Source organism: Piliocolobus tephrosceles, chromosome 7 (genome assembly GCF_002776525.5).
Source record: "Piliocolobus tephrosceles isolate RC106 chromosome 7, ASM277652v3, whole genome shotgun sequence".
Lineage (NCBI taxonomy): Eukaryota > Metazoa > Chordata > Mammalia > Primates > Cercopithecidae > Piliocolobus > Piliocolobus tephrosceles.
Genome location: NC_045440.1, coordinates 18102050 through 18174138, shown reverse-complemented (window position 1 = coordinate 18174138; position 72089 = coordinate 18102050). Strand labels below are relative to the sequence as shown.

General features: G+C 40.6%; 1 protein-coding gene across 1 annotated transcript; it reads right to left on the bottom strand.

The window, feature by feature from the left end:
* Positions 1–41665: 41665 nt before the first annotated feature.
* LPL (lipoprotein lipase) lies at positions 41666–70709 on the bottom strand. Its single transcript, XM_023216646.1, has 10 exons — positions 69963–70709; positions 60397–60557; positions 56873–57052; positions 55483–55594; positions 54564–54797; positions 52701–52943; positions 49414–49534; positions 47678–47860; positions 46664–46768; positions 41666–43621 (listed from the first exon to the last, which is right to left on the bottom strand). Coding segments are annotated over exons 1-10 (1428 nt in total). The 5' UTR covers positions 70051–70709; the 3' UTR covers positions 41666–43620.
* Positions 70710–72089: the final 1380 nt, after the last annotated feature.

The window sequence follows — 72089 nt, the reverse complement described above, 5'->3', positions numbered from 1 at the left end:
CTCTGTTACCCAGGCTGGAGTGCAGTGGCTAACCATAGCTCACTGCACCCTCACACTCCTGGATTCAAACAGTCCTCCCACCTCAGCTTCCCAAGTAGCTGGGACTTCAGGCATGCACCATCATGCCTGGCTAATTTTTGAAATTTTTTTAGAGAAAGGGTCTTGCTGTGCTGCCCAGGCTAGTCTTGAACTCCTGACCTGAAGCCATCTTCCTGCTTTGGCCTCGCAAAGTGCTGGGATTATAGTGATGGGCCACCATGTGCAGCCCAAAATCATCTTTTTAAAAGACCTCAAATCATTTCATTCCTCTGTTTAAATGCTTCTAGTGCTTCCCAGTGTGCTTTATTTTTTATTTATTTTGTTATTATTTTGAAATGGAGTCTAGCTCTGTCACCCAGGCTGGAGTGCAGTGGCCGATCTTGGCTCACTGCAACCTCCGCTTCCTGGGTTCAAGCAATTCTCCTGCCTTAGCCTCCTGAGTAGGTGGGACTACAGGTGTCCACCACCATGCCTGGCTAATTTTTTTTGTGAGTGCATGTATATATATATATATATAATTTTTTTTTTTTTTTGTAGTATAGACAGGGTTTCACTATGTTGGCCAGGCAGGTGTCGAACTCCTGACCTCAGGTAATCCACCCACATCGGCCTCCCAAAGTGCTGGGATTACAGGCGTGAGCCACCGCACCTGGCCCCGTTGCACTTTAAATAAGATCCAGTTTTCTCACCATGTGCGGCAAGGCTTTCATGATCATTCCTCTGTTATCTCTCTTTCCTAATCACCCCTGCTACCACTGGACTGTGCCCTAACCCACTCCACTCCCCAACTCACTATGCTCTAGACTTCTGCAGAACACCAAGCTGTTCCTCCATTAAAATATTTGCATGGGACGCCCACAATCCCCACCTGGACAGCTCTTCCTCTTGCTTGGTCCATGGCTCACTCCCTCCTGTTATTTAGGTCTTAGTATAAGTGTCACCTCCTCAGCGAGGCCTTCCTTGTTCACCTAATTAATGTAGCACCAGGTATGATTTCATCAGAGCACCCAGCACAGGCTGCTGTCTATATATGGCCAAAGATAAAATCTACCAGGCAATTAGGGAGATTTTATTCAAGTTATTGCCATGGGAAGAACAGTTATTAATGAGGAAAGGAAATGAAGGGACCTGGAGTTTTATGGAGGCTGGAAAACAAGAAAGTCGTTAGCAGTTTTAGGGGAGTCATGAGGACGGACCCTGGGGAATACACAGAGCATGGTGGGCCTTTGTTGCTAGCTGTTTCTTAGAATATAACACGGTATCTTAATCCCTGACGCTTTCTGTGAGCACAGGGCTCAAAGTTAAAATTCTCTCTTTCCCTTCCTCTTTCTCTCTCCTCTCTTTCCCCCCCCCTTTGTTGACAGATTTATAGATGTTTTAAATAAAACTTTTAATACAATTTCAGTAGAATTCAGTAAGATGCCCAAGAGATGGCTTTTTTTGTTTAAAAAAAAAATTTTTTTTTTGTTTCTGGCTTTTGGCTAAGCATGGTGGCTCATGCCTATAATCCCAGCACTTTGCAGGACTGAGGCAGGAGGATCACTTGAGCCCACGAGTTCAAGACCAGCCTGGGTAACATAGTGAGACCTCTGTCTCTACAAAAAGTAAAAAATTTACCTGGTCATGGTGGTGGCACACCTGTGGTCCCAACTACTCAGAGGCTAAGGTGACTAAGGCTCACTTGAGCAAGGGAGTTTGAGGCTGCAGTGAGCCATGATGGCGCCACTGCAGTCCAGCCTGGGCGAAGGAGTGAGACTCCATCTCAAAAAAAAATAAAAATAAAAAAACAAGTAGAAAATGCAAAGATAAATGTTGTATAAGAAAAAAATAAAAATTAAAACATTTAAAGATGGCATTGGGTATCTTCTTATTTATTTTGAGTTGTTTTATCTGTAAATCTAAGGTCTTTGGATGAACAATGCCTTCTTGAGAATGTTCAATGACAGATAGAGAGATTAATCTTACTAATTTTGAAGAAGATAATGCAACTTAAGTCTAAAAGGCAAAACTTCAAAAAACTCACATTTGATAAGAAGTCAGATTTTCACAACAATACAATATGTAACTATATAAGATCTCAGAGCATTAGAACTGTTGGAGACTTCAACTATTCCAAACCCCTAATTTTATAAATGAGGAAACTGAGGCCCAGAGAAAGTGATTTGTCTAAGAGCACACAAGATAGGAAGAAGTCTGGGATTAGTGCCCCTTTTTTCTAGCCCAGTGTCGTTTTCCATCTGTTATCTCTTTGCTTATTTAAACACAGAAACAAAAGCCAGGAAAACAATTTTGGGGGGTGGTTTCTTCTCAAAGAAAATTAAGTCAAATTATAGTCATTTTAAGCTAAGAAGAGGAAAAAAGTAGTTGAGTGAAACCTATCTGTGACTCTTCTTCTGTATTGTATTTTAAACTCCTACAGGTTGAGTGGAGGTTGGTGGAATAAAGTTCATTTTAACTTTGAAGTTCCAGTACTAACTTTCACAGACTCTTTATGCCCATTGCAGTTTCCTCCTTGGGCAAATCATTCTGACAGCCCATGACCCTGATCAAGTCTCTGCCTTGCTGGCACCTCTACTTTTCATGGGTGAGAATCCTACTTTCAAGAAATGCTTTGGAACTTATATTAGTGAATAAATATGAATGCCTTAAATTCTCATATCAGTGCATTTTTAGAAAACTGATCTGAAGAAGTTATAAGTATGGTAATTAGAAACAATTGTCTTTGGCTGGGCATGGTGGCTCACAACTGTAATCCCAGCACTTTGGGAGGCCGAGGTGGGTGGACCACTTGAGGTCAGGAGTTCAAGACCAGCCTGCCTAACGTGGCGAAATCCCATCTCTGTTAAAAATCCGGGTGTGGTGGCACGCGCCTGAAATCCCAGCTACTCAGGAGGCTGAGGAACAGGAATCACTTGAACCCGGGAGGCAGAGGTTGCAGTGAGCCGAGATCATGCCACTGCACTCCAGCCTAGGCTACAGAGCAAGGCTCTGTCTCAAGGAAAGAAAGAAACAGTTGTGTTAGAGGGCTACTTAAGTGGTTTAAACAACTTTCCAAGATATTAGTTAAAATATAAGCAAATCTTTTATATATGTATTCAGATCAGATATCTCAGCCCAAGCTCCTTTCCCTCCCTGTTGGAAGTAGCAAAATCTCAAAATGGGGGAGTCCAGATTAATGAGTTTTTACAGTCCTTTCAGTATGTGGTCCCTAGCATTTTTGTAAGAAGCAGCTTTTAGTATGCCAAATACTAGATGTGTTGTTGGCATTTAATAAATGTCAAAAAAAAGAACATTTCTCACTGAAAAAACAGTTTGGATTACAATCTTTTTATAGGATTGCTTTCTTCCCAAGATATGCTCATAAAAGTCCAAGATCCTTTAGGTGAGTCATTCTTAAACATTTTAAGAAAATAAGAAATTTAAAGTTTAGTTTATGTAGATTTATACCTAAAAAGGCTACATCATGTTCCAAACAATTAGTACATCTTGAGCATTGATTATCTGCAAAGTACTGTCTTAGGCTAGACAGAGAGAAAGGCTGAAACAGGTATGACTGAAACAGAGTTCCAGTCTTCAAGAAGCTTTCAATCCCATAGGAGACATAAGACATATCATAAGAGATATCCTTAATGCAAAGTAATATGTAATGTGTTCAAAAACAGGCAAAATCTCTAGGATATGGCATTTCAGAGAGAGCTAATGGGAATGCAGCAGCAAACAAAATAAAATTCTTATCCCTTACCTGAGCCTAGAGAGGTGGAGGCTGCAGTGAGCTGTGATGCACTCCAACCTGGGCAACAGAGTGAGACCCTGTCTCTAAAAATTAAAAAAAAAAAAAATTAAAAAACTAAAATTCTTATCCTCAGGGAGAATGCATTATATTGGGAGACGCTTTATATTTCTGGCCATATCTATACTTGTGTTGATCTATATGTGTATATGATGTCGCGTGCAGAGTAAGGGCATGGAGAGAGAAGAGTGACCCGAGGAGGCCTCTGCTGATACAGTGATGTTTGAGCAGAGATTTGTAAGGAAATAAGGCAGGAGGAATATCTGGAGGAGAAGAGCATTCTTGGCAGGTGGGACCCACGCACCAGGGACATTCCACTGTGGCTAGAACTCAGCGTTCTGAGGGAGATGGGAAGGCTGGTTAAGAGACCTGCCTGGAAAGATAGCTGGGGCCAGATCGTCCCTCCCCAGTACCAAGGGCTTTGAAGGTCGTTAAAAAGACCCTGGCTTTTGCTCCAAGTGAGTTGGGAGCTGCTGATGGACTTTGAGCAGAGCAGCGGCGCGATCTGACTTGGGATCCAGAAGGATCACGCTGACAGCTGTGGGGAACAAGGGCAGAGGAAGGAAGCCCAGTTAGGGGACGTGTTGGTTTCCTAGGACTGCATAACAAATTACTATACAAATTACTCATACCGCTTAAAACAAGTCCATTTGTTTTCTCACAGTTCTAGGAGCCAGAAGTCCAAAATCACGGTGATGGTAGGATTGGTTCTGAGGAAGAATTCCATGCCTCTCTCTGAGTGTCTGGTGGTACTTGGCAATCCTTGGTGTTCCTTGGATTGTGGACTTTGTCTAATTTCTGCCGCCATCTACACATGGACTATATCTCTCTGTATCTGTTACTCCATTTCTGTTTCTTAAAAGGATACTCATCATTGGATTTTAGGCTTACTCTGAGCTAGAAAAATCTGATCTCAAGATCTTCTACTGACTTAAATTGGCCAAGACCCTTACTCCAAGTAAGGTCACCTTCTGGAGGTTCTAGGTAGACATATATTTGGGGCAATGGTGTTATTCAACCCAGGATAAGGAGGTGTTTAAATAGTTTAGACCAAGGTATTGGATACAGTGGGGAGAAGTCAGATTCTAAGGTCCCTGAAGGTAGGAGATTTTATGTTTTGTTTACTTTGTGACGTCAGATTCCAGAACAGTGCCTGTACATAGAAGGTGCTCAGTAAATGTTTGTTAAATAATATTCTTTATCTCCTCCACCCATCAGAAGGCCACAGCACCAGCAATAGTGCAAGGCCAGGAATGCCCCTGACTTCACTGAGGTGCACTAGCCTGGCTCAGGCCCCTTTCCCTTTAAGCATCAGTGACGTCGCCTGTCCCTTTTCTAACCTCGTATAACCCTGACTGTGACGCCCAGGTCACTTCTGAAGTGTGTTGTTATGGCGTTAGTCAAGGTCTCTGCAGGAGCTCTTTATCAACTTACCAACTCCCTGATTTGGGCAAGGAGCATTTGCTATGTTTGCATTCAGCAAAACCAAAATGCTTGGGATCTTGGGTCTACAATACCTCCTCATTTGGGCTTAACAACCAGGAAAAGTCTAGGAAATGAGAGATCTTCGTACTTCCTAATTGCTCCTGTAGTGAGAGGAGGATAGAAGGTCTGTCTGTGAAGCCCTGACCAATACCTGTCTCTAATAATATGGGTGTAGTTGTAATCTGTGCTGAAGGTTCTGTCCCTCTCATTTGTCGTCTCTCTTCGAACTGAGGGGAAGTCATTCTGATACCAGTGGGCTGGGGGAGGTCCCTAAATGCTGGCGGTACCTCGACCCCAGCGAGTGTCCACACTCTTGACACCAGCATAAGAAGGAATTCAAGGGTGATTCAGAAAATAGTGCAAGTACAGAGATTGATTTCAAAGCGAAAAGTACACACACACTCAAGAAAGGGAAGTGTGGGCATACTCAAGAGAGACTCATGGAAATGGGGTTTGGGGCTGCTACTTCTATGGTTTTCTTTAACCAAGAGGTGGCATATTCATGAAGATTCCTGGAAAAAGGTAGAGATTTTTCAGAACTGTGGTGCCACCCATTTTTACTTCAAATACAGTGCACTGGTGGGCTTGTGATTTGGAGTGTTAATGAGCATATAATGAGGTCCTAGGTGAAACCTAGATCAAATCCAGTATCTTGTTGGATCCAGTCGGTCTTAACCAGCCTGGTCCATATCCTGGTTTTTCAGAGTCTTCTCAGGTCATATCCTTGAGTCATGTGGAACTGCTGGCTGGAATTTTTTTTTCCTGTGACCACCCTGTATTACTTGTGTCTCAGTTCTATCCCTTAATTCCACAGCAACCCACATTCATGGTTCAGTCTCGTTCCCAGAGGTCCCTCTCAAGATGCTGGTTCTCAGACATGGCTGCACATAGTAACCACCTGGGGGATTTTTAAAACTACACATGCCTGGGTCCCACCCTTAGAGATGATCATTAAGTTTGTGTAGCATGTGGCTGGGCACTTGCATTTGTCAAATCTCCCCAGTTGATTCTAATAGGCAATAAATTTGAGAGCCACTGCCTCGCTGTAGTATATAGATGAGGCATCAGTTGATGTCGATTATTGATTTGGGTGAGGCCTTTTGTCTGTCTCTTTGTCCTTTGGTTTGAGTAAACCGTCAGCTAGATAATTCTACAGGGAATTCCCCAATTCCCAAAACCCACACATTGCTGTATGGCCAGCTGTAGTCACACGGAAATCACAGTCAGGACTTACGAAAAGGAATTTGTCCGAGAGTAACCTTTCTCTCGCCACCCACTGGAATTTTTTGCTGTTTGAACCCTCTTCTTCATGCTCAGTCTACAATAAGTGACTTGATCAGAATTTTCAGGAAAGCCTGCCAAAAGCAAAAGCTAAAGTAGCATGACACTGTCCCTTCACGAAAGTTAGAGATTAGGACAGTCCGTTTTAATTAATGTCAAGTTCTCAGGCCAAGGAAAAGCTGGCTCCTTGAATCATGATCATTTTTGTTTTTCCTCAAACACTTAAATGTAGTCACTTCCAGTAGTGCCCTGGGAACTTTTGTGCTTTGGGACAATTTCAGACTTTGTTATAAAGAGAAAGAGAGGGGAGGTTCTGGCCTGTGTCAACCCCAGGAATCCTGAGACCCAGAAGCAGGACATGGGATGCTAATGTTGGTACTTCATGGTGTCAGGGTTCCCATGGTCTACAAATCACCCATATGTACAAAACACCCATACTAGCTGCTACTTTCTTTGAATAATTCTGCTTATACAAAATTACAAATTAACTAACCAAATTAGACTTCAGCAATTTTTAAGGTTTTCTGGATATTTTAAATTGTCTAAGAAATCATCCAGCACCAATTCCCACTGTCTCTCTTTGACTCCCAGTGACTCTGCTAAGTACAGAAGGGCCTCATGTGGCCTCAGTGTGGGAAATACAATGCATTAGAAGTTTTATTTTTAAAGGAATCAGCTGAGGAGATGCTTGTATTCCTCACCAACTCTGGTGGATCTGCGATGTAGGAGAGGGTAAAAAGTACCCACAAAAATTTACATGTGCTGTGGAAAAAAAATCCCTTTATTTTTCATGGTTGGTTGTTAATTCTAAAACTCCCATTTTCACTAATTATAGAAGAAACACCAACGTTGTTTTGTCAGTTTATGGTAATCCACTCATTTTAAAGTCCCAACCCCCACTCCCTCTCCTGGCATTTCCCATGCCTTCCTAACTAAGGCATTTTAAAGTCCTAACTCTCTCTCATGGCATGAAAATAATTTTCTCTCTACCCTTTATCCTTCTTAGTTGGGACAAACCCCTATAACAAAAGACAGATTAACAAGAGAAAAACAGTTTATTAACATGTATACCTCATGTATACCCAGGACGTATTCAAGGGAAAAATGAATAAGTTTCAAAAAGGTGGCTTAGAATTTAGGCTGAAATACCATCTTCAACTGAAAGAAAGAAAGAAAGGTGGAGGGAGGGCCAGTTCCTGAGAGATGCCCAGGAAAAGCTCAGTAAACCAGGGTAGGGTTTGTTATTGTAAACTCCACAATAAAATTATTTTCTTGCAAATTTAAGTTCCTTACAGATGTTGGTTATTGGACCTTTGTCAGGTGCATAGCTTGCAAAAAGTTTCTCCTATTCTGTAGGTTGTTGTTGACTCTGATGATAGTTTCTTCTGCTGTACAGAAGCTCTTTAGTTTAATTAGATTCCATTTGTCAATATTTGCTTTTGTTGCAATTGCTTTTGGCATCTTCATCATGAAATCTTTGCTGAAATTTTTATATTTTGGGGTTCTCCTTAGCAAACTATTGCAGGAACAGAAAACCAACTACTGCATGTTCTCACAAGTGGGAGCTAAATGATGAGAACACGTGGACACATGAAGGGGAACAATACACACTGGGGCTTATCAGAGGCTGAAGGGTAGGAGGAGGGAGAGGATCAGGAAAAATAACTAATGGTTATGGGTTTAATACCTGGGAGAGGAAATAATCTGTACAACAAACCCCCATGACACAAGTTTGCCTGTAAACAAACCTGCACATGTACCCCTGAACTTGAAATAAAAGTTAAATTTTTTTTAAAAACATTATTCTTAATTCTTTAAGGCATATTTCTATATCCTGCATTAATAATCATAAGAATTCAGTAGCTGTGTAAAAAACAAATTTGAAGGCCCGCATCCAACCATCCGAATGGACCCCTCTTCTCAGCCAAAGGCATTCCAAAGTTTCGGCCGGGCGCGGTGGCTCAAGCCTGTAATCCCAGCACTTTGGGAGGCCGAGACGGGCGGATCACGAGGTCAGGAGATCGAGACCATCCTGGCTAACACGGTGAAACCCCGTCTCTACTAAAAATACAAAAAACTAGCCGGACGAGGTGGCGGGCGCCTGTAGTCCCAGCTACTCCGGAGGCTGAGGCAGGAGAATGGCGTAAACCCGGGAGGCGGAGCTTGCAGTGAGCTGAGATCTGGCCACTGCACTCCAGCTCGGGCGACAGAGCAAGACTCCGTCTCAAAAAAAAAAAAAAAAAAACTAGTTTCAGGCCACGATGGGAAGGTGGAACCAGATATGCCTTAGGATACACACCTCCCTTTTGAAAGTACTGATAAGCAGACTCTTTAAGTCTAATAAAAGCATTTACAATCTATTCTCTCTGAAGCCTGCTACCTGGAGGCTTCATCCCCATGATAAAACCTTGGTCTCCACAACCCCTCATCCGGACATTCCTTTCTATTGATAATAGCTCTTTCAACCAGTTGCCAATCGGAAAATCTTTGAATCTACCTGTGACTTGGAAACCCCCTGCTTCCAGTTGTCCTGAGTTTCCAAATGAAACCAGTGTACATCTTACATGTATTGATTGATGTCTTATATCTCTCTAAAATGTGTAAAACCAAGCTATACCTGGACCACCTTGGGCACTTGTCCTCGGGATCTCCTGAGAGCTGTGTCATGGGCCATCGGTTACTCATATTTGGCTCAGAGATACTCATATCTCTTCCATTATTTTATAGGGTTTGACTCTTTTCATCGACATTCTGAAGATTTAAGTCCATGCCTTTTCCATTGATAAGAGTTCCTAATACAGATAGACATCCTTACAAATGGAAATTTCCCTTATAGATATAAATTTCCCCTATAAAAGGGTAACCTCTCTAGAACTAGAAATACCATATGACCCAGCCATCGCATTACTGGGTATATACCCAAAGGATTATAAATCATGCTGCTGTAAAGACACATGCACACATACGTTTATTGCGGCACTATTCACAATAGCAAAGACTTGGAATCAACCCAAATGTCCATCAGTGACAGACTGGATTAAGAAAATGTGGCATATATACACCATGGAATACTATGCAGCCATAAAAAAGGATGAGTTCATGTCCTTTGTAGGGACGTGGGTGCAGCTGGAAACCATCATTCTCAGCAAACTTTCGCAAGAACAGAAAACCAAACACCGCATGTTCTCACTCATAGGTGGGAATTGAACAATGAGAGCATTTGGACATGGGAAGGGGAACATCACACACCGGGGCCTATTATGGGAAGTGGGGAGGGGGGAGGGATGGCATTGGGAGTTATAACTGATGTGAATGACGAGTTGATGGGTGCAGCACACCAACATGGCACATGTATACATATGTAACAAACCTGCACGTTGTGCACATGTACCCTAGAACTTCAAGTATAATAATAAAATAAATAAATAAATAAGAATTGAAATAGAAAAAAAAAAGGGTAACCTCTACTCTGCTTTCAGAGATTCTTCTGTGTCTTCAGTTCTCAAAATAATCCTTATGCCAAGGTGGCATATTTAGGGGTGGCATGTTCTGGTCTCTTACACCAGTGTGAGTGCTCATCCTCATGGGACAGGCAGGGAGATGGGGTTGGCCTTCCTTGTTGGCTGTAACCAACCTGTGTGGGACCATGCTGAGACCCCCAGAATTGGTATAAAGATTATCTTAAGGGGAACATATTTGAACTGAAGAAGATGCAGAAATAAATCTTACCTCAACTTCCTTTATCTGACTAAAGCAGAGCCTCCAGAAAATACAGTGATGTTAACCCCCCTCACAGCAAATTTCCTGTGAATTCAGCTGCTTTGGTGACAGGCTGCTCATTTTCTTAGTATCAAAAGTATAACTAGAACTCTTAACTGTCCGGCAGGTTCTCTTTGTTCACTGCACAAACAAAACCAACTCACTAAGACCACGGCATTACAAAGAAGAAATAGCTTAATTGACATGAGGCCAACCATGCCATGTGGGAGATAGAGCCCTTACTCAAATCGATCTCCCCACAGAAATCAAAGGCTAGGGTTTCTCAAGGACAATTTGGCAGGCAGGGGACAGAGGCTGCTGATCAGCTGGGGATGTAATCATAGGCATATGGAAAATTGTTCTTGTGTGTGCTAAGTTTGCTTCTGGGTGGAACCATTGGTTGGCCCAGATGGAAAAATGCAAAAACCTGAAAAGACAGCTCAAAGGCCGGTCTTAGGTTCTATAAAAGTGATGTCTGCAGGAGTAATTAGTGAAGTTGCAAGTCTTGTGACCTCCAGAATAATGGTTGGTAATGGTTTATGTCAGAATTCAGGCTCCTCTCATCCTCTTAACCAGGTGGACTTTCACTAGCTTTACAAAGGTGATGCAGTTTTGGGGAAGAGGTATTATCATTTAAACTGTAAACTAAATTTCTTCCAAAGTTAGCTTGCTGCAAGCTCAGGAGAGATTAAGGGAAGTTTGGAGATGAGAGGCAAGATGGGCATTGGTTAGATCAGATCTCTTTTACTGTCGTAATTTTCTCACTGGTATAATTTTTGCAGTGGTGGTTTCAGAACCTTCCATACCTTCCCATTGAAGCCCTAAACCCCACCACCACCCTGCTCATACTTGTTAAATTTGTTATATAAGCTTTTTATCTCTGGCTGTTGAGCAAGTTGTTCATCACTGAGTACTCCTGCACGTATGCAGTATGGGAGAAAATGCTTTCTCTCTACTCTTAGGTCCTGTAACTGAGTCTGTGACAACAGGCAGATTAACAGGAGAAAAAGTATGCAAATTTGTTACATGCACAGGGGCATCAGAGAGAAAAAAGGGGAATATCACCAAAACCCAGTTAGTCTAGTAGTTTATATACCCTCTTCATAGGGGAGGGGATGGAGGAGGCAGCTTAGGGGAGAGTAGATGATGAATGGAAAAGATGAATGGGCCTTTGGAAGAACAGGTGACGGTCTGTGACTAAGTTTGTCTGAGTGTGGCATTGACTCCCTGACTCCCCTCCTGTGATAGAAGTTAATCTTCCCTGGTTGACGAAATTCCTGGGGAGGGGACTGATGACAGCTGACCTCCTTTCAGAGGATCTGTCTTTAGACACATAAGGGGAGCCCAGAGGAAGTCTCTGCCTACATCCACTGTCCCCCAAGTGCCCTTGGTATGAAATGTCAACACACTGAAGGGGCATATTTTACAGTGGCATTTCCTGAACTCCTTTAAAGCCTAAGCAGACCTTTTTTTCCTGTTTATATGTCTATTCTCAGTTAATTTACAGGCCCCCAACCACTCAATTCAACTTGGCAGAGGAAAAGCTTTCCTCTCAACAACTTACTCATATAACCTGGTTTCTGAGCATTGTCTGCTGTTCTCACTGCATTTGCTGCAGAAGAATTGTTCAAGGGGGGTATAACCTGTATGGCAGAGGTACTTGGCAGCAATCACTTCAGCATACCCTCAGAATGTGCCTGTGATCTAAGAAGAATGTGTGTTCAGAGTTCTGAGCTAAGGAATCTGGAAGTGGCCAACCTGGAGATTCATGCCTTACCTATGAAGGACATTTGAACCCCTGGCCCATTAGTTGGAAGGCAGGCTGTACAGAGGATTGAGGCCCTTTGTTTGCTAGGTGGAGGTTGCTACATGAAAATGCTGTATAACCTGCATGATTTTTTTTTAACACATGATAGTGGTTTTCCTGTCCAGCCTGCCACTCTTGACATGACCTGTGTGTAAGTCCTCCATAAACCCTAAGTGTCGTTTGCTGGCCCTGAGTCTCTTCTAGGGTCTCTCGGACATAGTGCTGTCCCAGCAAAGTCAGTAGTGGTCTGGAATGACATAACTCATGTTCAAATAAATCCAGAAAAAAACAACGGGGCAACTCAAGATCCTTGGAACATGAGGACTTTGCAATTGCCAACAATACTCACTGGCAGGTGCAGGTGAAGGATTTAGGAAGAGCAACTGAACTGGAATAAGCATAGGCAGTTTGTGGCAAGGTCTGTGGGGCAGGAGCAGTCTAATCCTATGTTTTTTTTTTTGAAACTGATCAGCAGAGCTACCTTCCAAAGTAAGAACTTACTTTGAAGGAAAACTACCAAGCTTGAAATCACATTTGAGCAAAACAACAGAAACTAAGAATAAAAGAACATCCACATAAAAGCAGGGAAGGAGAACAGAGCCAGAAAACCTTAGAAATAAGCAGCCACATTTTTTTTGTAGTTTTGTAAACTGAAATTTTTATTGAGATCATTTTAAATGCACATGCAATTATAAGGTGTAATACAGAGGAATCTTGTATATACTTTGCCCAGTTTCTCCTGATGGTAACATTTTGTACAACTGTAATATAATATCAGAACCAGCAGAGCCAAGATGTTAACATTGATACAATTCACAAATCTTATTTAGATTGTTTTCCAGTTCTGCATGTATTCATTTATGTGTGTGCACACTTACTTGGTACAGGTTTATCACCTGTGTATATTTGTATACTCACTACCACAGCCAGTGATACTGAACAATTCTAATACTACAATGATCTTTCTTGTTGCCTTTTTATAACCATATCTATCTACCCTAGCCATGTCTCCATCTCTATGATGCAATCCTTTCAAAAATGGCATATAATTGAAATAAAATCATATAGTAAGTAAACTTTTGTGATTGGATTTTTTTTTCACTCAGTCTAATTGCCCAAGATTCATCCAGGTTGTGTGCATCAGTAATAGTCCATTCCTTTATTTCTTTTTTTTTCTTTTTGAGATAGGCTCTCACTCTGTCACTCAAGCTGAAGAGTAGTCAGGTGATCATGGCTCACAGCAGTTGCCAACTCCAGGGCTCAAGCCATCCTCCTGCCTCAGCCTCCTGAGTAGCTAGGACTACAAGTGTGCTACCACTCCCAATTAATTTTTTTATTTTTATTTTTGTAGATATGAGGTCTCACTATATTTTCAAGGCTGATCTTGAACTCCTGGCCTCAAGTGGTCCTCCCATCTTGGCCTCTTAAAGTACAGGGATTACAGGTGTGAACCACCACACCTGGCCAATGATATGTTCCTTTTTGTAGCTAAGTCATATTTCATCATATGGATGTACCATGGTTTGTCTAACCACTTATCTATTGAGAGATAGCTGGGCTGTTTCCAGTTTTTGTCTATTACAAATAAAGCTACTGTAAACATTCCTGTTCTAGTTTTTGTGTGAACCGATCTTTACATCTCTGGACTACATGCCCTGGAGTGAAATTGCGGGATTGTACTGTAGTTGTATGTTTAGTCTTATGAGAAACTGACAGATGTTTTCCAGAGGGGCTGTATCATTTGACATTCCCACCAGCAATGTGTCAGTGATGTAGTTTCTCTACGTTCTTGGCAGTATTTGATGTTGTCTTTAATGCTTTTAAACTATGCAAATAACAGAAAAAGAAGCTCTGTGAACTTAGCTTCTTTTAAATGTTTTTTCCCCTCATAAAGAGGAACACTAATTTCATGTAAAACATGAAATGTAACCTCACATAAAAATGACCGAAAGAAAACCATCAAAGTTAAATTTCTCACAAAGTTGCTATAAGAATAAAAGAGAATCACAAACTGAGAAACAGTCCTACAAACAGCCAAAGCGTACCAGAAAGTGCCCATAAAACAGACAGAAACTAAAATTTTTAAAATTAATAATTTAAAAATTTTAAGAATATGATAAAACACAGGAAATATAAATATAAATAGGATTAGAAAACTCAGAAATAATGTAACAGAATTCAAGGAATAACTAGAAATACAAAAAAGAAAAAAATATGAAAAATAAATAAACTAGTCTGGGTGTTGTGGCTCAAATCTGTAATCCCAGCACTTTGGGAGGCCAAGGCAAAAGGATTGTTTGAGGCCAGGAGTTTGAGACCAGCCTGAGCAACATGGTAAAACCTTGTTTCTATTAAAAAAAAAAAAATTAATTATATAAATAAACTAAAGGGAACATGTGCTGTGTTCACTGAAAAGGCCTTATGGTGTACTGCTGATGGCAGCAGCTGTCCCAGACAGCCTGCCACTGCCATCATGCTGGCTGCAGCAGGGAGGCATGGCCAGGGCTGCACACTGCATGGAGCCAGTGGGAGCCGGTGACAAGCCGGAGCCCCACCCCTTCTGAATTGGGTGGAAGGTCCCTGGGTACAGCTGCAGCCATCAAAACTGCAGGTGCAGACTCAGGGTTCCCACTCCACAGAGCAGTTGGGAATCCTGCTACCCCTTGGCCCTGGGCGCAGCTGCAACCACCCAAATCACAGCTGCAGACTCTGGCATTCTTGCACTCTTGGGGGCCCAGGAAGGCCCCCATATGCCCTCTCAGACTCAGAAATACCTGCTACCACTGCCTGGGGTCTCCCTGCTGTCGGTGCCCACTTTGATTTGGGAGCAAAACTGAGGCTGAGCCCAGGTGCTATGAACACAGCAGGAGGCAGACAGGTTACTGGGTTGAAGAGGGTAGGTCCCCAGTGAGGCCCCACCTTCAAGCCAGGGAGGGCCTGAAGGCTGGGGGCTGGGCTACCAGTCCCACCCATCGGAATGGGAATCTGTGGTGCCTTTCCTTGGCCCACACATGGCCTCCCATGGACCAATTGACACACATTTCCTCCCCTCTGAGGCCCATAAAAGTCCCTGGTTCAGCCAGAGCTGAGCAGACCTTGGGAGGACAAGCTGCAGGGAGAGCTACCCTTTCCAGGGCCTCCTCTCTCCTGAGAGCTGAACACTCACCAGGATGTTGGCAGAGAGGAGCCACCCACTCCAGGCCTTCTCTCTGCTGAGCACTGAACATTGATGGGACAACCTGGCTACAGAGAGAAGCTACCCACTGTGGGTCTCCTCTGAACTGTTCTAACACTCAATAAAGCTCCATCTTGCTCACCCTCCACTTGTCTGTGTACCTCATTCTTCCTGGATTCAGAACAAGAACTCAAGCAAAGGCATCACTGGCCACAGAGGTTTCTGGCCATAAAAGCAACACCCCAAAGATCCCTTGACACTATTACTTTGGCAGCCTCCAATAAACCACACCTTCCTGCTTTTGTGTAGCTCCTACCCACACTGACTCTGGACAGGACAATTTGGACAGACAGACATGAGGAATTGAGATGCAAGCAGAGTCTTCATAATGACTTGCATATTGAGGCTTGTCCCCTTATAATGCTGGCTTTTAGGATACTCCCTGTTAGAATCAATCCCAGGGCCATTTTGTGGGAAGCCCTACTTAGCCATGTGGACAGCCAAGCAGCGAGAGATCGAACCCCTCGGGGGCCAGCCTCAGCTGAGCTTCCTGATGACAGCATCAATGTGCCAGCAATGTGGGTGACCTTTCAGCCATAGTGGAGCTGCCCCAGCTGACAACATGTGGAACAGGCATTCACAGTCTATATAAAATCTGGCCCAAATGGACAAATCATGAAAAAATAACTCACTAAATTTTGAGATAGTTTGGTAGGTAGCAATCAATGAAAGAAATCTGAAAACATTGACAAGCCAGTAATGAACATCCCTGGCACACAGATTATTGTCTTGAAATAGCATCTCCCTCTAAAAGAAATCATGGCTTCTTGGAGAAATGACTGATTCCAGGTCAGGGACATGAACCGTGCAATATGCACCTGGGACATCTTAAGATACTAGACAGCAAAGAAACTTCAAAGACTAACAGGGTCACATCGAAAGGACAGGGGCCAATTTGCAGAACTTCCTCCTGGCCAAAGATGAAACAGTTTCAGTTTTAGTAGAGATATAGCTTGGAACACATAAAATATATTTAAACTCAAGTGCTACATTTAAAAAGATAATCACTCACATTAGAAGAATGGCAGTCAATTTATTATCTTGACAACTGATAAATAAAGGGAAAGAATCAAACATAATTCTTGCCTTTCCTATATGCACTATACTAATGACTCACCAAAGGGTAGATGAGGGAAGCATCTCATGAGAATGAAATGTTTAGAGCATCACCATTTTACACTCCCAAGAAATTACTAAATCTGGATGATGATCATCAAGGGTTAATATCTCAATGAGACTGACAGACACTGCTTGCCTCCTGGTGAAAAGACACATCAATACTTATGGTCTTGCCCAAGGCTCAAATCTGAGTCTCATCAAACCTCTATCTCCAGCTGTCAATGTACAGGAAATACCAAGGATGTACTGAAGAGTACTAGGACCAAATTCCTGACCAAGAGAGCCTTCATGGAGAAAATGGACCAGCTTTTCCAACTGCTAAACTTTAAGGAAAAAAAAAAAGAATGGAGGAAAAACCTATAGAGGAAAAACAGAAGACTTGGAAGAAAAATGGGGAAAATTAAACTATGATGTTTCCATCTGTACAGTTAGATGATGAAGCCATTAAGAAGTATAAAGAATGATAACTATAAAATCAGGAGAATAATTATAGTTTGGAGGGAGGAAGGTGGTTATGATTGGTACATGCAACAAGGCGGGAGCTCTGGGGTAACTGACAGAGTTCTATTGGGGATTAAAAGGATAAGCTGTATATATGTGCAGTTTCCTGATGTGTAATTATTTTACAATAAACAGATTAACACAGTTTATCTTTCAAATTAGCGCATCATTCAAATTTGTATGTAGATATTCAGTAATAACATGAATTAGTGATACATGCAACAAAATGGATGATTCTCAAAGTCATGTTGAGCAAAAGAAGCCAACACAAACATAAAAGGGTGCATAATGTGTTTCTAATCATATGGAGAGCAAGAACAGCCAAAGTCCGTTTGTAGTGATAGAAATCACAGTAGTGGTTAACTCTTGGTGAGAAAGGGTACAGGTTTGACTAGAATGAAGCAGAAGAGAAATTGCTAGAATGTGAAAATGTTCTATTCTGTTTGGGGTGTTAGCTACGTGGATGCATACCTTTATCAAAAATCATGAAACTGCATATACATATAATATATGTGTATGTGATATGTATATGTTTGCATATGTATAAAATATGTATACACAAAACTGTATACTCATAGACATACATTACAGAGTATATATATATATGTATTTACACACACACATATGAAAAAGAACAAGACAGCATTTATCAAAATGGCTGATTCCAGGTTTGGATTAGGAAATGTACAAGATGAGCCAAGAGTATCTTGTCATGAAATAAAAGCAAGGGTGCTAAGACTACTAGGGTTTTTATGGACTGAACTGTGTCCCCCTAAAATTCCACAATAAAGACCTACCCCCCAGGGTAACTGTCTTTGGAGATAAGGCCTTTAAGGAGACAATTTAGGTTAAATGAGGTAATAAGGGTAGGCCTTAACCTGATGGGACAGGTATCCTTGCCAGTAGAGGAAGACACCAGAGATCGCTTTCTTTCTGCATACACAGAGGAAAGGCTAAATGAAAACAGTGAGAAGACAGCCCTCTGCAAGCCAACAAGAGAGACCTCACCATAACTCAACCCTGTTAACACTTTGATCTTGGACATCCAGCCTCCAGAATTATGGGGAAATAAATTTCTGTTGTTTAAGCCACCCCATCTGTAATATCTTATTGTTGTAACCCAAGCTAACTAACACCAGGATCAGCTAATAAAGGAGCCAGAGGAGGCTCTCACTGACTGAAGATAATACAGTTTGGATACTGATAAGGCTAATAACTACAATTAATTGAAACATTGCCAATAGGTTTTAGTCCATGCATTTATATTTATTCTAAAAAGCGTAGGTTAAAAACTCATTGGTCACCTTTGAAGGGTACTAAGGAATGAACTCATCATTTTGAAAATTTGCTAATTTAGGATAAGAAATAATTATTTGCTTGCCTTTCCTATACCCCAGAGTAACCAAATAGTTGGTAAATTTTCTCTTTATAGGTATATTCCCTCTAATAAGTGATAAAAAATGTTAGAATATGAATATCAGCATTTTGTAACTGCCAATGAATTAATGGGTCTATATAATGATCATCAATAGCTGATGTCAGAGACAGACCTCACGACTCTCTGGTGAGAATATGCACAGCACCAATGACGTGTTTCCAAAAACATCTAGCATTAGTCTGTTCAAGCCTTTAGATATACTTGCAAATTTAGATGAAATATAAGAATCAGAGGAAAATGTTAAATGCTGTCATTACAAAAAAAATACAAGAAAAAAGAGAGGGCAAGCCTACATATCAGAAGAGACTTAAGAGATGTATCAGCTAATCACAATGTATGAACCTTATTTGGGTTCCAGTTCAACTAAAGAAATTGTAAAAATGTGAATATTCCTAAGACAATTGGGAAAATGGGGATACTAGATATTTGATGATTTTAACAAATACTTTCTTCCTAAGACCAGGAATATGCATGGGAAGTAGATTCAGTCTCACCATTTCTATTTAACATTTTACTGGAAGTTCTTGCTCTGTGATAGAACAAGATAAAAGAATAAAAGACATTCCAATTGGAAAGAAAGAAGCAATGTTGTCTATGTATGTATTTGATGTGATCTTCTATGTAAAAATCTACAAAAAATCTGTGGACTCTACAAAAAACTAAAACTAATAAGATTTAGAACGATTGCAGGATTTGAGAGCAATATACAAAAATTAATTGTATTTTCATATGTTTGCAATGAACCAAAAGAAATTGAATTTGAAAATAAGATCATTTATAATAGCGTCATCAATATGAAGTACTTGGCATACATCTCACAACAAATGTGCAAGACCTGTGTACTTAGAACTATAAAATGGTGACAAAAATTAAAGAAGACCTAAATAAATGAATATATGTAGCATGTGCATAGATCAGAAGATTCTATTGTATAGATGTCAGTTATCTCCACAATAATTTATAGATTCAAAGTAATTCCAGTAAAAATCCAAGCAGGAACTTGTTAAAAAAAGAAATTGGCAGGCTTATTTTAATATGTATATGGAAATGTAAAGGCTAAAGAATAGCCAAAACAAATTTGAAAGGCAGGAATAAAATTGGGAGCCTTATACTGCCGGACTACAATAATCAAGATAATGTAACATTAACATCAAGATAGACAAATAGGTCAATGGAACAAAAAAGTAAATTTAAGAAAGATACTACACATATGATTAATTTTTAACAAAAGTACAAAAACAGTATAAAATGTCTAGTTTTTAACAAATGGTGAAATAACAATTCCATATCCATATGCAAAAATTTATTTTGACCCAGACTTCATGTAATGTACAAAAATTAACTCAAATGGTTTATAGAAATTCTGTATCAGGTAAAAACTTGGTATCCAGAATATATTTTAAAACTCGGACAACTCAACAATGAGGAAAAAAATTTAAAAGAAAATGGGCAAATGATTTAACAGACAGTTCTTCAAAGAAGAAATACAGATGGCAATTAAGCTTATAAAAAGGTGGTCAACATTATTAGTCATTTGGGAATAATGCATATGTTCATTATATTGACTGTGGAGATGATTTCTCAGATATATAGGCACTAATTAGGGGATTTATAGATTAAATGCTATTTTTGAAGAAAAAATGACTTTTCTGCCTTCAGAAGCTAGAAAAAGAAGAGCAAATTATACTCAAAAGTAAGTGTATGTGTTTCAATATACATATCTATATATCTATAGTTATCTATCTACTTAAAAATTGTATGCTTTAATCATGTGAAGCTTATTGTTTACCAGTTAAACTGGATGGTATGGAAAAGGGAATAATTGTCACTTACTGTAGCCTGTAACTTGTTTTGTAGTCATAAAAATCCTTTGAAGCCATTTGCTTTTCATTGTCATGTTTTTGTTTAAAAGAAAGTAGTTTTTTCTTTTTAACCTGCAGGGAAATATCTCAGCTTGTCGTCTAGTTTTATTCTATGAATTGAATGAGTCCAAAGCAACTTCATTTACATTTTAATTAAGTCACTGGTATTTCTTGAACACCTATAATTTATTATGAGGGAGATTCCCAAGGCGTGTCAGACTTCTGTCTCTCTCTCTAAGCTTTAATGTCTGAGCAAACACTACAATAAGCAAGTACTTTGAAACAATGCAAAGCAGTGATGCTCAGGCCAAATGAGTGGTGGAAAAATAACATCTTTTTGAGCTTAGGAAAAGCAAGAATCTGGCCTTGCACTGAAGCCCGAGGGAGAAGATGTGCCTTCAATTATGCCTCACATACTGGGTAGAATCTGCTTGACTGGAGAACATTCAGGTGAAAGGGAGGGCATTCATGGTAAGGGAACATGGAGAATCTGGAACAGGCTAGTTGGCTGAAAAGAAGATTTCATGTTTGGGAGTAATGCTTAAGCTGTCCCAGTTAATGGATGCATTATCTTTTCCACACGATTGCCAACACAACACATACACATATATAGAGAGAGTGAAAGCAGGCTGCATGGGATGGCGGGGGTGGGGGCTAGTGGGAGAGAGAGAAAAATGCCATCTTCTTTTCAAGGTATTTAGTCTGTTGATTAGTCATATTCTCACCAAACACGTACTGCTAAAAGAAGTTACCACATTCATTTGCTCATCTACAAGTTCCTTCCAGTACTTTCTCAAAACCCAGTAACATGAAAACAAACAAATGAGTCAATTTTGCCCCAATTCAGTGCTGCCTCACCTTCAAAAAAAAAAAAAAAAAAAAAACCATTCCCTCCCGTGTGTTCCTCCTTTGTGCACAACTTGGAAGATTCTAAGTTTTAGAAGAAACATAATGTGTTTTTAACCTCTTTCACTTCACTTTCCATTCATGGCAACTAGTATAGCCTTTGCCAGGGCAGACAGTGCCGTTTTCCAAGTGGAGACAGTTAACTGGGTCATCAGCTTCCAAAGAAAATCAAGCTTGGATTTAAGTGCGCAGGGGCCACCTTGCCAGCAAGAGAAGTCAGACTTAGAGTGAAAAGATCCACTTAGGGCAGTGGTATGTTTATTCTCAGGGGGTCTTCAGACTAACAAGCTGTCAAGGAGTGAATTGTACATAAGGTATAGATTGCCCAGAAGAAAGAACACAATCCAAAGTAGATTTGTTGCAGCTCTCTCCACTCCCCTTCCTTATCATCCTCTGTTCTTCCTGGGTTTTGAAGACCATGGGTTTGGGGAAAGATCACTTGCTGTTGGACGTTTGTAAGACTATTTAGTGGCTTCCATTGATCTTTGGATACAGTCTAAATGGAACACAAGCTCTTGCAGGGCTGTGCCCATGCCCTGAGTATCAGCCTTCTCTTGTGTCTCTGTCCCAGTCTGCATTTGGCTCCAGAAATGTTGGCTGTCTCTTTGTTCTTATTCTCCAAACAAGCTCCTTTCTGTCTCAAGCCTTTTGTATATGCTGTTCTGACTGTGTAGAATGCTCTCTCTCCACTTCCTATCCCTGTTCTCTTGCCTGAATAACTCCTATTCATCTTTCAAGTCTCCATTTAAATCAATTTTCCTTGGGAAAATCTTTCCTGATTTCCAAAGGAGGTTTGGCATCTCTGTTACACCCTCTGAGGACACCCTGTCCTCTTAATTCTTGGTATATTATCCAGTATAATAAACTAAATGCCTGTCTCCCAATTAGACCATCAGTTTCTTGAGAGACAAGGATCAAGTCTGTCTTATTCACTGTGATATGTGATATTCACTGTGACACACACTGTCACTGTGATAATGACTGAGTAAATAATTGAATGAATGAAACTTGAAATACATCTCAAACAAAAACATAAGTGGCTGTTTCATGTTCACTAAACTTTCAGAAGGTGCTGATAAAACATTGTTTTCTTAATCGTGCTTTTAATTCTTCACTACTTAAAAGTGTCTTTCAGACTTGTACAAAATTGTTTTAGTAATTAGGGCCAGACATAATAAATAGTATTACAAAGTCGAATAAGCAAATTAAGTTCTGGATCCTGGATTTTACACCTTTCTAATGGGAATTAAACCACTCTAGCTTCCTATTTCACAAGCACCTGTTATAAACAGTAAGCATTGTTTGTGATTTGCTCTGATTCCAACTTCCTATGTGTGTCAAATGGAGAGACTGTGGTGACATCTTGTTTTTGGGAAAAGTGCAGCTGCTCTAAACTACTCATTAGGTCCGTGCCTCCTCTCACCCCATGTCCTCTGGAGTAGCCACAGGCTGAGGCAGTTTCTCTGACAAGTCCAGAAAGAAGTCTAGAAAGAAGAAGCAACGCCAGGTGGTTATACAGGGCTTTGAGAGCTTTTTCCTCTAGGGAACAAGTGGTTGCACCAATATTCAGAGATTTCAAGGTCAGAGAAAGCCAACTTTGGGAATGGAAATGCCTGTCAGCCTTGCCTTGCTTTTTTGCACTTTGAGACATGATTTCTTCTCTTAATGAAGATTGTCTTCAAAGGTCATTCTGTCTGCGCTTCTCCTAGCTAAACCATTTATGAAGAAGCATATTGTTGTTTGCCATTGGAATCTAACTTCCCAATAAGAGTTCTAGTCCCATAGACCTCAAGGGACAATTGATGTAATCACGTGTTTCTCTTCCACTTTTCTGCTCTAAAGATCCAACATTTTCCTCCGAGCCCCTGCCATCCTATGCTGTCTGTTTCCTCTTTGTGAGAGACGAGGACACTTCCTCCAGTTTTCAGGGGCATCAGTTATCTGTGCAGGATCCACCTTTCTCATGAGGAGCATGCACTTTTGGCTCTTGCCTGATCTCTTTTGAGTAGGTGTGCATTGAGGATGCTATGCAAGATGCCAAGCCCATTTCAAACACTATGTGTCTGAGACACAGTATTGAACTATCTTAAGTGAACCATCTATATACGATTTCATTTTGGACAATCATCTTAAAGGAATAGGTTTTTATTGCCCTAACACATAATTTGTATGATGGTAATGATTATGATAATGATATTTGTTATTCATTGCTTGAGTGTATGCTGTTATGGAAAGCAGTATCTTGTGCTTAACAGGGAAAAACAATAGATACATTCATTAAGTAGGATCCTGCTTAACCTTCTGTTATGAAGGATGATGAATTGTTTTAGGCAGAGAATGTTGTGTTTTGATAGAAACATAGTGGAATAATAAAAATATGACTGGATATTTGTGTTTAGTTTTATTTTACATTTTAAAATTTGCTTTATGATGAGATAATCTAGTAAAATAGTTCAAAAATGTAACAACATTGGAAAGACATATTACAGGCTCACCATTATCCCAAATAATTCAGTTTTTTCACCCTTCCTGTCATGAGTAACCACATTTGTCAGTTTATTCTACACTCTTACAGAGTCTCTTAATACCTATGATTTTGTTTCCGTAACATCCAGTATGAATATCACAGGAGAGGCAGACTGAGCCCCGTTTTCTAAACTAACCTTTATCATTAAAGCAGAAGGCTTAACTTAAACTAATGAATGGTTATCCTTCCCAAGACGTGTATAATGATAAGTGTTATGTGATATAATTTATTCATTTCCTTCTCTTATTCTGAATCGAATTGGTACTTCATTTTTAGCTACAAAATAGATATCCATATTAATACACAAAGAGAAATACATTGCCTTTTTAATTTTATTTATTTATTTGAAATGGAGTTTTGTTCTTGTTGCCCAGGCTGAAGAGCAATGGCATGATCTTGGTTCACTGCAACCTCTGTTTCCTGGTTCAAGTGATTCTCCTGCCTCAGCTCCCAACTAGCTGGGATTACAGGCATGTGCCACACCCAGCGAATTTTGTATTTTTAGTAGAGACAGGGTTTCAACAATGTTGGTCAGGTTGGTCGTGAACTCCTAACCTCAGGTGATCCACCTGTGCCTTGGCCTCCCAAAGTACTGGGATTATAGGTGTGTGTGAGCCACCACGCCTGGCCACCTTTTTTAGTTGGCATATATTTTGTCATTTGAAGGCATAATAAAAGCCAGTCAATGCAGTGACAGTATTATATGTTCTAAAGACATTCAACAAAGATGAAATAACTGACTAATAAGAACCAGATCTGTTTGAATAAACATGAATATGTATATTTTTGGCTTTAGATGAAATTTGATGCAGATGTTGTCATGTAAATGTGTGGGTGTGACAGGAAAGCAAATTATAGTAATATTCTTTCAAAAATGTTTTACTGGGAACCAAGTGCATGTATGTATGTTAAGGTATCTCTCCAGAAACTGAAACCATGATTGTCAAGATAAAGTCTATGTATCCCCGTAACTGTGTGTCATTCAGTTTCATTGTTCTTCAAGGCTCTGTCAGTTATTTTTATATTTTCTTTGTAATCAGTCTCTTCTCCTTCACTAATATATAGGCGTAAAAATGCCCAAATATCTCTTCTATAAAAAAATAGAATCAAAATCTTGCTTCTTATATACTGCCTCTTAGGTTACCATCTTCTCTCCCTTCTCGAGTTCCCTGAAAACTTCTCTAGAAGCCATTGACTTCATTTGTGAAAGTCCAATTTATTCTTCATTCCTTGCAGTCTGGCTTTGTCCCTGTCACTCTGTAGAATTTATATTCTAAGGAGTCATCTGTAGTTCTACTGCCAGACCCAGCCACTCCCCTTGTCATTGTCAGCTGACTTCCTTTCCTTGTAGACACTTTCCATCTCAACATTGATAACTTCCACATATCCTACAGCTGCTTTGAAGTTTTTTCAGTGGATTTTCCTCCACCATCTCTTTTCTAAATTTACCTATTCACAAAGGTCAATTTTGTCCCACATTTCTCTCTCACCATTATTTCTTCCTTGGTTATCTTAACTAGCTGTCACCTCCATGGACAAAGCCCTAAAATCTGCGTTTGTGATCTCCGACCTCTCTCCCAAACTCCTATTATCTAATATCATGTAGATGTTTCTCTACAACTTCGTGGTCGATTTATTGAAAATAAGCCCATCATCTTACATAACATGGAATCTCTTCCAGTATATTCTGGCTCATTAATATTTTTTAATATTTTTATTTTAGAGGTAGGGTCTCTATTGTTGAGGCTGGAGTGCAGTGGCACAGTCATAGCTCGCTCCAACTCCTGGATTCGAGCATTCCTGCTGCCCCAGCCCCCCAAGTAGCTGAGACCACAGGCCTGCACCACCACGTCCAGCTAATTAAATTTTTTTTTTTTTTTGTAGAGGCAGGGGTCTCACTATGGGGCCCAGGCTGGTCTCAAACTCCTGGCCTCAAGTGATTCCCTTGCCTTGGCCTCCCAAAGCACTGGGATTTCAGGTTTGAGCCGCCACACCCTGTATATTTTCTAGTTTTATTTATGCAGAATTATCCTTTCGTGTAGGCTTGAAGTCAATTTACAGATATTTCCTTCTCCTTTGTCCCTTCTTTGCATTACTAACCTTGTTGAATCATTGTCTCTTATCTGAATTATTGCTGTTTTCTCTCCCTGAAACACTTGCCTGTCCTTCCTGAATTACTGTAGGATTGACTGCTCTCTCAATACCAATCCTTTCCTCATTCTAAACTATTTCTATCCAATTCTTCCAGAGAAATCCTAGCCTCTTGAATCTTAACCTAGCCTCTTGAATCTTAATTTTTTCTTAATGTTTTTCCAATGTCTACCAAATAAAGTCCAAACTTCTTATCAGAGATTTTGCTTTTATTCAATCATTCATTCATTGAGCAAACATTTCCTGAGCCCCTATTATTTGGTAGACATTATGTGAGGCATTGGCTACATATACATCATGTAGTTCACGTTCTCATAGGAGAAGCAACCAAAGGAGCATTTCCAAGATGGTAGGTAGTGTTGTGATGGAGGCCTAGGATGCAGGATGCAAGCACACATGACTCTCTTGGTAAGAAGTGGAGGCACCATCTACTGCAGCGGGTGATAGGATCTTGGCAACCACTTTAGATGCACAGAGCAGGGCTGAAGAGGATGGCACCTTTGAGGACCACCATGAGAGATGCAGGATGGACATATAAGGGGGTCCCTAACTCAGGGTCCGGGAGATTTCCTGCAGGAAATTACATTCACAGGGATAGGTAAATTCTAAGTAAAATTTAGATATGGAAGGAAGGGGGAAAATGAGTTTCTAGGTAGAAGCAACAGGATGGCTTTTGAAGGCTTGCTGGGATCTGGCCTTATTCTACTTTTTCAGCTGAATCTTTCATTGGGTCTTTGAAGTCACCCTACACCCCTCCCAAACCACACAGCTCCAGGTGCTTTCCTGCCTCTGGGCATTTCCTCCAGCTTTTCGGAATGCACTCGGTTTTCTGCCTGTTCAGATCCTGCCCATCCTTTAAGACTCAGCTCAACTACATCTAACCATGAAGTGTTCTCGTTTCTTAGGCTGGAAAAAAATATTTTCCTTCTCTGTGCTTTTGTAGCATTTTGTTCATTTCTTATAGCATATATGCCTCATATTATATTATTGTCACATCAGTTTCCTATACTATTTTTTTCTTTTTTGAGGCAGAGTCTCACTCTGTCACCCAATCTGGAGTGCAGTGGCACAATCTTGGCTCACTGTAGCCTCTGTCTCCTGGGTTCAAGCAATTCTCTTGCCTCAGCCTTCTAAGTAGCTGGGACTACAGACACGCGCCACCACAACTGGCTAAATTTTGTATTTTTGGTAGAGACAGGATTTCACCATGTTGGCCAGGCTGGTCTTGAACTCCTGGCCTCAAGTGATCCACCTGCCTTGGCCTCCCAAAGTTCTGGGATTACAGGTGTGAGCCACCACGCCGGGCCAGTTTTCTATTCCTTTTTTTTTTTTTTTTTTTTAAAGTCTCTACAAGCTCCTCAAGGAAGGGGACCATCTTTTTTGTTTCGTTCACCTCTAGATCTTAGCATTGCGTATTACAGCCCACTCCAGGGTGAAAAGTTTAGGGTTTTTCAGGCACTGGAGCCACAAAGTCTTCCAGGATTAGGGTGAAGTTGAAATATTCCAAGAGCAGGGCAGGGCAACCTGAAAGCAAAGACTGGGTCTGATTAAGCAGCAGGGGAAGGATATAGTTGGGAGGTGAGTGTCGGGAATAGACTTTTATCAAGCACACATTACATACCTCACTTAATCTGCGCAGCTCTCTTTAGTGGGGAAGAATTGTTATCCTCATTTTATAGATGCGGTTGGGGAGATACAGAAACTTATGTGTGCTTATATAAGCATTAAATGGAAGAGCCAACATTTCAGCTCATCACCTCTAATGATTCCGCACTTGGCTCTTTCTCTATGTCTTCCTCACCCTGAGGGTTGGAATGCCGTGGAGGCTCTGAAAGGAACAAGGAAATACACAGCAGAAATTCAGAATACACCCAGGTCAGAAGGAGAAATCTAGAGCCTCATACCTCTCAGTGATGTCAGCAGCAGATGCAGAGAGGAGAGAGGAGTGAGTGTCTGGGGTTGAGGTCAGTACTTCTCTGCAGGAAATAGGGTGAGGCAAGAGGGGCCCAGGGCACAGTATTTAAAGAAGCACTGTCAGGAGCAGATGCATGCGCTAGCACCCAGCCCAGCACAAACCTAGACACATAGCACATGCTCAAGAAATGCTTTTCTAGTTAAACTGATTTGACACCTGGACAGTGTTCCATATTGTCTCTGCCTGGCTTCTGTAGATCATACGTTTATCAAGTATGGGTGACACTTGCACTTGCAAATTAGCTAAGAAGATAAACATTTTTAAAACTATATTGAGTCGTTATTTAATTAATATAATTAATGTATCTCAAGTATGAAATATATATCCACTAAGTATATATAATAGCTATAATAATATAAAGGTGAGTCAGCACTTTTTGATAGAGAAGCGGTAAAATAAACCAGCATTTTTCAAAATGGGCTGGTGGTGTGGGCATATTAGAATCTCTGGGGAGACCCTTTCAAGTTCAGTGTGCTTGTCTTCTCTGTCCGTCCATGCCAAGGTTATAAAATGCCCCTCTAAGCATACATGGCTCTCTTTGGTAAGAATTGGAGGTACCACGTACCATAGAGGGTGATGGGAGTTTGGCAACAGCTTTAGATATACACAGCTGGAACTGGAGAGGGTGGTGCCTTTGAGGACCACCATGCGAGAGAAAGCAGAAGATGATGAGGGAAGGGCTTTACAGAAGTCCATGGAACTGAGTCTTACAGGGCATGTAGGATTTCCTCAGCCAAGGCGAGAGTTTGTGGAAGTACCATGAGTAGAAGGCTCTATCCTTTGTCCAGTTGGTTGCCAATAATTAAATTCAGAATACTGTGAGTCAAAAAAAGAATTTTTCTGACTCTGCTATAGGCCAAGTTGTTTTCCAGCCTTCTATTATTATACCAGGTGGCTTATTACTGTTAATCTATTAATAATTATGACAATAAGAATGTTACCAGTTCAGCAAATGAGCTAGGCTCCTTGCTAGGTAATTTACTGCATTATCTCAAACTCTTGTAATAATTGGATGAGGCAATTAGCATTACATCTCTTTAGATGGCTTAGAATTTCCAGATTACTGGCGGCCACACGCACTGTTCTCTCTGTATTTTTGGACTTGGCTTGTTGACATTCTGCCCACCTGTTCATGTTCACTGTAGCCATAAACAGCATCTATGCTGGGTTGATAACATCCATCCTTGACATATGTTCTGTCCACACAAGCCAGATGGAGACAACATGGAGCATGGTCCATGTTGACCAGGTGCAAGATCACTTTCATTCAACAAGCATTTATGAAGCTCCTCATGGATGAACTCGTAGATCTGTGCTCAATTAGGTGCTAACAGAAACAGGCTACAGCCATCTCACACGTAAAATTAGAGTTCCTGGCTAGGCACAGTGGTTCACGCCTGTAACCTCAGCACTTTGGGAGGCCGAGGCAGGCAGATCACCTGAGGTCAGGAGTTCAAGACTAGCCTGGCCAATGTGGCGAAACCCCGTCTGTACTAAAAATACAAAATTAGCCGGGCATGGTGGCGTGCACCTGTAATCCCAGCTACGGGAAGCTGAGGCAGGAGAATCACTTGAACTCAGGAGGCAGAGGTTGCAGTGAGCTGAGATCATGCCACTGTACTCCAGCCTGGGTGACAGAGTGAGACCCTGTCTCAAAAAATAAAAGTTTCAGGGATAACTTAGACAAGGATAAAAATGTACAGACTAATGGAATAGAGTTGAGACTCTATTCTGGATTACCATTGCCTTGTAGTAAATTTTGAAATCAGGAGATGTAAGCCCTCCTACTTTATTCCTCTTCTCCGAGATTGTTTTGGTTATTCTGGGACCCTTGCATATGAATTTTAGAATCAGCTTGTCAATTTCTACAAAGAAGACACCTGGAATTCTGATAGGGATTGCACTGTACATCAATCTGAGGAGTACTGCTATCTAAACACTGTTAAGTTTTCTAATCCATAAATTTGAGAAGCTATTGTATTTATTCACAACTTCTTTAATATCTTTCAACAACATTTTGTAGTTTTCAATGTATAACTTTTGCATTTATATTAAATTTATTATTATTTTATTGATGTGATTGCAAATATTTGTTTGACTTTATTTTCAGATTGTCCATTACAATTTATTCTTTGTGTAGAAATATAACGGGTTTTGTGCTTTGGTTTTAATGCATCTTCAAGCATGAAAGTCTTTAATTTTGATGAAATCCAGTATAACTAATTTTAAAAATAATTACTTACCTTTTTACTTGTTTTAGGTCTATTCAGATTCTCTATTTCTTCTTAAGTTTCAATAGTTTGTGTCTTTCTAGGAATTTATCCATCTCATCTAAGTTATCTAATTTGTTGATATACAATTATCATCATATTCTTTGCAATTCCTTTTATTTCCGTAGCATTGGTAGTAATGTCCCCTCTTGCATTCTGGTTCTAGTAATCTGAGTCTCCTTTCTTTTTTTTCTTGGTTGGTCTAGCTAATGCTTTGTCAGTTATGTTGATCTTTTAAGAAAAACAGCTTTTGGTTTCATTTATTTTCTCAATTGTTTTTCTATTCTCTGTTTCATTAATTTGTACTATAATTTTTCACTATTTCTGTTCTTTTACTAGCTATAGATTTAGTGTGCTCTTTTTCCAGTGTCTTTGCCTAAAAGAATGTTGTTAATTTGAGATCTTTCTTCTTACTTTATATAGGAATTTGCAACTAGGAATTTTCCTTGAAGAATTGCTGTAGCTGCATCTCATAAATTTGGGTATGTTGTGTTTTCATTCATCTCAAATTATTTTCTGATTTCCCTGTTGATTTCTTCTTTGATCCATTGGTTATTTAGGAATATGCTGTTGAATTTCTACATATTTATGAGTTTCCCTAATTTTTTCTACTATTGATTTTTAATTGTATTCCATTGGGGTTGGAGAACATATTTTATGTTTATATTTTATATTATTTCTATCCTTTAAATTTATGAAGCATTTTATAGCCTAGCATATGACCTACCCTGGACAATGGTCCATGTGCACTTGAGAAAATTGTGTATTGTGTTGTTACTGGGCGAAGTGTACTATAGATATCTGTTGGATCTACTTGTTTTATTCTTCCAGGCTTCTGTTACCTTGTTGCTCTCTTGTCTAGTTTTTCTATACATTGTTTAAAATGCGATATTAGAGATCTCTTATAATTATTGTTGAATTGTTTTCATTTCTGTCCATTTTTGCTTCATGTATTTGGTGCTTTGTTATCAGTTGCATATAAATTTATAATTGTTGTATTTTCCTGGCAGATTTACAATCTTATTATTAGAAAATGTTCCTCTTTGTCTCCAGTAACATTTTCTTTTGCTTTAAAGTCTATTTTGTCTGATATTAGAATAATACATCAGTCTTCTTGTGGTATTTGTTCGCATGATATATGTTTTTCTATTATTTGCAATCTATTTGTATGCTTAGTTGTCCATTTTAATTATAGTTTAATTTTTGAAATCTTTTAAGGATTGGATTATTTAATATTGAGTTTTAAGGGTTGTTTAATAGTTTTGAATATAAGACCTTGATCAGATTTTTTTTTTTTTTGCAAATATTTTACTCAGTCTGATTGACATTTTATCTTCTTAACACTATGTTTCAAAGAGCAAATGTTTTGAATTTTGATTAAGTCTTTGTTATCAGTATTTTCTTTTATGGTTTGTGCCTTTGATATCTCACTTAAGGCTATGATTAACCCAATGTCACAAAGATTCTCTTCTGTTTTCTTTAAGAGGTTTTATAGTTTTAGGTTTTATATTTAGGCTCAGTTCTAGTAATTTTGTATGTATGTTGCAAGCTATAAATAGACGTGGCTGGGTTTTGTTGTTTTTGTTTGTTTGTTTTTACATAGATATATCCAGTTATTCTAGCACCATTTGTTGAAAAGACTATCAATTGTTCATTGAATCACATGAGCAACTTTGTAGATCATTTTTATTCCATCACATTGTTTACATAGATGATCATGTATGGAGATAAAGACAGTTATACCTCTTCCTTTCCAATGTGGATGCCTTTTACTTTTTTAGCTTGTCTTGTTGCACCAAATGGAACCTCCAGTATAATATTGAATAGGACTGGTAAGGCAACTATCTTAGCTTTTTTCCTGATCTTAGGAAAATAGTTTAATCTTTTACCATTAAATATACTTTCAGATGTAGATATTTTGTGGCTGGCCTTCATCAGGTTGAGGACATATCCTTCTATTACCAATTTTCTGAGAGTTTTTTTTTTTTTAATATGAATGAATATCAAATTTTGACAAATCTGTCTTTATCTTAATTTTTTATGGTTGCAAAGTAATCCTAATTGACAGGTGTATGTGTTGTTCACTAATTTGCTGTTACAAACAAAATTGTAATGACTGACACTTAAGATCCTTTTGCAGATATGTATATTCAGGGTAAATTCCCAAGAGCAGAACCATTAGAAAAGGATATGTATTTATAATTTTGAAAGGTATTACCAATTGCCTTCTACAAGGATTGCACCAATATACATTTCTATCAGCAATGTAAGAGTTCTTATTTTTCTTTAGAGTTGCCAACAAGGTGTATTTTTAAACTTTGGGATTTTCTCAGTCTAAACTGGTAAAAAGTGGCATTTTCATGTATTATTAAATTCTATCTCTTACTATGCATGACAATGACTACCTTTCATATGTTTAAGGACCACTTTAGGTGTACTTTTGTGTTTCCATCTTTTGCTCTTTTTTCCTTTGTGTGTGTGTGTGTGTGATTTTCTTATTAATTTTTAGAAACTTACTATTATTATTTTTTGAGACAGAGTTTTCACTCTTGTTGCCTAGGCTGGAGTGCAATGGCGTGATCTCGACTCACCACAACCTTCGCCTCCCGGGTTCCAAGCGATTCTCTTCCCTCAGTCTCCCGGGTAGCTAGGATTACAGGCATTCACCACCACGCCCGGCTAATTTTGTCTTTTTAGTAGAGATGGGGTTTCTTCTAGTTGGTCAGGCTGGTCTCGAGCTCTCGACTTCAGGTGATCTACCCGCCTTGGCCTCCCAAAGTGCTGGGATTACAGGCATAAGCCACCGTGTCCAGCTGAAACTTACTTTTTATATATCAATTTTGGGGGGATCAATTTGTTATCTTTTGACTTTGCTTATATTTCAGCTTATCTTAAATGGGTTACATTTTCTTTCCATTAGTTTTTCTGCTGAGCTTTTAGGCATGTGACTTAGGAGAAAGTGTGGGAAACACTATAGTTATGTCTATTATTTTGACAAATCACTTTTTGGAAAGATACCCACATGTGGTGAACCTTATAAAAATGGTGTGCTGATTTCTGCTACTTTTTTCATAGAAATTATGCAAGATAACTTGAACATTTCTTCTTTTACTGGAGTGAATAAGAGGTACCACCTTCACTCCCTACATCCCATCCTTTAAGGAAGCAGTAAACATCAAGGAGCAGCGTGATGCTATTTGTTGTACATGAAGTTAAAATGTGTCCTTGGACTTGAGGTCACCTTGAAATAATGAGTGGCCTGGTCTCAGAAGGTTCCATACCTTTGAAGGGACACTTATCATTGTCATCTTAGCCAAATCACATGTGGTAGCAGAGGAATCTTAGGGCTTCATTTAACAACCCAGGCTCACTTCTGACCTGGGGACGTCTAAAAGCCTGGGTTTCTAGTCCTTACATGGTTATCAAAATGCTGAGTTCACAGTGTTACTCAGGCACATCAACGAGCTCTTTATTTAACTAGCACTGTCACTGCCCTCAGTGTGTGACACAAACTCACATGATATTGGCCCATACAATGGAACAATAAGATTGGTTTTTACTTTAAAATCAATATTGTTATTAAAATGATAGCATATCAAGACATAAGTATCTTCCTTCTTCTTTCTAACTTCTGTTTTCTGTTACTTTTTTTAAAAACCCCAACTCATCCGCTCTTTCCTAAGGATCTATTTTGGTCAATATCTCAGTTCCTTTTTGTCTCCTGGTTGTTTTCTCCTTCTTAGGACATACAGGAAAATCTCTTTCTGGAACAAACTGTGTTCATTTTTGTTACATTCTTGAGAAACTCACTTTAATGAATCAAAGAAGGTATTTTTAGAGCATCCTACATGTTCTGTTCCCAGGAAGAATGAGTGTACTGGTCAATTTCGATTACACCCTCTGCTTGTAGAAACCTACAAAAGTGGAGACATGGAGAGAAAAATGAAAAGTTTCATTCATTTGTGCTGCTTGTTGGAGCTTAAAAGTACCTGTTCATGATAGTCTTTATTCACTTATTCAATTATGTATAATTTGTTGAACAAAACACATTATCATTAAATACACTTATTTTTATACTTTGAATTTTTAAAAGAAAAATAGATGGATGATATAATCATTATTGCCAAAGGAACTGAGGTGGCAAGAGAAACAGTGATGCAAATCAAACTCTGGGCAACAGAATGCTGGGGGAAACGTAGGGCCAAAATAATATTGCAATAGCATTTTTCTAGCTTCTTCATCCCCCTTCTTTATATCCAGGTATCTTCAGCATCTTTAAATCATTCCTAACAAACTTGGATGAGAAACAGAGCAGTGAGTAAAGTCAGGGTTAGCACGTACAGTATATTGCCTATGCATGAATTACCAAAATTTGCCCACTCTGGGCAGATGAATTATAAAAAGACAAGTGTATGAAGACCCTTGTCACTCCTAACTTTTCTATATACTCCCATAAGTCTGCTCAAACAAGGCGCAGGCTGCATGACACTAGCACCTTACAAAAGTTGCCCGCACATCATAGGTACCTGATAAAAATTTGCATTGACCTTACATTTTCCTACCTTTGTCCATCTAGCTGTTAATAATATCACTTGTCACAACCCACCACAAATGAGTTGCTGAAGCACCGGGGGTGTCAAAGTTCCCTAACCTACGGAGTCCCCACTGAAGTCAGTGCAGCTTACAAAAGCCACCACAGACCCCAGCACATTAGAAGCTTGCTGGGAAAATGTTGGGCCACCGTGCCCCACACCATGGATGCCAAATCTAACAATTCACAGATTATCATAGCTGCTTCTCCCCAAACCTCAGGCATCCCCCCATAGGCAGGGCTGCCAGACAACAGAAACAGACACACGGTGGAACTCAAAGTTGCCTCTCCTATCTATCCTGGGTCTCCATCCATGATTCTCTTTTATGTGTTTTGCTTCTCTTTTCTCTTAGGAAAAAATTTTCCTGCCAATAGATTTATGGTGCACCATCTCCAAGTGCCCCAGATATGTTCAAACAGGCTTAAAACTCAAAGGGGGAAAAAATAAAAAACTCCAACTTTGAAGTCACACATTGGTTTAAAAACCAACTCGCCCAGTTACTAGCTTTGACGTCTAAATTAATTCATTTCCCTGCACCTCAGTTTATTCATCAATAAAGAGAAGATAAAAATACCTATTTTAGGAAGCTATTGTGAGAATAAAACAAATGTTAACCAAGCATTTCACACAGTGCCTGGCACATAGTTGATACAGAAAAGCAGGTAATGACTATTTTTAGTAACACAACATCAGAGCAAGTACATGCAACACGTGTGCTGACAGATAGATCCTGGTGGTAACATAGCAATGGAAGAAAAAACGGTTGCAGAAGGGAGCTCAGAAGAGTGAATGTAGTCATTAAAGGTACTTAGAAAATAGGGTGGTCATTTTAGACAGGGAGGGCCATTTGAGCAAAAATACAGAGACTGCAGGAAAAAAAAAAAAACCCGTTTAGGGAAAGAGTAAGAGGCCAGGTTGTCTGGGGAAGAGCTTTATATTAGATGCATGAGGAATACCTGGGATGAGTTGGAGAAGTCTGGGGAGTACAGATTTATTGTCTCTACCGACCTACTCTCCTTAACTTGCAAATGGGACCATTTGATCACCATTAAGGGACTTGAGGAATCCCTAATTTTGGCTTAGCACGGCATGACTCAGGAAATGGTCTTGGGTTGCATCCTGAGGCTATCCCATTGTGGTGGTGTCAGCTTGGACTTTGCGCATAACCTTTCCCCGTCTGTAATGGAGCAGTGATGCCAACCTCCTAGAATTATTATGAGGATTAGAAAAGATGTATTTGAGGGCCTGAATCACATAGCCTTTGGATCTAAGGGGCAGCTCTTGTGCCAATTCTTAGTGTCTCATCCATGATGTGATTTCTGCTGCCACACCCGTGCCATCTGGAAACACAAAGATTAAGGGAAATTTAATCATCCTCAACTTATGCAGCCAAATTTTGTAAATCTTATTATTGATTCTTATCTCCTTTAGAGCTTTCTCCAGTTGTGTGCTAAGAAGGAATTTCATTTTCATTATGAAACCTTTGTGTTTCATGTTTGGCTCTGGAGGCATTGTCTTTGGCTTAGCGATGTCTTAATTAAAAGACCATAAAGTTGTTGGAGCCCTGTCAGAGGAATGGATGGAGTCAGAGAAATGCCTTGATTCCAGATGCCTTCTCTTAATCTCACATCAGCAGATTTCCATTGTAGGTCCAGAGCCTGTTACAAGAGGATGAAGGATCTGAGACCTGATAAAGGAATGAGGTCCCTACACTGGAACTTTAGCTCAGGCTTTCTGAGTGAAGTCTGTTCAAAGCCCACATTTACTGAAAAATCAGTCATCATGAGGAACTGATCTGTGACCAGAGAACAGAGTTGCCAGTATAATTCGATGGAGAGAGGATATTTTTTTCAACAAATTGCTGGAACAGTTTGACTAAGTAAAAAAGAAATTATTGCCACAGCTACCACAACAAAAACAAAAAACACTTCTATCCATAGATAGTACCATATACAAAAATTAACTAGAAATGGGCTAAATGTAAAACAGGGTAACAGCAGTGCGCGTACAAACACACACATGCATATACAAACAATAATTAATAGTTTTTTTGTTAGGCAGGATGAAAAATAGAGATGAAGTATCGGGTAGAGGAATGGGATGCTACAGTCTACCCTAGAAAGTTCACCTGACTCATTATTAATAGACTAATGGGAAGCAAGGGCAGTAGCAGAGAAACCAGGGGAGACTATTGAAATAATCCAGTGAAATCTGATGGCATAACATTAACAATGGTAAAGTGTAGTCAGATTCTGGATATATTTTGAAAGAAAGCTGATATAATATATATTTTTTTGAGACAGGGTCTTTCTCTGTCACCCAGGCTAGAGTGCACTGTTCTAATGTAGTTCTCTGCAGCCTCAACCTCCTGGGCTCAAGCTATCCTCAAATCTCAGTCTCCTGAAAATACAAGTATGAATCACTATGCCAAGGTAAGTTTTTTTGTTGTTGTTGTCTTTGTTTTTTTTAAGTAGAGATGATGTCTTGCCATGTTGCCTGGGCTGGTCTCAAACTCCTGAGCTCAAGCGACCCTCCTGCCCAGGCCTCCCAAAGTGCTGGGATTACAAGGATGAGCCATGACACCAAGCCAGTTTTGTTGACTGATTGATTATGTATTGCGGAAGAAAGAACTCAAGTATGGATTCCAAGATTTCCTCCTGGGCAACTGGAAGAAAGAAATTATTTTAACTAGGAGGAGAAAACTGGTGGAAAACAATGTTTTATAACATGATGGATTCAAAAATCCTATTAGAAAGCCAAGTGGAGATATTTGATAGACAACTGGATATATAAAAAGTCTGAAATTTAGAAGCGATGTACAAGATGGAGATGTAAATTTTGGATTCATCAGCAGCTATGTGGTGTTTAAAGCCTTTTGAATAGACATAAATGAAGTTGAGACAGCCAAAGAATGAGCACTGAAGCACTCAACACGTTAAGGGTTAGGAAGATGAGCAGGAATCAACAAAAAGTGAGAAGGAGTAGCTAATGAGAGAAAGAGGGTAGCAAATAGTGGAGTCCTAAGAGATCAGTGAAAAATCATTTCAAGGGAAAAGCAACCTGGCTTAAATTACACAGGGAAGTCAGAGGACAAAGGAGAGTCAACCATTGGGTGTACTGCCATGGTATTCATCAGTAAGCTTAGCAAGAATAAGTTTGGTAGATTGAAAGTGGCTTGATCAGACTTTGTTCGAGGATTGTGAGGGGAAGTAGAAACCATTAGTAGAGATTAAGCAATTGCTATAAAGAAGAGCATGAGGCTGGGTGCAGTGGCTAGTACCTGTAATCCCAGCACTTTGGGAGGCCGAGATGGATGGATCACTTGAGGTCAGGAGTTCGAGACTGGCCTGGCCAACCTGGCAAAACCCCATCTCTACTAAAAACATGAAAAAAAATTCGCTGGATGTGGTGGCACGTGCCTGCAATCCCAGCTACTCAGGAGGCTGAGGCAGGAGAATTGCTTGAATCGGGGAGGTGGAGGTTGCAGTGAGCTGAGATTGTGTTACTGCACTCCAGCCTGGGCAACAGAGTAAGACTCTGTCTGGGAAAAAAAAAAAAAAAGGAAGGTGAAGGTGGAAGTGGGTTCAAGCAAGTTTTAATTTGTTTTTAAGTGGAAAATATGCGTTTTTGTTTGCTGTTAGAATGATCCAGTAGGGAGGTGAAAACTGAGAAGCAAGAGAGAACAGGAACAACTCCAGAGCAATGTCTTTGAGTAGGAGAAAAGGACTTCCTTCTCCTGCAAGATCTGTTTGTGCAAGAACTGGTCAGAGATAGGAAGAGGGAAAATGCCTCTTATGTCAGAAGGGAAAACAGAGTGGAGCAGGGAAATGGTTAGATTTAAGAATGAAACACATAGAGCGTTTTGGTTGCCCTTGTATTCTCAGTAAATAAGGCGATCAGCTGAATGTGGAGACAGGTGAGAATTTATTGGACGTGTGAGATTAAATCATCCTCTGGGAGAGTGAGGCCTGTCTGGACTAGGGAAATGTAGGAGGACTGCTGGACGGCTGTAAGGGATCCATGGAGTGAGGCGGTAATGTGAGGGGCAGCAGGGCTGTGTGTGCATGGGTGTGTTACCCCACATTCTGCTGCTCTGATGCAGTTATGGAGTAAGTGGTGATCTGGATTTATTCAGGTTTATGTTTTGCCCCGCAGAGCTCAGGTGAGGATGAGAGAAGCACAGCTCTTTAGAGTTTTGGCACTGGAATAATAATAACCTTGGGCCTTAAAATCTAAGCTGAGTAAGGATCAAATGAGGCTAAGAAAGGAAATGAGGGAGGGATAGATCAATGTATTGGAGGTCCTGGGGCAGCTGAGGAGTTGTTGGACTGAGAGCACAAGACTGATTAAAGTAGAAAGATAGCATGGTAGCCAAAGAAGGGAGAAGTTGAAATTGAGTTTATGAGTTATTAGTAATGGCATGATATAGTATAGCATGTGACAGAATGTTTCTATGTAAAGGTCGATTTAGAAGACAAGGCCATGGGAGAGGAGGAGGTAAAGGCAGTGAGAATCTAGAATATTCGATGCATCATCCAGATGTTTTAATTATCTGTTGTTGCAAAACAAACTCCTCAAAACTTAGTTAAAACAACAAGTTATTATTATCTCTCATAGTACTGTGAGTTGGCTGGGCTTGGCTGGGCAGGGCGTCTCTCATGTTTTTGCATGCTCAAGCTGCGGTCTTCTGAACACTCAACTGGCCGGAGGTCCAAGATACCTCACTCACGTGACTGACAGTCGTGACTGACATCGAGACTGGTTGTTTGTTGGGAGCTGAGAGAACCAACATATACTCTTTTTATGAAGCTTCAACTTCCCACATCATGAATGCTGAGTTCCAAAAGGAAGTTTCCCAAGAGTGAGTGCCCCAAGGAGCCAAAGGCAGAAAATGCCAAGCCAGTTAAGGGCTGTACCCCACACTGGCCCAGGGTCTTTTTAGTTATATTCTGCTAGTAGAAGCAATCTTAGGGCCCATACAAGTTCAAAGGAGTGGGGATACTAGAAAAGTGGGGTGACTAGATTCCAACTCTTAATAGGGACGTCAAGGTAACATTGCAGGGGAACATTAAGAATGGGAGGTAGTGTTGTGGCTGCCATTGAAAAATAAAATCTGTCACCTCAGAGATACTGAAATCAGTAAGAATAATGACAGAACTAGTGTAGAAGGGAGAGAGAGTGAACCAAGTTCTAAAATAATGATTAGGTAAAAGACTCAGAGCTCCACAGATGTCTGTAACTAGGAAGAAGAGATGGCGATAAGCTTGTTGACATGAGCAAGACAAGGGCTTAAGGGAGGAGGATGGGACAACAGTGGGCATGTCTTACGAAAAGTTGCTTTCACCCCATCCCTGTTTCAGCTAGTTCTCAATTTGGTACAGTGTATGAGGCCCACCTCCAGAGTTGAGTCCCACCTTCTTCTCCATCTTGAGATTACCTCTTTCCTTCAGCTCTCTCAAATGTGGGTATTTTCTTTCCTCCTCTGTTACTTGGCCTGGGAACGAGGCGGGTAGCCTTTTTGTTCCTCTTTGCAACTTTTACACCGTTGTCCCCTTCTCTTCCCCTAAGCCCATGGTTCCATTTTGCATCTGGTTTCTTTCATATAGCAAAAGGTTTTCAAGGTTCATCATGTTGTATCATATATCTGCCGCTTGTTCTTTTTACTTCTGAATAATATTTCATTATACGAATTTGCCACATTTTCCTTATCTCTTTCACAAGTTCATGGACATTTGGGTTGTCCACTTTGGGACTAATCTGATTAATGCTGCTGTGAACCTTTGTATGCAAATCTTTGTGGCTCTGTTTTCATTTCTCTTGGGTATATACCTAGGAGTGGAATTGCTAGGTCATATGGGTTAAACTCTACGCTTAATTTTGGAAACACTACCAAATTGTTCTCCAGAGTGGCTGTGCCATTTTACATTCCCATCAGCCACTTACACAGGTTCACACTTCTCCACATCCTCAGTGACACCTGCAATCATCTATCTTGTTGATCAACAGACATTGATGGGCAGTGGCCAAGTGTAAACTGGGGAGCCCCCTCCTGTCAGGGGAGACCCAAACTCCAGAAGATCCAATACCTTACTGACAATAAAAGTTTGGGTCATGGCTGGGCACGGTGGCTCATGCCTGTAATTCCAGCACTTTGGGAGGCCGAGGAGGGTGGATCACTTGAGGCCAGGAATTCAAGACCAGCCTGGGCAACATGGCGAAACCCCATCTCTACAAAAAGTACAAATATTAGCTGAGTGCAGTGGCATGTGATAGTAGTACCATCTACTTGGGAGGCTGAGGCAGGAGAATCACTTCAGCCTGGGAGGTGGAGGTTGCAGTGAGCCATGATCACACCATTGCACTCTAGCCTGGAAGTTTGGGTCAGTGGCCATTGAAGTAATTGTTTTCTGGACTAAATTCTTCCTGACTGTACTAAGAAGTAATCCCTACTTAGCTGCATAAATGGACTGTATGCTATTATTTTAATTAGCAAGGCAACCCAAAGCAAAGTTCTAAAATATGTACCCTCCCATCCCAAATAGTTCATTTTATTGCACAAATGCTACTTGCGTTACAGCTAACAATGAGGCCTCAGAAATAGAGATAATGTATACTATAAAATGACCAAAGACACTTTATATTAGTCTAACATTTTGCTTGTGAAAAAGCATATTGTAGGCAAGAATAGTCCTGTGTATTTTATGCAGGCAAAATTCTGTACCATTTTCTTCTATAGTCAGTTTAAAGGATATGTAAGGCTTTCTATAGCTTTATACAAATATAAATGTTAAAAATATGTATAATGTGCACTATAATTCTCAGAAGCTCTTTGGTTTACTAAGTACAATGGTTACTTAGTCAAAATATGCTGAGTGAATTTGACCTAAGAATAAGGTTACTTTAAAAATGATACAAAATAATGACTTAGTGTGGTAATAAAATGTTGTCAATTTTATTAAAAGCTGATTCCATTTCTTCACAGAGTTAAGTACGTTTCTTTCTTGTTTTGTTAAAGCCCATTTCATAAGAGTAAGTTGGCTCTGTGACAGCATCACTGATAAAGACATGTACAAAGTTAGCACCACACGTTTATAAATGCAGATCACCACAAGGACCTTTCCAATATGTACAAGCTCCGTTTACACATCCACACATGTATTTACAGCTAATAAATAAAATGTAAAGCCAAAGCATCCTTGATATCAATAGCAAAGTTTTTCAGAGCCAGAGTTCCCGGTGCTATGTGCTGCTTTAGTGAATCTTTTAAGTTAATGCACCCTGGGTCACAACCCAAATCCAGACATTTAATCAATTAATAATAAAGGGGATGCCAACAGCAAATCGTACATCATTTTATTTTTAGAGAGAATTCATTCCAAGCCTGATGATGTTAATCACAACATTGGTCCTACTATTTATAGGCACGGTCATCTCTCTCAGAGAAAGGGTCAAAGTTCTGGCACATCAGGAACAATTTCTACTCCAACATCTTCCAATACATCCCTTGATCGACTGTTTTCCCTTCCAAATTATGCTGAAGGACAGCACACATGCAGAGCTTTCTAGTATGTGTTCACATATCACACACTTTCACAGTCCGCTTCCCAGAGATAGCCTCTGAGATATTTGACATCTTTATCATTTCATATTTATACATAGAAGAGCATTCTGAAAAATAGGAGATCTAGTTTATAAATAATTGTTCACTCACTCTTGATTAGTTGTTAAAAACAACAAATAGCAACCCTCATGGTGCTCCATGTGGCTCCTTGCACGCGATGGTTTAGAAGCACTGCTTAGGAATCTACCCCAGGAACTTCTCCACCCTTTTACTTAGTAAAAACGGTCCTTCTCTAAAATCTGTAGAAGCTCACACAATGCAAAATTTGAACTCAAACGTATCTTTTCATGTCAAAGCTAGGAACAAAAGAGACTTACTGGAAGTACAACTGAAGCATGACTGAGGTAAGCCTAAAACGAATAGTAACTGTCAGATATTGAATGATTTTAAATTGATGAAAATCATTTGGAGAATCTAATAATAAAATTAGGGTATTTTTTTTTTTCTGCACCATTCAAATTATGTGTCAGCTGAGGATTACAGGCTCGTTTTCAACACCTACCTAGAGAACATTATTATAATATAATCTTGAGACAAAGAAAAAAGAAGGGGTAGAGAGGGATTAATCTATAAATGATAAAGCTTATTAAGAATTAATTGATCTGGATTTTACATCTGCTTGAATTTGTAACTTTGTCATGATGCAAGCCAATGGTAGGGACTGTTTAAAAGCTCTGTGTTTATCAGCCCCTTTCTTTGTCCCTCTCCAAGTCACACATTGCTGGTGGACTTCTGGACCACATTCCAACAGCAAGAGGGAATCATTCTAGAACATCATGCGTACTGCTAGGTAGATGAGTCTGATTCATGCTTCGGAAAAGCATTTTCTGTATTCTTGGAGACTTGGAGTAAACTTTGAGAAGGCCTTAGCCTGAAAGATCTAGAATTTCAATTAAAATAGGAGGCTCTAACCAATTATAGGCGATGGCCCAATACGCCACATGAAGGAGCCTTATTTTACTATGTGCCCAAACAATTATTTCTTTCTCAAAGGACAAAACAGCACTTTTCATGATCCACTGTCTTTTAACATTGGAGGATGTGCTATTTGGCCACTATACCCCACAAATTGAATTAGCCACTTTTTAGTGCTTGAGACTGTCTCCTAAAATAACTAACAAGGATAGAGCTGGGATTAATATTCAGGAAAATCCACTTTTGAAACACGCCAAACACTGGGTATGCTTTGTAAAAGTTACTTCCTTCACTTCATTCTTCACAGAATTCATGTGCTGTTCTTTCTTCTGGAGATCCACCCAGTTTCTGAGAAAAAGCACAGGAAAACCGCAATTTATTATCTGCAAGGTGTTTTACAATCCCTGCCCATCCCCCACTGGTTTTAGGAGGAAAAAGCCTTCAACTGGAATTTCAGAACAAAGGTTGTGAGAATAAACCCGGGGGGATGTGTATAATGGATGAGAGAATGGCAGGTTCATAGGAATGGAAGACACTGGAGCAACTATTTAGCCCCGTCACAATAAGGTGCATCATTTTGGGAGGACTGGGCCAAATGACTTCTAAATTTAGAGGATTGCTTACTCTAAAATGTATCAAGCGAAAAGCCCGTTCCGTTTCATGTCTTGTGATATGAAGTTTCTGAGGAGTTAGCAGGTGTGAGAAAGAGAATCTTTGATTTGATTGATTTTAATCACAGAAGAAAGAAACCATTGAAGATTATTAGTCTAATTTATAATTACTTCCTAGATAAACTTCTGGTGCATTTTTTAGAATGCATGTGGCTGGGCACCGTGGCTCATGCCTGTAATCCCAGCACTCTGGGAGGCCGAGGCAGGCAGATCACCTGAGGTCAGGAGTTCGATGACCAGCTGGCCAATATGGTGAAACTCCGTCTCTACTAAAAACAGAAAAATTAGCCAGGCATGGTAGCGGGCGCCTGTAATCCCAGCTACTTGGGAGGCTGAGACACAAGAATTGCTTGAACCCGGGAGGCAGTGTGCAGTGAACCGAGATCATGCTACTGCATTCTAGCCTGGGCAATAGAATGAGACTCTGTCTCAAAAATAAATAAATAAAAATAAAATGCGTCTGAACATTCTCTGCCTAAATAACTGTTCTTTCAGTAATCCTATAATCAGACAAGGAATGCATCATTAGGCTTTCTCAGATAAAGTCTTGTAACTTATATAAATAATATGACTGGACATGCTTTACAAGCAGAGTTATTTACTAATTTAATGAGGTTTTATTTTTACATTCACATACAGATTTAAAGTTGTAGATGTTCTGGGAGAATATGCATGCTATTCATGTGTAACACAAATGGATGTATAAAACTTCATCTAGAGCTGAGTGTGCTGACTCATGCCTATAATCCCAGCACTTTGGGTGCCCAAGGCAGGTGGATTACCTGAGGTCAGGAGTTCAAGACCAGCTTGATCAACATGGTGAAACCCCGTCTCTACTAAAAATACAAAATTAGCCAGGCGTGGTTGTGGACACCTGTCATCCCAGCTACTTGGAAGGCTGAGGCAGGAGAATCTCTTGAACCCAGGAGGCGGAGGTTGCAGTGAGCCGAGATCGAGCCACTACAATCTAGCCTAGGCAACAAGAGCGTAGCTCCATCTTAAGAAAACAAACAAAAAACTTCATCTAAAACTCTCTTTCTAAGAATTGAAGAAAGTGTGATATTGCCTCAGATTTGTGATGAGGAAAAACAAAGTAATAACCTCTTAGAAGAAAAGTCTCCAGTTAGATAAGAATTGCGTTATTTTGCCTGGCTCAATACCACTAACTATTCTCCATTTTGAGTTTATCTTGATGCTCTTACATTAATGCTTTTGATCCAGATGGTCTCATCTAGTCATTCAGAGTTTATACACCATAATTCGACTTTTGTAAAAGATGAAAAACATATAAATATTGTGTATGTATAAAGTCTGAAAAGATATAAATCAAAATGTTAATTGGGGTTGTCTCTGAGTGATACGGTCACAGTGATTTTATTTTCTTTTTGCTCATTTTTCCTGATCTATTTACAGTAAACATGCATAAAAATCTATTACAAAGTAGAATTTAAAAATATTAAAGATGTTAATATATAGGGTCTTTAATATACTTTTCCTAATAGGCAATTTTTTGTTTTTGAGACAGAGTCTTGCTCTGTTGCCCAGGCTGGAGTACAATGGCGCGATCTCGTCTCACTGCAACCTCTGCCTCCTGGGTTCAAGCAATTCTCCCGCCTCGGCCTCCCGAGTAGCTGGGATTATAGGCATGCGCCACCACATCCAGCTAATTTTTATATTTTTAGTGGAGACAGGGTTTCGCCATGTTGGCCAGGCTGGTCTCGAACTCCTGACCTCAGGTGATCTGCCCGCTTCAGCCTGGAATTACAGGCATGAAGGCAATTCTTATTCTATACTTTTGTCTCTAAATGCAAACTAGGAAAAGAGAACAAACCAAAAGCAATTGCTTTTCCTATTTCCAGATGACGCCGTGTCCAGCCTTTCCCATCATTTCTTGTGTCACTGGCTTGTATGACATGATGTAATATTTCTCCCCTTTATTTCTGTAACCCATTAGCACTTGCTATCTGGCAGGGGATGTGTGGAGGGATGAAAATGGCATATTCCAGGAATTCAGAACAGGACTGGTGAAGGTCACATGCTTAGTCTCCTCTTAGTACTGACACTCTGGAAAGATTCAGCTAACAGCTGCCACATGGATTAGCCCTAAAGGTCAGGTAGGAAAGAGGCAGAGAGTTGTTTGGTGATAGAAAAGAGAACGGTTTCCTATAACTCTCATTCTGTTCAGTTGGTAGCTTCGAGGGTTTCGAGATGGTTGCTTGGGCTAGTCCTATTGGCTGTCTGTCCTGGAGTGCGCTGGCGCTTGCAGAATCAGGAACTATGTGGCTACGGGTGATGCAATGAAACCTTTTCATTTCCCTGAATACATCCTGGGAAGAACTGCACCCACAGCCAGAACAGCAACTACTAAACTTGTGTTACATGCTCTGCAGATGGGATTTGCAAAGACAGCAGAGATGCAGTAGAGAAAAATGCAGAAGTGAAGATTCAGGGGTAGTTCAAGGAGTAAAATAAAACCTAAAATGTGTGCCTGGGATGAAGGTCAGGGCTGAGAGAAACAACAGAAGGAAGAAAGAGGAAGTATTGCAAAAAGCAACAGACCCATCTGATAACGTATGTAGAACGACTAAGAAAGACTGAAGGCTTTGATCACATGAGTCAGGACAAGCTGCTGGTGTTAGGGTGAAGGGGAATGCAGGAAGCTGCCTCCCTTAGGGTACAAGCTCAGGATGCCCGGACAGCTTTAGCCCAGAATGCTCACCAGCCTGACTTCTTATTCAGAGACTTGTCATGGCATTTCACAAATACCGCAGGTGCCTTTCCTTTTTGCAAGTGAGACACTTTCTCCCTAGAACAGAAGATCACCCTGTGGAAGAAAATGGATGTGACTATGCCATGTAGAACAATCAAAAGCCCTGTTCACAGAGGTACAGTTCTGTCAGGACTGTTTAAATACTACGTGATTGTGCTGGGTAATTGTTTTGATTTTCCCAATAATTAACTGTCACACTCAGGCCACATCAGAATCAGAGGGTAATTTGAGAGCCTAACCCAGTGTTCAGCAAACAAGCTAGTTAATTTAGATAGACAGGCATGTAGACAGCCTAGAGCGGCCTTATATCACTGGGCTTTCACCAAGAGATGATAAAAGATCAACTCTTCCATCTCTTAGCATCTGCATTAAGGAATTAGCGCATCTGCCTTCAACTGGACCTTGCTAGTGAAAAAAAGATTCTTTATAACATTTCCATCCCATCCCCAAGATCTTTCTTTTTCTTTTTCTTTTTGGTGATACAAGCAAATGACTACTATAGCGTTCTCTATGTAATTCATTTTATGGGTACCCGTGGGTGAGGCTACAGAGACAGGTTGAGATTATCTTAGAATCTCATCCCTCTTGAAGAGGTTGGTTTGAATCTTGATTATCCAGGTAACATCTTGGAGGTTTGTTCCCCAGCTATTTTGTGCTCACAAGAAACAGTGCTAAATGAGAAGCTTAGATTCTTGACTTCTAGTCCCAGCGCTCACTGAATAACTCTGAGCGATTCAGGGCTTATGTTTTCCTTACAGGAAATACAAAAACACTGTCATTTCCCCAAAAAATAAAATAATAAGAAAATAAAATAATACTTCTAAAGAAAATCTACATCATATAGTAATAAATACAAGGTTTCCTAAAGCTCTCCCTGAATCTTGAAGGCCCCTGAAATACAACCCCTAGGTCGTGACATCAGGTGGGGGTCTAGAGTGAATGAAAAAAAATACATTTAATTACTTTTTCTGAGTCTCTCCTGCTTTTACTCTGATCTTCTGAATGGTAAAGCCGGGACTGCTCCACCAGTCTGACCAGCTGAAGTATGAATCGCTCTTCCATTTGAGCTTCAACATGAGTAGTTCTCCAATATCTACCTCTGTGTAAATCAGGAAGGAGTATGTCTTATTTGTGGAAACTTCAGGCCTAAACAAAAACGTAATAAATTTGGTTAGTTATAGAGATCAGCTCCCCCTGCCCCCCCACCCCACTTTTTTTTCTCCTCTCCAAATATAAATAGCTCTATTGTTTAGGGGATATTTTAAAAATGCAAAAAATGCCCAAGAAAATACCCAAAATGATGGTTGATGGCATTTAGTATATTTTAAATTACATCCACATCTCTTTGGTCTATTCCAGCATTTATCCTAATGACATCAACTATTTAATACAATTCTAAAAGAAAATCCTGAAGTCAATCATTCAGAAATATAATTTTCATTTTCATGTATTCCTTTTCAATGTGTATTCATACTTGAACATTAGTTACAATCATAGCACACATGCAATTCTCTATTCTTTATGCTCTTTATATTTTATGTCCCATTTTTTACCATGTTTTCCTGGTTTCCCAGAATTATAGTTTTTACAGGCTAGATCAATTTTATTGACTTGATAAACCACAGTTCATTTAACTACTGACTCAGTGTTGGATACTGGACTTCTAATTTATGCTAGTATATGTACCACTGTAATTGATGTTTTTAAAAATGTTTGTTGACTATTTCTTTAGGATAAATATTAGAAAAAAATCACTTCCTTCTATGTAATAACATTTTGTAGCTGTGGAAAGTTATTAACGTACTGCCTTCTGCACCTAGAGGGTTCTGGCAGTGAACGATGCACAGTAGGTTCTCATGTTCTGCTTCACCACTTTCTCTGCACTGGTTAATTTTAAAAATTTGTTCTTCTGGTAATTGTAAAAGAATATTAAGTTACCTTAATTTTATATTTCTTTGATTAATAGTAAGGGGTAGGCTGGGAACAGTGGCTCACACCTGTAATCCCAGCACTTTGGGAGGCCAGGGTGGGTGGATTACCTGAGATCAGGAATTCGAGACCAGCTTGGCCAACATGGTGAAACCCTGTCTCTACTAAAAATACAAAAATTAGCTGGGCATGGTGGTGGGCACCTGTAGTCCCAGCTACTTGGGAGGCTGAGCAGAAAAATTGCTTGAACTCGGGAGGCAGAAGTTGCAGTGAGCTAAGATCGCACCACTGCACTCCAACGTGGGTGACAGAGCAAGACTCCATCTCAAAAAAAAAAAAAAAAAACAAAACAAAAAAAGAAGAGCTAACACTTTGTTATGGACTTGTTACTACTTATATTTTCTATGCATATTATATATATATATCTAGAGAGTGGTTTCCTGTTACTATTGTACTATTGCTCATTTTCTTTAACGTCAAACCTTTTGAGATAATTTGATTGTATTGTTTTAACAACAGCTTTATAAAGGAAATAAGCAGATACAAGATGATAAATAAAAAAATATAACTAGTAAGTGAAAATAAAATGGCCAATTTGAAGCATTTTTTTTTCTCAATATAAAATAGAGGAAAGACTTTAATTTTGAAATTGTGATTTTTTTAACTAGAGACTTGTTTTCTAGGCATCTCGCTCTGCTTTTGCTGCTCAGACCAAGGGTTATGGCAGGGGAGGGAGCAGTGCCATGATGACTGCCCCCCGTGCTACTCACAGGGTGAATGGGATGTTCTCACTCTCAGCCACGGTGCCATACAGAGAAATCTCAAAGGCCTGGTTGGTATGAGTTTCACTCTCAGTCCCAGAAAAATGAATCTTTACTTGGTAATGGAAGACTGTCGGGGAGGAAATTGGAACATGCTGATCAATCTTTATGAAAATATCACAACCCCAAACAATCAGGCAATTTAGAACCACAGAAAGTGTCTCACTAGCACTCAAACCAGAAGTTCACACACACACGGAACCACTGGTGTTGCTTGGAAAGACTTCATCATGCACAATGTTCATATTTAGAAAATGCAGACCTTGAATTCTACTTCCTTTCAGAAAAATGTGGTTATATGCATAGGAAAAACCCAAATGTGTCTGTATTGCCAAGCAGCACTAGGAAGTAGCCATCTTTGATGGGGCGCTAGAGAGATCAAATCAGCAGGCCAAACAAAACGTTCGTGATGCTTTCTCCATCAACTCCGCTATCCTTGGCCGTCTTGTCCCTTAGCATCTGGAGCAAGCATATTTGGCATTTGCTTCTGTGTCACTATATGTCACTGTGTTTGTTTCGTGAGTAGGTCTGTCCTCCCACCCTGGCTGTAAGCAGGCTTCCGGTCAGAGGACCATGCCCACCCTTTTAATTCCCCCACCATCTAGCGCAGAGTAGGTGTCTGCTAGGTGCACCATAGAACTTATTTCATTAATTTTTCCATTCTGTGATGGGCACACTAAAATCTCACAAATCATCACTAAAGAACTTACTCATGTAACCAAACGCCACCTGTTCCCCAATAACCTATGGAAATAAAAAAAATTTTTTTTAAGAACTTATTTCATTGAGCCATCAGCAAGGCCACAAGGACTGCCTTGTAAAGCCAGCTCCTAAAGTGTTCTATACTAGGGACAGCCTCTGGAAGCAGGTACTTGAACTTCTATATCTCTTCCCTGCCTCTCCTCTGGTCTCTACCAAAAACCCTGAGCAAATGGGCCTGGGGAGAGGTTAAAAGGAAAGGCAAGAGAACTAAAATACAATCTCAATGATGGGGAAAAAAGAGTTCTTGGAGGCCAGGCACAGTGGCTCATGCCTGTAATCCCAGCACTTTGGGAGGCCGAGGTGGGTGAATCACCTGAGGTCAGGAGTTTGAGACTAGCTTGGCCAACATGGTGAAACCCCATTTCTGCTAAGAAAAATACAAAAATTAGTCGGGCGTGGTGACGGGTTCCTGTCATCCCAGCTACTCGGGAGGCTGAGGCAGGAGAATCACTTGAACCGGGAGGCAGAGGTTGCAGTGAGCCAAGATTGTGCCACTGCACTCCAGCCTGGGTAACAGAACGAGACTCCGTCTCAAAAATAAAAAGGAGCTCTTGGAATGTTTTTTCTTCTATATCCCACTATCCTTAGTCAGATTTTTTCTCTTATTTGTGTTACTGTCTACTAAATGTACTTTCTCTTAAGCTGAGACACAGATCTCTTAAGACTGATGGTTTAGAATATAGGAGACCATATTTTTATGCTGCTTTAGACTCTTGTCCAGGTGAAAAAAATTTCAATAAATTTTATTGTTGTGAACTTCTGATAACAATCTTTATTTTGTTTAGATATATCTCTTTTTATAATTAAAAAGTAGCCAGATACTAAGCAAAAACAGAAGAACAACAACAAAACCCCACAGCTACTAAAAGATGAAGAGACATTGAATTGAGAATTAAGCAAATCCCTTGCAGGCAGCAGGACAAGCCAGAACTGAAGAAGCCGGGAGTGGTGAGATGCCCCCAGGAGATACTGACAGAGCCTTGAACCCACTGGTGCAGCCAGCAGGGATGAGTGAAGCCTGTCTGTGTCTTCAAGATTATGGTCCCATGGTCCCCTCTTTACCTCATACACATTGCCTGATTCTGAAGAGTTAAGGTTTCATTGAAGCACAGGTGCCCCAACCTGTATACCACAAAAGACACCTCTACAGATTCTAGAAGTCACCTTACACACAGATGCCATATGTTTTACCTGGGGCCACTGTTCTTTAATATTGTTCCTTCCCTCAGGTTTCCACCTAAATTCCACAAAAGCCACCCTTCCTGAAGTTGTTCCCTCTCAACAGATTTATCCAATGACCTCCTCTCCCATTTTCCCACCATTCCTTTAGGTCTGGCTCTAAACAAGAGGCCAAGCTTGAAATTCAAGTGTGAAACAAACTCCTGGAAAAATGGCAATATATTAGAAGGTGTGAGATACTCTTGCCTTCCAGGAATAGTTGCATTTAAAAGACAAATGAAGCTAAGGAGGGCAGATCACCTGAGGTCAGCGGTTTGAGACCAGCCTGGTCAACATGGTGAAATCCCCTCTCTACCAAAAAAAGAAAATCAGCTGGGCATGGTGTTGCATCCCTGTAACCCCAGCTACTCCAGAGGCTGAAGCAGGGGAATCCTTTGAACCCGGGAGGCAGAGGTTGTGGTGAGCCAAGATCGTGCCCCTCTACTCCAGTCTAGGAGAATGCTAGACTTCATCTCAAATTAAATAAATAAGTAAGTAAGTAAGTAAGTAAGTAAGACAGACAGATGATCCTTGCCTTTATGTAAGTCGTGACCTTTCTGTAAAGGGCCAGGGAGTAAATATTTTAGGCTCTGTGGGCTATCAACTCTGTTGTGGTGGCATGAAACCAGCCTTTGCCAATATGGTAATGAATGTCTGTGGCCGTGTCCTAATAAAACCTTGCATGAGCACATAGAGAGGAACAACAGACACTGAGGCCTCCCAGAGGGTGGGAGGAGGGAGAGCTTCAGGAAAAATAACTAATGGGTACTAGGATTAATACCTGGGTGATGGAATAATCTGGACAACAAACTCCCATGTCACAAGTTTACCTATTTAGCAAACCTGCATATGTAACCCTGAACTTAAAAGTTAAAAACTATTTATAAAAGCAGGAAGTAGGCTAGATTTGGCATAAGGGTTATAGTTTGTTGACCCCAGGTGGATGGTTCCAAATGAGCTCTGAGCTCTGTGCTGATAGCCTAGCCCATGGTAATGGCCACATTTACAGGGGAGGGCAGCGAGCAAGGCTGCAAATCCCAGGCTGGGCACTGGGGCCTTGCTGCCAATGGGAATTAGGAGCCTCAGGCAAATGGATCAGTGTAACTCCCTATTAACAGAAACACCAGTGAGGGCTCAAGGTTTAGTAATATCAGTCAGCATCTCTGTTCCAATGGACAGAATCAGTACATGCGATGCAGTGAGCAAGATTAAATAGGACTCCTTGATTTCCTTATTTACAACAGTCTCCAGCCTACCTTTGTAGGGCATCTGAGAACGAGTCTTCAGGTACATCTTGCTGCTTCTTTTGGCTCTGACTTTATTGATCTCATAGCCCAGATTGTTGCAGCGGTTCTTTCTACAACTCAAGCAGAGTCCTTTCTCAAAGGCTTCCTTGGAACTGCACCTGTAGGCCTTACTTGGATTTTCTTCATTCAACAAGGAGTCGATGAAGAGATGAATGGAGCGCTCGTGGGAGCACTTCACTAGCTGGTCCACATCTGGGTAAAAAAGAGACACAAAGATTGTATCTCAGCAGAAACCCACATTGTGTGTTTCATTTGGCGTGTCTAAAATAGGTTAGATGTGGCGTTAGAATAAAATGACCCAAGGATATAGTCCTGTGCATTTATGATTGTAGGCCCTATTTCAGGAAATATTCTTGGTGGTAGCAGCCCACGCACCTCCAAGACAGTGAAAGTTGCAAGTTCACAGGGAATTTTCGACTTTCATACTTCTTATATTTATGTCTATGTTTATGAAGCTGTAATAAGCCTCCAAGGTGGAGGTTGATTTCCTTGTTTATCACACCATTCTCTTATATTGAAAGTGTCTAACACTTCTAGGTGCTTCTAGAAACATATACATGCCCCTTGCCTTACAATATATTTTTCCTAAGTCAAAAATACTGTAAGTCGAAATGCACTTAATTCCCCCAAGACCCATCATAATGTCAAAAAGTTTTAGGTCAAACCACCATATATATATACATGTGCTTCTCAACTTACAGTGGGGTTACGGCCCAATCGTAAATTTTTTTTTGTATTTCTAGAAACCACATCTTAAGAGGGTAATTGTTAAATGAATTGTATTTCATCATCGATACTATGTATAATTGAGGATTCTGCCCCTACTAACACTCTTTTACATCAAATGAACCATAGAAATAATGAGCAATGCCATAAGAATGAATTCTTTGTATGTTTTTAGGACAATTGAAAATAGTAACATTATGCTGTAAGTTCTATAACATGTGCACAAAAATAATGAGAATATCCTAGGTAGGTCCCAATGTCCATAAAGTATGCAAAGGGCCCTTAAAAATAAATCATAAGCTGGACATGGCGGCTCACAGCTGTAATCCCAGAACTTTGGGAGGCTGAGGCAGGAGGATCACTTGAGGCCAGGAGTTTGAGACCAGCCTGGGCAATATTGCAAGTCCCCTGCTTTTACAAAAAACAAAAACATTAGCCAGGTATGGGGGTGTGTGCCTGTAGTTCCAGATACTTGGGAGTCTATGGCAGGAGGATCGCTTGAACCTAGAAGTTCAAGGCCACACTGAACTCTGATTGTGTCACTGCACCCCAACTTGCGCAATAGAACAAGGCTCTGTCTCAAAAAAAAAAAAAAAAAAAAGAAAAAAGAAAAAAATCATAAATTTAACACAGGCTAACATTATTAAAGTAAAACATTAAGCCAACATTATGTTCTGAAAATTGTGGAAGATTTATACTAATTAACATCTCCTTCGATTCCAATAACATCTACAATCCTTCTATTGGCTTTGCAACTACATTCAAGGTATGACAACATGTGGCCAGTTAGCATTTTATGATGCCATTATTGAGGTCAGTGGAGTTTTCTTGTTTAAATCTCACCTTTTTCTCTTGCTACTGTAAGTGCACTGCTCAATGTAGTCTACAATATAGTAAATAAAAGATAAAATGTCTGTTTGCCTGGCTGTAAGGTGGTCATGCTGAATACTGCAGAATTCTTCAGAAACATAATTTGGCCAAATATGTATATGAAAACTACATACTTTGGAGCTACTGAGTAGGACTTTGGGTCAGTAAGGGTTAAGGATAAGAGTCACATTTAATTCACTTCTAAATAATATTTACCTCCAAGGCCTCTCTCTGCAATCACGCGAATAGCTTCTCCAATGTTACATCCTGGCTGAAAAGTACCTCCATTCGGGTAAATGTCAACATGTCCAACTGGTTTCTGGATTCCAATGCTTCGGCCAGGGGACCCTCTGGTGAATGTGTGTAAGACGTCTACAAAATCCGCATCATCAGGAGAAAGGCGACTCGGAGCTTCTGCATACTCAAAGTTAGGTCCAGCTGGATCAAGGCCTTAAAAGGGAAAAAAACAGGTCCACAAATTTGTAAATTTCCATTCGTGTGATATTCGTATGTCATTGCTCATCGTTTGAATGCACTGGCAGCTGTTTAAATTCTTATCTTCTCCTATTCTGTAGTCACTGGATCTTTACTTAGACATAAAAGGAGGCTTGGCTCCTTCTACAATGAATTTGAGTCTCTTAGCCTTATACAGCAATTTTCACTCAGGATGGCTGGATTTCCTTTTGTTGATCATTTTGAATATGTTGAGAAGATGTATAAACAGCGGTGGGTTCTTTCTCTCTGTGTGTAAGCCACACCTTTGCCTAGATGCCTGTCTTCTTTCTAAGTGGCCTCTGGAATCGGTCCTTTTTCTTTTCTCCTCGTACTGATGTGCATTACACTACGAAAACACAGAGCTGGAGAGTGGAGGGAAACAGGCTTCCCAGAGAACTCTGCAGGCATTGTGGGTAATTCTACTTTATTTCTGTGCTGTTGCCAGTGGATAATAAACCTGTCAGAGCATCTCTATTTTTTCTTATCCCTAATAAACAGCCCTACAATGAGGTAATCAAGTGCTGGGCATCTCTCCTGGAAGAATACCACACACATGGGTATTTAACAAAATTTGTTCTGATTCTCTCTCAGAATGACAGTCTTCTCAACTCTTATAAGACCGATGAAATTTCTTTCTTACCAGTAATTCTGTTGACTTTCTTATTGGTCAGACTTCCTGCAATGCCAGCAGCATGGGCTCCCAGGCTGTATCCCAAGAGATGGACATTGTCCAGAGGGTAGTTAAACTCCTCCTTTGGAAGAGAAAAAGAAAACAAAGGTTCTTATAATTCTGCCAAAAACCAAAACTGAAAGAAACAAAATGAATATAAATATTGTTTTCAAAATATAGGAATTACCTTAAACTAATTCTACTTATTTTAATTTTGTGTTACGGGTAAGAGAGAGAAAATATTCTCTATTGTTAAAATTTTCTCCTTTTCTTTTGTTTCACTGTTCCATAAACAAATCCAGTATAGATTTTCTCTTCCTTTAATAACAGATTGAAATTACAATGTTTTTCCATGTATCTGAAATAGTATTATTATGTATATAATACATGCATATGTTTGTATATGTCTTTGCATATATAACCATATACTATATGTACAAACATATACACATATATGCCTGCATATATATGTATATGTGTATATGTTTGTACATATAGTACATGGGTATGTATTTTCCCATTATTCCTTACTCTAAATACCTGAATCACTTTATCATTGAGGGTTAGCCAAGCAATGACAGACTCAGGAAACATTACAGTGGAAGGGATCAGAGACACATGGTCCAACCCCTCATTTAACAGGTGAGAAGCCTGAGCCCCAGGGAGGTGATCCCATTTGCCCGTGTTCATTTGCCTGGTCAGCAAAAAAGATAAGAACTTTCATCGTTTATGGTCAATCTAATAAATACAGCCTATTTTTTACTTCCAATTACCCGGTAAAAATAATTTGCCTCGGTCAGAGTATTAGCTTCTTTCCAACCCCAAGATACTTTTCAGGGGATCGTCTGAAAAAGTGGGTCTCTTGCGGCTAAGTCAGAACTCCAGACCTCAGTTCCCTTCTATCCTGTGCACCTTCCCTTCCAACATCTTCCTAGCTCAATTCCATCACTCTCCCAATGTTCAACAAAAAGATTCATCCTATTTCACACTAAAGAATAAGTACTATTAATATTTTTCATGAAAGAGATTGGTATGTCAAGGCGAGGATAAGATGTCCATGGGCCAGCCAACTGGTGGGGTCTTTCCTCTGTCCGAAAATCACAAGCTTTTGTCTGTTGGATCTATTCACTATGAAAATATCAAACGATAGAGCAGGGCAGGACTATTTATTGGACTTATAGTGTATTCTTATCAAAATGTTGCTTTTGGATATAACATAATGCCCATGCTCATTCTGAAGATTTGAAATGCCCCCAGAAAATCTTTACATCTAAGAGAAAAGGAAGAAAGAACAGCTATTTGTCTGGCTCCAGTCAAAGATACTGTTTTGGACACTTAAGTCTACTTCTCCCAGTCTTACCTCCATCCAGTTGATAAACCGGGCCACGTCCTGTCCCACCAGTTTGGTGTAGCCCGCGGACACTGGGTAATGCTGCTGAGCCCGTGACAGCCAGTCCACCACAATGACGTTGGAGTCTGGTTCTCTCTTGTACAGGGCGGCCACAAGTTTTGGCACCCAACTCTCATACATTCCTGTTACCTGAAGATGATGACACAAGCTTTCTTAAAATACCCACTTACCACTTGTCATGGATACATCAGCCCAATACACCTGCATGAAATGGAAAAAAACAAACTTGGAAGGAAGCCCGTTGGCACAGATAGAAAAAATCAAATAACAGAAGAGTGTTCAGAGACAGATCTGTCCCTTCCAAGGCAGATCTAAGTATGCCAGGAAGGCGTTGAGTTGAGGAAAAGCAGATTGGAGTTCACCATGCTTTCCATTTAAAAAGTATATTTTAGACATTCAGTAAAATTTTGATATCATTTATACTATTAAGAGGAAAGATTGGTCTGAATGCAAAGCAGGTCTTTGAGGAAACTAGCAGGAGCACCTGGCTAGGAGCAGAACCCTGAGGAATTTGTCCAGTCCCGCACGCCTTTGCCTCCCTTCAAGGTTGGGGTGTTGGGCACCCTTTGTAGTTGGCTTTCAAGATCAAGAGAGGATGATGTCATTTCTTCAAAATGTAATGTTAAGGGCTCCCTGTTTCAGCCAGGATCCCCTACTTCACAATGGGAACCCTGTACTTAAAGCCAATGACATCCAAGCAAGTGGCAAAGCTCCAAGATAGCTGTGTCTAAGCAACATGCTGGGATGCATCACATGCATGCTACATGCTAAGCATTCTTTTGGGAATCTCATGACACAGCTAGAGAGCCTCCTCAGTTCCTTTCATCTGTGCCCGTGAGTCCCCAGGCAGCTTATTTCAGATAAAGCAAGAAAACTGGGTTTACTCTAGGCCCCTATTAGAAGTTTTTCTGTACTACCAGTGTTTCTCTTTTCTTTGTCCTCCCTCCCTTCCTCCTTCCCTTTCTCCCTTCCTTCTTTCCTTCCTTCCTTCCTTTTTTTCCCCCTCCTTTCTTTCCCTCCTTTCTTTTGGCAGAGTCTCACTGTCTCACCCAGGCTGGAGTGCAGTGGCATGATCTCAGATCACTGCAACCTCTGCCTCCTTGGTTCAAGCAATTCTCCTGCCTCAGCCTCCTGAGTAGCTGGGACTACAAGCACGTACCACCACACCTGGCTATTTTTTTAGTAGAGATGGGGTTTCCCCATGTTGGCCAGGGTGGTCTCAAACTCCTGACCTCCAGTGATCTGTCTGCCTTGGCCTCCCAAAGTGCTGGGATCACAGGCATGAGCCACTGCTCCTGGCCCAGTGTTTCTAAGTTAAGCAATCTAAAAGGGCTGGTCATCCAACTTACTCCTACAGTGGCTGACACTTTTATTAACTGCACAATAGCTAATTGAATCCTTTCTTTCTGATCAACATAAAATAGTGATGTAAGTAACCACAAACAAAGCGAGTGAAAAATTCAAGTACTCACCTTCCTCAACTCAAAAAGGGTCTTATTTTCTAAGTTCTTTGAATCTGAGTGTTTCTTCTGAGGTTCAATAATTACTGTGTTTTAAATCTTTGGTTTTTAGACATGCAGCTGAACTGAAGCCCTCCCTGCTGCCTGTACCAGGTGGGCCACCTGACCCTGCCAGTGAGTTCACTGAGATAATCAAGATCAGTGTGGCTGGCTTAATTCTTGCACAGACCCAACTCAGTCCCACAGCCAGACAACAGTCTTTGGGCTCAAGCACTCAAAATGTCTGGACACATGATATGAAAGATACAGGTGGGCTTAGTGGGGTGGTAGGACCAATGATAGCAAGTGGCACCTTCTGTTGACACTGGGTTGGTCATGTCATCTTGGTATGAAAAAGAAACATTTTCTTCCATAACTTCCCAAAGTATAAAATTCTCTCAGGGATAAGATTGAGATGCCTGAGATCCTCAATTTATTTCTGTTGTATAAGTGCATTTATTAAGCTCAGATTTTTTGAAAAGTATTAAAAGTCAATTTCTACATATAACCAAAGGGCCTCTAAAGATTCCTTTTTTGGGGGCCAGACGCAATGGCTCACACCCGTAATCCCAACACTTTTGGGAGGCCAAGGTGGGTGGATCACTTGAGGTCAGGAGTTCGACACCAGCCTGGCCAGCAGGTGAAACCCCGCTTGTGCTAAAAATACCAAAATTAGCCGGGTGTGGTGGTGGGTGCCTGTAGTCCCAGCCAGTCAGGAAGCTGAGGCAGGAAAATCTCTTGAGCCCAGGTGGCAGAGGTTGCAGTGAGCTGAGATCGTGCCACTGCACTCCAGCCTGGGCAATAGAGTGAGACTCCGTCTCAAAAAAGAAGAAGATTCCTTTTTCCTACTTATACCTATTAAAATATAAAAGGATTTATGTTTAAGAATTTGAGCTTTTATCACAAAATATTGAATTTACTATGTTAACATAGTAAATGGCTATTTTTAGTAAACATCTGTGTGAATTCTGTTGGTAGTAGTTCACCTCTATAAAAATTGTAGCAATTGTCCTCCTCAGTCAATAACAAAGTGACTTAAATTATATAGGAAAGGAAATGTGGACTAGATGAATGTTATTTTTAGCTAGTTCTCACTAGAAATTAGTATTATAATATTCACAAGCTCTGACATAATGGATAGATAATATATCTTTTACAATCCATTTTACATAAATCCTTTTAAATAAATTACACAGTCTACTCACTTGGAATTGAAACATTTTAAAACAGACTAAGCAAGAACTACATAACGTAAAGTGACCGTGTGACATATTAGAGGATAAAAAATATTATCAATATTTTTTAAAAGTAAATTTAATCACAGTTTCACTTTTTGTAATCATCTGGCATGTCAGTTCCCGGCCCAACCCTTTTTAAAAAAATTTCTAGAAAAGTTTCCTAAAGTTTACAAGTGAAAATTTTGGAAGTAGAGTGTTCTTAGGAATAGGTAGTGCAACCTCTGCTTTACAGATCAGTAAATGGAGGCTCAGAGATGACAAGTGACTTGATCCATAGCACAGAGCTGGAGAATGGCAAAGCCAACATGCACCCCACACTTCCTCACTCCGCTCCAGCCCTCTCCTTACTCTTCCATGCTGCCTTCTTTAGAAAGGTTCTCCTGGCAATGTGCTGGATGATGCAGGATCATGCCAGGGTTCCACTGGTTCTCCACAGCAATCACCTATCTTCTGCTCTGTAGCTGGGCAGAGCGTCCTTTACCCACCTCACAGGAAGCTGACTCAAGAGCACCAACCAGGTACGGTGTTAAAATGAAGGCTGGCACTGCCTAGGGGGAGTTCTCATGAACCTGTGGCTTCAGATCCCACCTGAGCCAGAACTGTGTTTATTCAAGTGTAAAGGAGAGCCACGCGAGATATGGGGTGTGGACCCGTCACTGGCTCCCCAACAACTAGGGCAGGCCCATCAGGATAACTCACCACCCTAATCCCCTCTTCCCCAAAGAGTCTCCCTTACCGTCCAGCCGTGGATCACCATGAAGGTTTTGCTGCTGTGATTGAAGTGACAGGTCGCCACAGACTCTGCTACTCCAGGAATGAGGTGGCAAGTGTCCTCAGCTGTGTCTTCAGGGGTCCTTAGGGCAAATTTACTTTCGATGTCGATAAAATCTCTTCTTTCTGAAAAAGAAAAATTGGATATGAGGTTAACTGGAGGGTTGCTTGGTTTTATTCATTGGAATGGTGTATTTTAGGTTCACAGGTAACCACCGCTGATGCTATTTTTGTTTCTGAAGTGTTTTCAAAAACAAATGTGGATTGCAAGAGAAAAACAGATGCTCCAAAGTTGAGCATAGTTGATAGACCACCTTAACTCTGAATTAAGATTGTCACCATTGACCTCTCCTAAGTCTTCCAGCCTTTCCTGAAGCTCTCCTTAGTCAGGGTGTGTGTGTGTATGTTCATGATTTCAAGTAAGTGAACTGCTATTTGGGGATTCCTCAGTTAATTCTATCTTCTCTCAAGACATGAATTTAAGTGACTTGGCCAAGGTTACCCAGGTATTAGTGGGAGGGTGAGGATCAGAACCAGGTCTCTCAATTCTACTTCGAAGCTCCCTTTCCTGGAGAACATTGACTTATGCACGACTCTTGTGTGCTATAGTTCCACTATTTGTGGGGGGTGTTTTGTTTTGTTTTATTTTTTGAGACAGGGTGTCTTTCTGTGTCCCAGGTCAAAGGAGTGCAGTGGTGCGATCTTGGCTCACTACACCGTAAACCTCAAGTGATCCTCCCACCTCAGCTTCCTGAGTAGCTGGGACCACAGGCATGTGCCACCACACCAGGCTAATTTGCATTTATTGTAGAGATGAAGTTTCGCCATGTTGCCCAGGGTGGTCTCTATTTCCTGAGTTCAAGTGATCCACCCGCCTCAGCCTCCTAAACTGCTGGGATTACAGGCATGAGCCATCAGACCTGGTTAATTTTTGTATTTTTAGTAGAGACGAGGTTTCACCGTGTTGGCCAGGCTGGTCTCAAGTGATTTACCTGCCTCAGCCTCCTAAAGTGCTGGGATTACTAGTGTGAGCCATCAGGCCGGGCCTCTAGTTTTAATAAAACAATTTAAAAAAAATTTTTTTAAAGAAAAGTTGGAAGCATGAGGAAGCTTTTGTATGAAACTGTTCCCACTTCTATGGCAAGATATACTTCAAAATGTTCTAGAAATCATATAGTAGGTTGTCTAGAAATACCTGTGCTGTGTATGAGCCATGGTTAATTCTCTCCCCAACTATTTATTTTCCCACTATGTCTTTACAATCTTCCACACAAAGGTCAAACTTGAAAACCACAGCAAAGCTTGTTGTAGAAAGGGTTCAGTTTGGTTCTTCATAGTTAATCCCAAACTTGGTGAGAAGAGAACTTTGAAACTATAGACAATAATATAAATGCTGCTAAATCTTCATGGGGTACAGTGAATAGTTGAAGTAAATTATATTGCAAATAAAATCAGACTTCACAAAGCAGAGCACAATCAAAGGGAAGTTATGTTAAAGGAAATCATTTAATTTTCAAGTAAAAAAGTAAAAAAAGAAAACAACTCATAAATCCTACCTATTTACTATAAGAAGGTAATAATTTGTAGAATTTAGATTTTGCCATTCAAACTTTCAGGAGATTCGTGAGGCTGCTAGGACTACTTCTCTTTTCTTAATCTAAATTTGCTCTTTTTTTCAACTCAAAATTTAAAAATCTGTAATATCAAAATAACTGCAGAAGTCAGGCCAATAATAAAAATAAGAGTGGCATAGTAACAACAGTGAAAATACAGGCATTGGAGCAAATCAAAACCACAAAGATGTGATACCATCTCACATCAGTTAGAATGGCGATCATTAAAAAGTCAGGAAACAACAGGTGCTGGAGAGGATGTGGAGAAATAGGAATGCTTTTACACTGTTGGTGGAACTGTCAACTAGTTCAACCATTGTGGAAAACAGTGTGGCGATTCCTCAAGGATCTAGAACTAGAAATACCATTTGACCCAGCCATCCCATTACTGGGTATATACCCAAAGGATTATAAATCATGCTGCTATAAAGACACAGGCACACGTATGTTCTTGCAGCACTATTCACAATAGCAAAGACTTGGAACCAACCCAAATGCCCATCAATGATAAACTGGATTAAGAAAATGTGGCACATATACACCATGGAATACTATGCAGCCATAAAGAAGGATGAGTTCATGTCCTTTGTAGGGACATGGATGAAGCTAGAAACTACAATTCTGAGCAAACTATCACAAGGACAGAAAACCAAACACCGCATGTTCTCACTCATAGATAGGAATTGAACATTGAGAACACTTGGACACAGGGCAGGGAACATCACACACTGGGGCCTGTCATGGGGTCGGGGGACGGGGGAGGGATAGCATTAGGCGATATTAGGGATAGCATTAGGAGATGTAATGTAAATGACGATTTAATGGGTGCAGCACACCAATATGGCACATGTATACATATGTAACAAACTTGCACGTTGTGCACATGTACCCTATAACTTAAAGTATAATAATAATGATAATAAAAAGAAAGTACAGGCATTTGAGTCAGCCTTATCTAATTATCTAGGATTGGCCAACATTTTCCTATTGAGTAATTATTTTCTAAAATTCCTTAAACAATATTGTGGTTTAAGAAATATGCAATGAGTTGATCACACACACGTACACATACACGTGCACATACACCTCCATCATCTAAAATGTAGGAGAAATTTCTTAATGATTCTAATTATGAGAAAAGGAGTTTTGTCACAATGAGTAAACACTCCAAGATCATTTATTCAAATAAGAATCTATGCTAAACTATTGATCTTTAAAGCTCTTTTCATTTGCATATAGTAAAACTGCACATGAATCCATCCATCCAACAAGAATATGCTCTCCCTCTCATCTTGATTTGAAGATGTTGGTCATCTTCTTCCTTCCCAACCAGAGAGCATTCTGTTAGCTTTACTGTTTATCTGATAATGGAAAAGAGTATTGAATACTTTTGATCGAATTCTGCTTTCAGTGCCTAAGAACTTCTTTTCCTGTTAAAAAGTGCTTTAGAAAATTTAAAACTAAGTTAATTTCACCCTCTCCCACATCTTTCTACCTTAAATAGCTCATACCTCCTCTCCACCAGTCTTATTTTAATATATTCTATTATCAATCTTTTTAAAGCAGAGATGATCTGAACAACCTGGCAGACAGATCTAGCTTACCAACTATTTGCCAAATTGATATTTTAAGAATATTGCTCAGTACAACTCCAGAGGCTGCCATTCACTTTTGGTTCACTTTCCCCTCGAATTATGCAATTCGATGTCCCTGGAATTGCTGGTGGTTTTGAAATGACCACAAATTTTCTTTGAAATGACCAAGACTAGCTTTGTGTAGTTCCGTGAAAAAAAAAAAAGTCTGTTCAATCGATAGATCCTGTACCAGATTGCATGTATGACTCACTGACAGCTCCAGTTTCCCTCTGTTGGGTCCAGAGCATGTAATGAAAAGTAGGAAATTTACACATCCTCTAGTAAATGTGTATAGAGACTTTCATTTCACTTTTAAAGGAAATGATTTTCATTTGACAGGAAAATAGTGCCACTCTATGTGCTATGTGATGGTTTCAATTCTATGTCAGATATGAAATAGTAAATCTTACTGGCACTTAGTCAAACTTTCCTTTTCTTGGATGTTCTGATAATTTTCACACTACCTGTGTTTGCAACCCCCTGAGGATGTCTCAGTGTCCTAAAGATGAATGTGCTTCCCAAACTTCAATCAGCTCTCTAATAACTGACTTAGACCATGTAACGATGGGTAGGACGATGGACTCTGGCTGTGGGGCAGTCAGTATATTTAGTTGTTCCAGTGCATCCTGTGATTGCTATTGGGCAGCAGGTGGACTGATTTGATGGAGCTGTTAATAAAGAAACTATTAGTTTCCATACATGGAAATAATATAAGTGACTGCACTCATCCAACTAGACTGTCATTTACCATGTCCCTTAGAAATTAAGGCCACCTTAGAATTGAGAAAGAAGAGGAGTACAGGAGGAAAGGAAGGGAAGTGGGAAGGGAAGCGGGAAGGGAAATGGGAAGGGAAGGAGGGAAGGAAGGAGGGAAGGAAAGGCAGGCCTCCATCCTGAATTTAACTTAGCATCTCTGTACCACCTGCCAATCAGGTCTCATCAGAAATGTCCATATTAAGCACTTAGGGGAGAGTTTTGGGTAACATGCAAGTTATAAATTATGCCTTTCCAGACTATGGAATCTTTATTCCTAAACTCCTAAATAAGTAGCTACAAAACTGAATGTGTAAACAAAGACAAAGAATTTATTCTAACATAGATAATAACTCACAGAGACAAAATTAGGCTGAGAAGTTAAAGCACGTAGAGAAAGATAAATGTATAGAGGGGAATAGTGGGAATTCTTGTTGCTAGAAAGAGGGAAGCATTGAGCATCCCAGGAAAGCAACAGATGATGCTTTAAAGGCAGATCAAAGTCATCACATGAGTGACATGAACATTTATGCAATGACATGAGGTACAAGAACTCAATGAGAATGCAATTCTCTTTGGAATTTCTATTCTCCCTTTATCTCCCCACCCCTTTCTCTCTCTCTCCCCTTTTCTCTCATTCCTGCAGGACTTCCTCAGTAATTCATTTGCTCTCTGAGACTGATAGTCATAGTTATCGACTCAGGCAGTGTTTGTTGAAGAACAAACTGAATTACTGATGTGGTCGATTTGGTGAAGAAAAACATCAATATCATGATCAGACTGAATTGATTGGTCTGTTCAGATATTCCAATGTAAACAATGCTCTTGACTTATCTAACAAGCAGCTTTACTTTATTTCATTTTATTTTATTACTATTTTTTGAGACGGAGTCTTGCTCTGTCGCCCAGGCTGGAGTGCAGTGGCATGACCTTGGCTCACTGCAAACTTTGCCTCCTGGATTCAAACCATTCTCTGCCTCAGCCTCCCAAGTAGCTGGGATTAAAGGCGCCTGCCACCACGTCTGGCTATTTTTTGTATTTTTAGTAGAGATGGGGTTTCACCATCCTGTCCACGCTGGTCTTGAACTCCTGACCTCATGATCCACCCGCCTCAGCCTCCCAAAGTGCTGGGATTACAGGCGTGAGCCACTGTGCCAGCCTACTTTTTATTTTTATAAAAATTGTTTTATTAATGGAATAGTAAAAATAAATCCTGTATGTATCACGTGAATTTTACCCTGAATTTTCTCCAGTATTAGGGGTAACCTTCCACACTACTGAAAAGAGGGGTTAAAAAATAGGTTCAGAGACGTGTGTTAAAATTTCCCCACTGAATTAGACCATCAAGTGTGAATAAGCCATCATTATTTAAAGGGATCTTGTGGACTGGTTAATGAAATAATTTGGTTGAGTGTCATCACATAGGCATATTTAAGTCAAGATTTTTTTAAGTGAAATACAAAATGTTTACATGGTTAATCTGAGACTACTTTCTTCTTGTTGCTGAGGATGGCAAATGGAAACATCTAGTTGTCTCAGACTAACACAATGAAAGTCCATGATTACTTTGCCAACAATTGTTTTATTGGGAGGAAGGCTGCATAAACATAGGGATGCTATTCTTTTTAGTTAAAATGTAAGTGCTAACTCCTATACTATTCTTCACCATAATTAATTCTCCAGCCAATTTTTTTTCAAAGGTACATTATTGATGTCATGATAGCTGTATCTTGAATGAAGGGCTGTTGAGGCTCTCTAAATGCAAATCCATTTACCTACATTCACCACGATCCCTCCAAAAGCACCTGACTTTTCATGCTACTTAAAAGCTTCTCTAAACTTTGTACTACACTCAAATTAATCCAAGCCAGAATGGTATTACCCCTACCTGACTGCATAGAAAGAGACTTCAACATGTATGAAAACACAGATGAGCACAGACACCAAAGTGGGTTGAGTGCTGTGAGCAAGGTGGCTGGATTAGACAAAGTGTGGCCACCCCAGTTGGGTCATCTTTCTTCTATTCTACTGTCAAATAATGGTGGGAGACATTTTCTTTCATTCAGTCAAACAATCAAAATCACCAAACTACTTAGATGGCATCTGATCATTCTGAGAGCACAGACTAGGAAGAGCAAAAGGAATGAACTGGCACAAGTTTAATAGGCTCACTTCCAGCAGAACTTTTATATATATATATATATAAAAGAGATATATATATCACCTAAGATAATCCATTCCTTCCTTCATAGTAGATACCTATTGTTGAGCACTCAAAAGGTGTCAGTACACACAGACAATCTTAAAATGGCCACAAGACAGCAAAGTGCAGTCATGCAGTCTAATGAACAGACATTGTTCAGAGTAAATTTCAAACTCTTAGCCTCTAAATTGGAACCCTATTCTATTAGTCCCTCAGAAACTAACGGAGCCTTCAACTTTTCCAAAGACAGAATGTGACAAAAGCACTGTGACAAAGATTTTACTCCCAGCTTTGAAAGTCTCTGTTGATAAATGGTATTTAGTTCACTGTGGTGACAAACTCATTTAATGGATAAATGATCCCAAAGCTTTACACTGATACGTGGTTTTGTTGTTTTTATTGCCATAAAAGTTGGAATTTACCTTCTTATGCGTAAATCCAAATGGTCTCTTCATCCAGACCTTAAAAAATCATGATACTCATGTCTTGAATACTTTCCTTACACTTTGTGATCGAAAATCATCACCAGCCATCATTTTGATGGCTGGAACATCTTCATATTTAAGTCAGTGTGGTCTCTGTGGTGGTCACAGAAGAAACTAGCTGCAAAATGTTGTAAGTTGCAAGGCACTTTCTTGAACAATCTGGCATAAGGCAGTAAACTGTATGGCCTGGTTTTTCCTCCATAATAAAGTAAGAATAGAGAGCTGAGTTAAAAATAAGCTGCTGAAAGAGAAAATTTTCCCTCACAGCTCTTCCCCCGTACCTGACTCCCACCTTTCAATACAGCTATTAATCATTCCCTCACTGAGCTCTCCTCCAGTGACATCTGCTATTTTGCTCTGCTTTGCCATCATGTTCAACTCGGAAGATAGCCTGGAAATTCATGATGGCCAGGCAAGCAGAACTTCAGCTGCTAAGCACTGACCATACTCTCCCTCTCCTAGCTCTTCACATTTCCTAACTGGGGCCATGCAGAAATGGTGGTGGCTCCCAGGACAAAGTGCCTGAGGGCAGTGCCTCTTGTTCTCATATTCTTCTTAGAAAGAATCCAGAATGAATAAGTAAACTCAAGAGCCCAGAGGAGGTGCTGCCTCTCTTTCTACCACAGTGACATCTTTCTCTCCCTAAAATTCTTACCTTCCTAGATGAATGCATCTGGGGGAGAAAGAGGGAGAAAATTTCTGTGATGAGAGAGGCATTATATATTGGGTGAGTAGAGTGAAAGTGGAGGGGATGAGAGGCAGTCATTTCAAGTCTACTTTGAAATAATCCTTCCTTAATATATTTACAGCCAAGAAAAGCATGTGTTGGCTACAACTCAATAAACTAATTAATCACATAAGTTTCCACTTAAAGAGTCAAGCATTACACCGGCCTCAGAGAACACTGGCCTCATCCAAACTCATCTCAGAGTTGAGGAACCTAAACCCAGAGAGGTGACACTGACTCCCAAGAATGTAGGGTCTTGAACCTGTAAGGGAGCCTAGCAAAAACTTGAATGTGACGACATATTTTGGTGCTTGTTTTGCAATGAAAATAACGTTATTCTATGGTGTGCTTTCTGAAATGAGAATTTGGAGTTCGCTCCTACCATCTTCTTGTCAGCGTTAAGCAGTACAAAGGGAAACATACCCCACCTAAGATGTTGAAGACTTTCTCATCGAGTCTCCAGTGTTTTCAAACTGATCCAATAGAAAAGATACTTTTTTTTTTTTTTAAATCCAATTTTGCTTTGATGGAATCTATACTTAGCGTTTGTGTGCGTGTGTGTGTGTGTGTGACTGTCACCCAGGATGAAGTGCAGTGGGATAATCACAGCCCACTGCAGCCTCCTGGAACTCCCTGGCTCAAGTGATCTCTCCTCAGCCTGCTGACTAGCTGGGACCACAGGCACAGGCCACCATGCCCGGCTAATTTTTGTATTTTTGTATTTTTTTTTTTTTTATAGAGAAGGTGTTCCCCTATGTTGCCCAGGCTGGTCTCGAACTTCTGGGCTCAAGCTATCTTCCGGCCTCGGCCTCCCAAAGTGCTGGGACTACATGGGTGAGCCACTGCTCCCTGCCAATTTTTTTTTTTTAACCTAACAAAAATGTTTCACAAATTAATGCCAAAATAAAACAAACGTTCAGTGGCAATCCAAGCCATAGACAGACTCCATCATAACTTGAACCGCCGTGGACGTGCCGCCTGAGAGCACAACCAAGCGACACCGCCCTAATTGCAATTCCAGCAAGGAAGAAAAAAGGAAATGTTGGCCCGTGTTATGAATGGCTTCAGCTGCTCTCTATATTGCTGTTGCATGTTAACTGAATCGAGTTTTGAATTAAGCAGACTGCCTCCATTGCGGACAGGTCTGAGACATTCTCGTCTGGACCCGAACGCCTGGACCCTAGCGAGCGGGCGGTTCCCTGGCTGCGATGACCAAGGTTGTGCCCGCGGCCTCCCCGCGGCGCCCCGCAATCCCACGTGCTCGCAGCCGCGCCGCGGGGCCGGGCGCCCGGAGCTGGCCTCAGCCCCCAGGACAGGAAGGGTGGCCAAGTGCAGACCTGGCAACCCCCAAGTCGGCGGCCACAGATTGCTGGTGGCTGCGCCACGTTTTCGGGAGGGTCAGCCCCTCACTGGGTTCTCAGGGAACTAAGAAAAGAGAGCATGTGAGCCTGGAAGCTGGAGAGAGTCCCGGGCGCCCTATAGCGGGCGGGACGCGGTGTCCCCAGGAGTCCGCGCCACGCGTTCCTTCTACTCCCTCACACCCACTGCCACTCCCACAGCGGAGCGAGGGCGAGCGTGCCCCGTGCGGCTGAGATGCCCGGAAAGCCTCCCGCGCCTCAGCTTCCCCAGAAGGGGCCCCTGTCGGCCCGCGCGTCCCCAGGCGGAGGCTGAGCAGCAGTCCCAGCCAAGCTGAGGTCACCTTGGCCCGTGCGCCTTTCATTCCAGGGCCCCTCCGGCAGGGAGGTGACTGCAGGTCACCACCAGCCGGGCCCTTACTCCCCGCCTCTGCCGTCCCGCCCCGCACACCCTCGAACCTCTCCGGCGGAGCCCGCGCGCCCGGGAACGCGGTCCCAGCCAGAGTGGAAGGGACAGCGCGGGAACCCGGGAGAGAGAAAAAGCGGGAACCGGGCGCCGCCGCTTCACGATCGGGAGGAGATTCCCTCTTGGCCCCTCCTGGATCCCACTCCAGTGACCCTTTCGGGCTAGTGCCCAGGCTGGGAGAGTCCCCGGGCGCATCACAGACCCTTCCAACTTCCTTCTTCCCATGCTCAGTTCAGATGGCAAGTGGCCACCCGCCGGGTTTGCAGTTGGAGGGGAGTCTGCGTGCAAAACTTACGGTCGGCGGCGGCCACCCCACCGCGGGAGGCGGTCAGACTCTGGAGCCACACGGCCAGGGCCAGCAGGAGCAGGGCTTTGCTCTCCATCTCGGGGCGCGTCCCTCTGGAGGAGCTGCAAGGCGCGGACGGACTGATGAGCCGGCTGAGCCAGAGGCGGGAGAGGGCTGGAGCCGCGGTCCGGCGCTGGGCAAGTCGCCCTTTAAAGGGGAGGGCAGGGCACCTAGAAGTGGACAGCTTTCCCTTGAGGAGGAGGAAGAGAGGGAATCGAGTCTGACACTGTTTTCACGCCACGGCTGCTTATGTGACTGGAAATATGCAAATAAACCTCATCACCTATTGGCTATAAAATCATAAGTTGGGGGGAGGGCCCTAAATTCACTTCTAAACGTTTGAGCAAACAGTAATGAGGATCAACCCTGCCAACGAGGAGAGGAGGAAAGGGCAGACGGAAAATTTTGCTTTCTTAGGCTCCTGTTCGCTTAGCCTAAGGATTTCCACTCTCCCCGGGGCCCCCTGGCTAAGCACCAAACACAGGTTTATATGATTCACGTTAAATACTCAACAATCACCTGTTTTCCAAGGAGGGAAAGTTTAGCTGTTAAATTACATTTGACCGGCACTTGAATACACCTCTCTTTTGATGAATCCTGTTTGTCACTTGCAGTCCTCCGTCACTCACCCCGCACCCCACCCCCACCCCCGCAAAGTCAATGTAGGGATACAGGGACACACATTGCGTCCCAGCTTGTGCTCGTACAATCTGGTGTTTTAACACTAGCAAGATGGATCAGCTTATGTGATGGAGAAAAGCCTACTTGCTCTAACTAGTTTCTAATTTTTGCCTCATGCAAATTATTCTCAATCCTCAAACTCATCAAGGAATGCAAGGATAATATTTTGTGTTCAGAGGCAGAACATCGAGGTCAAATAATCTAAAACCGTATTGAGTTATAAGTGAAAGAAGATAGTCACAAATGACACATATTGTATGATTCCATTTAAAGTGTCCACAAATAGACAAATCTATAGAGACCAAAAGTAGATCAGTGGTTGCCTGGGGCTGGGTAATTAATAGGGGAGGGGAAGAATAGAGAGATTTGGGGAGAGTTGATGACAGTGTTCTAGATTACATTATGGTGCTGATGCACAACTCTGTAAATATACTAAAAGCAATAGAATTGTGCACTTTAAATGGGAGAATTATATAGTGTGTAAATTATAGGTCAATACAGCTATTTTTAAATGGATAAGAGGCATGCACATAAAATAAGAAAAAAAATTAGATACTGTGCTTTTCTGCCAAAATGCTTGGAATACTTTTAAATATCTTTTTAAATATAAGGGATTTGTATTAGCCAGAAAGGACAATGAAGAATATCCCCAACCCCCTCTCAGTTTATGGCTGAGAAACTGACTCATCAAATCAGAGCCTCCAATCTACTATATTTATAGTCTGAATATTTTAAATGTCCACTTTTACTCATCCCACCCTGCGTCACACACACACACAAACACAATGCACAATTGTAGGTTAGAACAATGGAAAGCTTTTTTAAAAACTGGGCTCGCTTTTTAAGTTTTTCTCAAAAAATGAAATAAAAGTTGATAGCACCCAAATATTTCAAAAGTCTGTATTCTGTACGACAGAGTTCTATCTTTAAGTTGATGCATTCCATGCCACAATACAACACGCTGTCTTGTATTGCAATCATTACACAATATACTGTGCACATTCGCTCTATCCTACAAAGTGTGTAGAGAATCTTGAAACCTGCCAAAAATTAAACTTCGCAAAACTTTAGAAGTGGCGGAACAGACCATGCAAGGGATGAATAACTATGATGTGGCCGTCCTCCAAAAATCATGTAGTAAACTCTAATTTTAAAAAATGACAGAAGATGAGTACAACTGCATTGGATGTGTTCATGGTGTGAATGGCATATAAACAGACGTGCAGAAATGCCTGCTATCTTATATAGAATACTCCTGCAGCCTATTTTCATGCATAAATATCTTTTGGTAAGACAACCAAACCAAACTGCACTTCTGTGCCTTTCAGAAAACTGCAAGGAGAATTTATGTAATTGCTAAGGGAAAGTGTTATAACGTATTTGTAAAATGATTTC

Bases quoted from the DNA above. Each gene is read 5' to 3' on its own strand.
- LPL (XM_023216646.1), bottom strand. From the start codon at position 70,050: ATGGAGAGCAAAGCCCTGCTCCTGCTGGCCCTGGCCGTGTGGCTCCAG. The intron at 49,535-52,700 runs GTAGGCTGGAGA...CCTCCCCGACAG, and splicing joins TTCTCAGATGCCCTACAAAG to TCTTCCATTACCAAGTAAAG. The intron at 47,861-49,413 runs GTGAGTAGCACG...GTTTTTGTTTAG, and splicing joins GAGAACATCCCATTCACCCT to GCCTGAAGTTTCCACAAATA.